Source organism: Calliphora vicina, chromosome 3, assembly GCF_958450345.1.
Source record: "Calliphora vicina chromosome 3, idCalVici1.1, whole genome shotgun sequence".
Taxonomy (NCBI): Eukaryota; Metazoa; Arthropoda; class Insecta; order Diptera; family Calliphoridae; genus Calliphora; species Calliphora vicina.
This window is the reverse complement of record NC_088782.1, coordinates 53,697,625-53,769,713: the sequence shown is the minus strand read 5'-3', so window position 1 is coordinate 53,769,713 and position 72,089 is coordinate 53,697,625. Positions and strand designations below refer to the sequence as shown.

The 72,089-nt window shown below is 28.5% G+C and overlaps 1 protein-coding gene across 1 annotated transcript; it reads right to left on the bottom strand.

Moving 5' to 3' along the window:
* Positions 1-38,148: 38,148 nt before the first annotated feature.
* Positions 38,149-38,553, bottom strand: LOC135955467 (probable insulin-like peptide 3). Its single transcript, XM_065505818.1, has 2 exons — positions 38,427-38,553; positions 38,149-38,354 (listed from the first exon to the last, which is right to left on the bottom strand). The coding sequence occupies exons 1-2, from the start codon at positions 38,551-38,553 to the stop codon at positions 38,149-38,151; spliced, it is 333 nt and encodes a 110-aa protein (XP_065361890.1).
* Positions 38,554-72,089: the final 33,536 nt, after the last annotated feature.

The window sequence follows — 72,089 nt, the reverse complement described above, 5'->3', positions numbered from 1 at the left end:
AAATAAATGTTGACCCTCTGTAGCCCCGCCATATCTAAAAAACCATAAAAAGATCGAGCAAAAATAAAAAAATAATCAATAAACCTGAATATCTATACAACTAATACATATAACCTATGCATTTGTCCATCCTTCCCAAGGACTACTTATATTTAAAATTTCAGCTCATTCGGATCATGAATGGAATTTAGACGATTTTTTTAATAAATTTGAGAACCGAGGTGACCATATTTGAGGGGTTACGTACTATTGCGATAGGAAGCTGAACACCTCTAAACCTCTAAATATTCTAAAACTATACTTTTTTCTTTCAATTTAACATTTTTAATAAAAAAATACAAAAACTATTTCATTAACACAAACGAAATTCAAAAACAATAACAAGAAAAGCTGTTTAGAAAGTGGTGCCTATGCATATTATCGGGGTTTTAGGGCAACATTATTTTAAAAAAAATTCGCTATACGTTATCCAAACTATATTTTTTTAGAAATGACCATAAAGAAGGGTAAAGACAAAATTAAGGAATCATTTTTACCTGAAAAGAAAATAACAGTAGTAAAAAAGGCGGCATGAAATAACCCCCCACGAAATAATCCCCCAAAACTAAAATGAAATAACCCCCCAAAAATTAGTACAGAGAGAAACAACAACGATTTTTGGGGAGTTATTTAATTTTTTGGGGTATTATTTCATTTTTTTAATTGGGGGATCAAAAAATCATTATGAAATAAGTCCCCAATATAAATTTTGGGGGATAATTTCATTTTTTAATTTATAAAGAAAACGTAAATTAATCTGTAAATTATGTTCCGATATACTAACAACTTGTATTTATCATTCACAAAAAAATGTGATATCAGTGTTGGAATTGAAACTGGGTTCAGAATGACTTTTTTTGGTTCAGAATGTCAAAAAATCGGTATACAATAGTACAAGTAAATAAGAGTACAGGAATAAAACTTGCAAGGCAAGAGTAAATGTGCTAACAGCTGGTAACTGCTACTTGCCAAGTATTATGTTGAACACAACCATATAATTAGGGACGAATGCGACGATTTTGCAGCAATTTTTATGAGGCGATACCTCTGCAAAGAGCTTAATAAGATCTTCATTCCGTAAAATTTATGAACTTATGTTGTATGTTAGTAAGTTAAAATATATTGTTCTATTTTTCTCTCAATTTCTAATGGTGTTTGAAAATACTTTCCGAGAAAACAAATCAATTTATTTCCTCACATTTAAATAAATAAAAATTAAAAAGATTTTAATTTTAAAATTTGTATATTTAGTCTGCTTTAACTTTTTAATAAGGTTTAATTTAAAACCAGTTTAGTTGAAATATTGTTTTGTAAAAAATAAACAATCGCGCGATTTTTTATTTTTTATTTTTTACACAATTTTTCGCTTGCGGCGCTTGGTTACAAAACACTACACTAACTCAAAATATATTTACAATCCAATATTTTCACAAATCTCATTAAACCCAAATATATTTCATATTCAAATACAGTTTTTATTTCATCCAAAACTCTTAAAAGAGATTTCAACACAAAATAAGAAAGCTACAAGCATTGTTTTTATTCCTTGCAAACATCTCAAAATATGCAGTTAATACGATATGAAGCTAATGGTAGATGCTATTTCAAATGTCTCCCAAAATTGCAACTGTCCATGTTGTTGGATTACAGTTTTTATTTACAGTATTTTATTTTGTCAAAAGTAAATACAAACATTTGGGATATTCAAACGGTCTGATATTAAGTTATATTGTCATAAGGTCCTAATATATTATGATAGTTTAAACAAATTGTTGTTGTGCTTCAAACAAAAATAGTGTTATATTATGATAAAACAATCAAAATAGTTCAAAAAGTTTTATTAGTTTAAAACTTTTTTGTTTGAAAAACAACAAAAATGTGTTTAAACTATAGGATATTATGACAATATGACCCAATAGCAGACCGTCTGAAAACCCCAATTGTTTTTGATCACCTTCACTGTGTTTGGGGAGTTATTTCATTTTAAAAATTGGGGTTCTATTTCATATGAAATAAGACCCCAATAGTGGGGTGTTATTTCATTTCTGTTTGGGGCATTATTTCATTTCGTTGGGGTCTTATTTCATTTTCAAAATTGGGGTTTTATTGCATATGAAAAATGGCCCCAAATTTTGGGGGGTTATTTCATGCCGCCAGTAAAAAAAGTCAAATATTTAGTAGAAATTTATTCAGTTTCATAAAAATTAAACTTAAAGTAGTTATGATAACAGGGTGTCCATTAATTTAATTTACTGAGAACTAATTTCATCCTGCACGATTCGTTCGTACATCAGCTTACAATTGGAACAATATCTTGGAAGATATAGATGTATTGACAACATTTTTTCGATCGACTCCACAGTGTTTTCACATAGTTCCAACTATGTGAAATTTCGTAACAATATCTCTAATAATTCCCGAGAAACCGAATTATTTAAAAACAGAAATTTCTAAACCACTGTGCTGCGTTGCGTATGATTAATATTTATTATTCAAAAAAAATATTATTTTCTCTGAAAACAATTGGAATTTTAGAATTTTTTTGAAAGAAACATTATTTTCAAATACAATTGCAATATATTTACCACAGTTATGCAACAAATGACAGTTGCCCAAACAGTAACATCGAACCGTATGGTTATTTTGACATTATACAACCACTTTTCAATGGTTGTGGTTTGTAGAATGAGAGAACAAATACAATTTTCAGTAGGTAACGAGTGTAATGTATATTTGTCTCTCTTTTCAAAAAACAACCATTTTGACATACTAAAACCAGCTGATTCATATCTATATAATTTGTGATATTTACGTTCAATAGATGTCATTATTTACTTTACACAATTAAGTCGACTGTTCGACTTTTGCTATTATTGAAATGACGACTTTTCATCCTACGTTAATTTAAAAAATGCATTTTGTAAAAATTGTAAAACTAAAATTAAAAATTTTAGTAAAAAGTAAATGTAAACAAATTATATGAATTAACAAATTTCCATAAAAAAACAAAAACCATTAATTAAAATTACATTTAAATTTTACTATTTTTATATTAAAATTTATTACAAAGAGTAGCTTACACATTCAAACTCTTACTGTAAATAGCTTAATGTGTGTATAATAAAACAGAATTCTCTAAATACTAATTTTTAAGCTGTAAATGTGTTTTACCTTGACTTAAATTAACTTTTGCTTTTGTGTGTGAATTTCTTATTTTACAGGAAATTTTATAAAAATGTATATTTAATTGCGTTTTACATAAAAGAAAGTCTCATCTAACTGTTTTAAGCAAATTAAACTATTATTAGTAATAAAACATTTAGTGTTTGATATTTTAACTTTTACTTTTAGTTTCTGTATTGTTCAGAGAGCTGTATTTAAAAACAAAAAAGGATAATTTATCTGAAAATCCCACAAATTAGTTAAACGTATCCCGTTTACTTGTGTTTCCATTTTTCTGTGGGATTTTCTTTGGTTTGTAAGGCCAAATTAGACACACTCTGTTGTTCGTTTGTATATGTGTCATGCTGAAAGTTTTGTGGTTTTTGTAATAAAAACCTCTTTCATCATTTAGATATATATTTTTTTTTGGGGTAAAACAAAGAATAAATAAATATCCCAAAAAAATAGCATACACAACTAATGAGGGCTTTTAGTAAAATGTGAAAATGTTGTTGGGAAACTACAAAATGTTTATTTAAAATATTTGAAAATAAAGAATTTTGTATATTTGTTTGCAAATTGAATGAGAGTGCAAAAAAGTTTTACCGGAACTGTTGTTTAATTTTTAACTAACTACAGCTTAAAGCAAATAATATAAATAAAATTGTTATTGTGTACTTTTTAGTGTAGATTGTCATAAATCATAGGAAATTCTAAATTAATTTAATACGAAAAATACACAAAAGACTCTTTAATTCATAAAATTTTTATTATCTCAAGCAAATTTTTAATACTGTTATATAATTTTTGATTTTTTCAACTAGAATTTTAAACTCAAATTAAAGTTTTGTGCTAAAGCGATTCAAGGTTAAAATGTGTGTGCTTTAAACAAATGCAAATCATATGCTGTTAAACATATTTTCAATATTTCCTAAATTTTATTAAAATATACATGACATAGATATTTCTAATGTCAACTTTAAAAACTGCAAATATCATTTGCATTCTCTGGAAAACAAATTTGACAAAACAGCAAAACTAGTTTTTTTTTTAAACAAAATTACACGAATTTATTCACTACTTGTTAGTATTTGTTTATACTTTCTCTCTCTAACACACACATATTTATAAATAAATTTAAAGTTTTCACAAAAACAAAACTCTTTATCTACTTGACAATGAGTTTTTATTAAAACAATGCAAACCAACCAACCAACCAGCCATTTTGGATTTCTGTTTTTGAAAACTATGCACCATAACCGGATATTAAATGTTTTATCCTTTATGCATCATTTAGTTTACTTGTTGTTGCTGCCACTGCTGATGCTGTTGTTTTTTGGTTGTTGATGTTGATTGTGTTATATTTATATGAAATAAATATTTTCGGCTTGGAAAACAAAGAGCGACAGCAAAACACAAATATGAACCAGAACCCTAACACACAAAAAAAAGTGTAATAAAACAACATTGTTATTCGTATATTAACCATCCATCCAGACAAAATAGTGTTTATGAGCTACACTACCAAAGGTAAGGGTTATCTATCGACTGAATTGCCGGTTGACTATTTATGAATTTCTGAAAATTTGCAGAATTTACAATGAACATGTAAAAACTTGCCAACAACTCTGATGAATTGTGTTTGTATGATGGTATATTTTGAAACCGTTCCGCAAATATTTTTGATCGTTTGAGATAAAGCAGCCCATTATTTTCAACTAATTTCACGGCATTCTCCTTTTACATGTGAAAATGACTTTAATTTCTAATCATTCTCAATGATGAGACACACAAATAGAAATTAAACGATGTAAATTGTCCTACGCAAACCACAAGATGATGTAATAAGACAAGGTATCGAATGGACACCTCAAGGAAGCCGAAATAGGGTTAGTCCATCCAAAATCTGGCGCAGACTAATGGAAATTTAAGCAGTGGAGGCTGGTGTATCCTGGAGCGAAATTAAGCATATTTCTAATGACAAACCCATATGGGAAACCTTTGTTGAGGCCCTATTCTCCTAAAAGGAACTACGGGAAAATATATATATATATATATCAAAGTAATGCGGTTTAATTTAAAATAATTATTATTTCTGAATACGTGACATTTAAAAAATGTATGGTATTCATCAAAACATTTGATGTGTAGATAAATATTGCACTTCTTACATGTAAATAAAGTGTGCTTCTTGCTGCATAGCTTACACCGACTATGTTTATTCTATGCGCTTTTTGATACGGCGTGTACTTTCTCATTGATTCGAAGATTGTTCGTGGGATATTTCAGGTTCTCATTTTCAGACTCATTATCCTTTTCGTATGTCAATAGTTTACTTGTGACTTCAGAATGAAAATCAAGTTGCGATAATGGTTTATTGTTTTGAAGTTTTTCTATTCTTTTATCACTTTCGGCTATGGAATTGTTATGGTTTTCTTCTACTTGCGACAATATCTTTTTGCATTGACCAGTGGTTCAACTGTGGAGTAATTGTTATAACCAGGGAAACCGGAAATATGCTCTAAACAAAGCGTTTTAGGCGCTTTAAAAATGCAGTAAAAACTTTAAAATATGCTCTTAAAATTTAAAAAATATGCTCTTAAAAAAACAAACTTTTACATAATTTTTAACCAAAAAAAATTTACTTAAATTTTCAAATAAAAATCGTTGTCTATTGGATCTGAAAACATTTTTATACATAGAAAATGTTCTTTCGACATCATCTGATGTTACAGGAGCAAATTTAAAAGACAATATTTCTTTAACACTTAGAACGGTTAAGTTTGAATTAGAACTAAAATTTGATATTTAGATGGAGCTATGATTAAAATAGTGCTTATTTTATATTAAAACAAGTTAGAGAGCTATATTCGGCTGTGCCGAATCTTATATACCCTTCACCTAATTATACTTCAAAATAAAAAATTTAAATATTTTTAGGTGAACAACAATTTTTTTCAGTTTTTTTAGGTGAACATTTTTTTTCAGTTTTTTCATTTTTTGGATAAAAAAATTTTTCGAATTGTTATTTTAAATTTAAAAAAAAAATTCTGTTTTTTAAACTTTTTTTTTTGGTGAAAAGCCATCTATTTTTCAAATTTGAATTTTAAACAAAGGAAGTAAAAACTTGTAACACAACAGCGAAAAATAAGTAAGACAAAATTTGTTTTTGATAAACTCAAAATATGCTATTAAATAGTAAAATATGCTCTAAAAACGCAAAATATGACATAAATATGCTCTTAAAACAAATATATGCAAAAATATGCATTTAAGGGTAAAATATGCAAATATATGCACTAACAAATCGATGCCAAAATTCTTAAATAGTTCTGAAACGTGTAAATATCTTATCTATGTGCCCATTAGACTCACCAGAAAAAACATGCATTTGCATATTTTGGTTTCCCTGGTTATAACATTACTGTTGACTATCAACTAAAGGAACAAATTCTCCTCGCAACCTTTCTTTAGATTTTGCAACGGAACATTTTCCATTCTGTTTTCACGTATAGTTCCAATTGCATACAATTTTGGCTCAAAAAGACACATAAGCTGATAAGTAGAACACAAAATTGTCAAAGGAAACAGTATGAAACTCCGGATCAGGTACGTTAGCAAGCAAATTTAAAACTTTTTGGGCACCAGGACATATTCTCTTACTATAAGATGTGGCTGAACCACTGTATAAATACTATAAAATAAATAGCCCTTTTCTGAACATAAGCACCACGACTTAAAGCCGAATCGAATTGGCTTTTATTTTATAAACATCTTACATGAGTGCAACAAAACGATCTGATATATCCAAATTAGTATTATCGGCAAGATGCAAGTACCTGTTTCAACATTGATAATGCCATGTCGGTGAAGACCAATAATGATCGATATGTGGTAAAGTATGATAACCAGACAAATATAAAATTTCAATGAACCAACACAATTCTATTGGTAAAGGTTAGCAGTAGCATTATTTTCACGCGCATAGACATTTGTAAAAGCAACCATTTCCGCAATAATGGAATTATCCAAATATAGTGCATAAATATCAAACGGAGATTTAGGTCTCACAAAACAAAATGATATGCATTTATCACATAAAAATTTCCAAAGGGTAAAAATAAAACATATGTTATGATTTTGAAGCATTTTAATATAATAAGAAAAGAAAATAATTAAATTAGTATGCATGACGATATATGATGGGTTTCCATTTGTCGAATTTTCGACCACTAAAAATTACGGCCTCTCAAAAATAAGAGTTTTATCATTTTGAATTTGATTTCTTTTTTTTCTTATAATTTGGTATTTTGTCTTCACGGAAAAGTAATAAAAATTAATTACTTTTTTATTTTTTAAATTTTTTTAACATTTTAGAAAAGTGACTAAAAATTGCATTTTTTGCTCCATCAAGAAAAAATTCTGGTTTTACTTAAAGACAGAAAATAAATATATCAAAGATGTTAAAAAAATATAAATCTTAATTTCTGTTAAAACATATTTAAAAAAATATAGTCAGCTTCTTAGATATTCACTTACAAAGTTGCTGGTCGAAAATTCGACCACCAGCCGAAAATGGGTTAAATGACACACATCATTTTTACTTCAGCAAGTTTTGAGGAAGATAAAGGGTAAGATCTTACCATTCTCTCCTGCTATATATTCAATACTTGTGCAATTGCACTTATTATGAATGAACATAGTCAATATAATTTCTTTTGCCATGTTAAAAATCTCAGACCATTTTGATTTAGTTAATCAGGTACTCACTGCAAATCTGAACTATTGAGCAATTATTGAATGGTGTTCTAATTAATAAAACTAGTTCTTCTAGGTTAGGTAATGTATCATTGGCAGGGGCCCGAAACATAGCTCACTTGAGTCCACGTATAAGTCCCGTTGTGATACTTGGTGATCATAATATCAATTGTCTTATGTTTATTGGCCGCATTCAGCCATCCTAGAGTTAAAAAGCGTTTCGAAAGTGGTTGACCACCGTGCGATCCCACTTTATATTAAGCCATCTCTCGCATTATTTATTAAATGATGTTTGTGTGAAGCCAGCAATGACTTGCAGTTACTCAATAACTTACTTTTCAATGAATACTACATACCGACTGCATTACTTAGAAGTTGTCGTATAATGACTTTCTTTATTTCTAAAAAAAAATTAAATTTTAATTTCAAAATTGGTCAAATTTGACCCGAGACCCTATGAATGTTAAATTAATAATTTTAACTCAATTAGGAATTCTACTGTCGTATATTTACTATGAAGATTTTTTAACTTTTCTAAATAAATGTTTGTGGCTATTTGTTTCGCCAATATATCTAATTGTAACCAGTTTAGGAACAATGCCTTAGTTGGAGTAGTCGTCAGTACAACTGTTAATTAATCGCAACCATTCTTATAATACGTTCGAACCTGTTCACCTGATTCCCTTAAAATTGATCTGAAAACTTTTTTTACCAAACGGAAGTACTCCAACCCTAGCTTTTGAATGGAAATAAAAGATTTCCACACCATCATAAAACCTAATGACTTTTGAATTGGAAAACAAATAAAAATAGCTCAATGCATAAAAGCAAACTTACCCAACAGATTTGTCATACTCCCCCGTATATAAATTCATTATGGCTGACACTTTACAATGTGGCAACATTCCCTAATTGACAATTTCGAACACAAATGTATTTATTCTTTGTGCACTCATAATAATAATATGTATTGAAAAAATATTAAATAGTTTTTGTTTAAATAAATAAAAGTTTTTTTTCATAAGTATATATCGATATAAAAACCATCATAAATCACTAAAACTTGTATACAATACAGACACACACTCACACACACACTCGCTCCCACATACACACACACACTTTCATTTATACAATACACAGATACAAATGAAACATAAATTCCATTTATAGTTAGGAATATATATGTATTGTATGTACTGATCCATACATATACATAATTGCCAAGTGTTGGGGAAAAAAATGTTTGGTATGTTTTACCAAATATTTTATAGAGCTTTATTGGTGTTGGTGCTGTTGTTGTTGTTTTTATTGTTTTGTATTGTTTTTTGGTATTTAAGGATTTAAATCATTTTTCTGGCTAAAACTTGTTGTGGTAAAGTTTCAGAAACTTATGGTCATTATTTTTTGGTTTAAACACTATAATTTGTTGCTAATTTGTTATTTTTCCTATTGTGTATTGAATGTATTTATATATACTACATATGTATGCTATACATATACATTAATTCATACATTCATATATATATCGGTGTGTGTGTGTTTTTGCTGCAGTTTACCCCAGATGTTTACACGTACACAAAAATGTTGATATTTCCAATATTGCTTTTTTGTATTTGTACGTAAAATCTATATATTTATGTATGATAGCAAATATTAATGTAGATTTACGTATTTATGTTTTATGGTTTCTTTATACATTGAGAAACAATACCAAAGAAACATTATAAATATGTGGTATTTTTAAACATATGTGAAATTTATTTTGATATTCGTAATGCACTCTTCTTAATGTTCAGCAATAATTTTCGGAAACTAAAAACAGATTTAGGTATTGAAGCCGCAATTGTACCCAAACGTTTTGCTGCATATAGAACTCTTACTTAAAGGATTTAAGGATAATCATTTAATTTCAGAGTATAATAACTTCTCTTTTTAAAATAAAACATAAGTACATTGAAGAAATTCTCTATGCTGGGCAATTTTGACAATTTGGACATTACTAACATTGAGGTTAAAAGTGGAAAAATACGAACATAATTTTATCGTTGCAGATTTTTGGTAATGACCATAAAATATATATCTGTAGTTCGGTGGCATTTCCATTGTTTCTTAAGGGAAACAGTAAATAAAATGTATTTGAATTCTTTTATTTATTTCAAAAGCTTATTTTATTTAGGATGATTCAAAACAAATGTTTAGTTTTATTTTATTTGATACGATTGTAATAGTAAAAATCGTCAAACAAATTTGTGCTTAAAACCTACCTTAAGTTATTAACAACAATCTACAATGGACAACAATTTTTAATAATTTACTGATGAAGTACTCCAAACTATATTAACATTCAGTACTGAAGATTAAGACACAATAAAGACAATATTTTTTTTTGGATTTTTTATAGCCAAATTTCAGATATAAATTTATAGTCTTAATCATTATCTATGTACATTATGACAAAATTTTGGTCCTAGCACCATGCTATGGCCAATGTTGTGTTATTTACGATAACATTTTTTTCGGGTCATTTTAAAATAAAAACTTCAACCACAAAAACGATTTTTTAAAGTAAAAATTTTCTCTCTTTTTTATTTTTTTATAGTTAAACAGGGGATTCTTCCCCGTTACCGCAAATTTTAAATATAGATTTTTGGATAAAAAAAAAAAAATCAAAAAATTATCTCCAAACTTCACCTAATCAGTTTTGCTGGAAATTGTGTAATATAATTTGTTATGCTTCTGACTAAATCTGGCTACATTAAATTATGTAAATTTAAGAGTGAAAAAGTTCACAAACCACAACTGCGCTCAAAACCAAAATAACCCGAACTCAAATTCATCTTTTGTATTTTACATTTCGCATGTGCTCCACCCAGCGAAACGGCACATTTGCACCATAAATAATGCAATCAATAGACTTTTGAAAATAACACAAAATTTGGATGATATCTTATACATACTTTAGTTTATTTAAATCTAAAAATAGGAAGAGCTTAATGAAAGACCCTATATATGATTAAAATAATGAAATTTTGGAAGTGTGCTGGGAGCTATGACAAGTTGTGATCTGAATTTATATATATAAAATTTACTAGTATTATTTAATATATAATGAAACTCACCTGAGCAGCAGTTTATTTTACTAAAAATGATGAGAGAGTTATACGCTTTAAAGTGTTTTTAGAGGTGGATAGATATTTAATCTATATTAATTAAAAAAAAATAAGAAAGAATCCCACACTTGTTTTTTACGTTAGCAGTTTATATGGAACATATGTTCCATTAACCTAACATTCGCAAGTTGTTTCGCTACAGATGGGACCTATGACCCGTTATGGAGCAATCATCAGAAAACATAGTAGCTTAATTGTTGTGCATATAAAACCTAAATAATTTAAATTTTATATCGATATAAAAACTTGTAAAATACTTGTGCATATTAAAGAGATTTTCGGATGTGGGCCTTATATGAGAGATATGACTAATTAAGGACCCATCGTCATAAAATTAGGTGGCATGTTTGTGTTACATTTAATTTTGATAGCAACATTTTCAACAAATTTGAAAAAGCTTCGTCCATGAGTCGATAAAAACGCATGTGCCAAAGTGTATCGAAATATATTCCAAATTGCGACCATATATTTTTAGCAGTTATAATCCGACTGTTGTAGTGTAGGATCTTTATAATATAAACATATTATTTTAAAATGTATATGTTCGAAATTACATTTATTTTATTGAAAAATTATGTAAAATGTTCACTACTTTTGTAAAAAGTGGAGCATTCTTAGAGCACTAGATTTTTAAAACAGTACGGTAGTAAATAATATTATCGTTCTCCATTTGTTTTTAAAATAATTGCAAATACAATGTAGTTAGCTTATGGCGTTTTCTTGTCTGACACAAACTGTTGCCAACATATTTTGTACCAATAGAACAAAAACAATTACCGTTTTATCTTTTTTAATCAAAAAAATACAAAAACTATTAACAAACACGAACTTCAAAAATAATAAGAACAAAAACTGTAAAAATCCCTTTGATAGAATTGAGGGTGAAATATGTAGCATATTTTTGGGGTTTTTTAAATTTTTTAATCTGAGGACGTATGAGTAATATATATTACATACAATAAAGAGGTATGTATGTATATCAAGCATACGCATTTGCTTAATTTGTTTAATTCTTGGTTATTCGAATTATTATTTTTATTATATTTTTTTATTCCATAATTTATAATGAATGCTCTTAGAATAGATACAATTATGAAATCGGTTATTAATGGTAAATTAAATTCTGATTTTCAAAAGTTTTTTTTAATCTAAATTGGATAGGATGATGAATTTTTTATGATGATCAATTAGTGTCTATTATTTTATTAAACACAATTTCTTCGAGTGTATAACATACACGAGAACCTTGTATTTATGTGTAATTCTACCATAATATACAATATTTATTTGTGTCTATAAGTGGTAAAGTTTGGTGGCCTTTTAATTTGAAATTAAATGAAAACAGAGCCACAAAAATAATGACCATTCAGGTACACACATTCCAATGTACCTACATTAATTATCCATATTGATATAGTTGTATCGCATAATTGTATGTTCACCACAAACATTATTATTTTATTTCAGTTAGTTTTTTTATTTATAGCGCTAAAATTATATACATATTTTTGTAATATAAAGGTATATTGGGCAGAATATAAAAAAAAAAATTATAATAAAATTCAATAAATGATTACTACTAAATTATAATACCACATGTTTTACTTATGAATGTGTTGTATAAAATCAAGCAAATTTTATGGGGAATAGTATAAATAGTTGGGTCAGCCAGTAGCTGTTAATATATGTAAAAATTCATTAGTTTTCTATATTGCAGACACTAGAACACTTAACTAAGGTTAAGTATTAATTAAAGCCATTTTTTTAACCTGCATCAAATAAGATGAGGGGTGTATTGATTTTGTCATTACGTTTGTAACATATCGAAATATATATACGATTTTAAGGCGATCTCGTTAGGTCCCTCCATCTGTCTGTTGCGTAAACAGTCTATAGTTTCTCAAATTAATCGCTCCAATGAATGAGGTTTGTGGACTAATTTGGTATGGGTAATTTCCGATGCCTTGTCTAACATTTTTGTTTCCACTCTTTAGTGTCTGGAATATAATGACGCAAATAGAACATTTTAATATAATTTTTATTTGTCACACTCTTAAAGATTATATTTGTTGAAAAACTTATTTACTCCTTCTATTTATGAAACTTAATTTTCTACAAATAATTAATTATTTTTTATTTTTAGTCACAAATTTACAATTTCTAAAAGTTTAAATTCAATTCATTTAATTCGAATATTGTTGCATCACACTCTTTACTTCTTTATGGAAGTATTTTTTAATAAAAAGTGCAGACGTTGTTTTTCATAAACTTTTGTTATCAAATATTAATAACATTTGAGCATTATTAATCTTAGATATATCTACCTAAAAGCCTTAAAATAAATCCAAAGCTTTTAATTTCTTATTAATTATGAATTGAATGAAATAAATTAATTTGCAAAATATCTAATTTATTTAACTTAAAACCACTTTTTCTTATTTCTCTCAAAACATTAAGATAAGTTTTATTAATAAAGGAATTTTCGTTTTCACAAATAATATAATTATTAACAGATTTACCTAAGCATATAACCAAACACATAAGCACTGGGTAACAAAACTTTTTTAATTTTATATTTTTCAATGTTTATCTTTCTTGAAGAAATCACTACAAACATTTTCTAAGAAATATTTTTTTTTTATTGAAGTTTTATATTTTTATTTAAATAGTTTCTTTGTATTATTTCATTTTTTTTAAACAAATATTAAAAGAATTAGTTTTTAATAAAAAAAAAAAACAGAAACTTACATTTATATGAAATAATGGAAAACTTTTGCAAAAAAACCGCAACTTTTGAAAACCGCACAACCCCAGCACACAGGTTGAAGCATCATATAATGGAGCACAGGAGTAGTAGTATAACAATAACTAGGACTTTCTTCATTCAAAACTTTTAAACGAATGAAAAACACAATTTTTATATTTTCTTATTAAACAATATTAAATGTATTAAGTGCAGAGCTATAACAAAGACTGACTGTACAAAGATGTGAAAACTAAAGAAAAACAAGATGCGTGTGTATGTTGGTATTTTAATGAAAATTAAACAGGATGGGATGTTAAATTTCTGCATGAATGATTTAAGCGTTGAATCATAAAATCGTAGAAGGTAAACAAAACAGAAACTTTATACAATTTGTATAAAAATATTTTCTTGCTGTTTACACATTCTCGTGGATTCAAAATACAAGAAAACACATACTTGCATTCAATTTAACTATATTAGTGATGTGTACATATATAAATACTAAACGTGCCCGCAAAAAATTTATTTTCTTTGGTTGAGTCTGATTTTGTTTTTACTTCTTCTTATTATACCCAACAGATGGGGGGTATATTGGTTTTGTCATTCTATTTGTAACATATTGAAATATTGATCATAGAACCAGGAAGTATATATAATCTGGGTCCTCATAATATTCTAAGACGATCTAGTTATGGCCGTCCGTCTGTCGGTCCTTCTGTCTGTCTGTTGAAAACTCGATAGGTCCAAACGAAAAGAGCATGCTGACTCTATGCTGATAAGGTTTATCTGATATTAACAATGATAGAATCCCGTAGCCCCGGTACTGTTTAAGCAGCCATAAATATGTTTAAATATTAAAATTTTCACAAATTAGTTCTAAGTACTCTGAAATTATACTATTAAATATTACGAAACTTGGGTGTCCTGGTAAGATCCCCTCAGAAAATGACTTGAATATTCATAATTATCTTAAAATAATTAATATCGTGAGGAAAGTTTACATAAAAAAGTCTTATATGAACCCTAATCTTTCTACCAAATTTTTCTTGGATCGATCCATAACTGACCCTATCCCCTATATAAAACCTATATCAGAATAATATTAAAAAGAGCCATCCAAAGAAAATCTATATTTTAAGGGCAGACCTAATGTGTTTGTGTTGAAATGTGTATATGCATAAATAGATAGAAACATCCTTTTATAAACTTATAATAGAATAAAAGTCAATATAATAAATGCAAATTATTTTCCGTTCTTTAGTCAATAACATCGAAATAAAATATCATGAAATTAAAACGAATTTAAAATACCCTTTAGATGTATAATGTAAATAATAACTTGCTTAATTTTAATAATGAGCATAAATATAACGTAAAGTTGTTTATTAGGAAAAACCAGGGTTAATCCTTTCAAAAATATCTACTCTTTTAACTACAAGGGTATATTTTATGCACTGCATAGACCACAAAAACCTTGGTACCTAATTTTATAAACAGCAGCACAAAATAAATATCGATGTAAAATTGCTCACAGATCAGTTGTATGTATGCAGTCCATAATTGTTAATAGCTCTCATATAAGATCCATTTCCAAGACTGACTTGGGGAGTAAAATTTTGCCCGTAATATTCTTAGTGGAAAAATGGCATAATTGATCCAACCAAAAAAAAAATTTTAAAGAAATGTCCATCCGATGTTTCAAATAAAGGAGACCTAGAAAACCAATATTTCCCACAGTTATTGCTAACTTATGTGTCCAAAAATATGTTGACTCTTTAAACGTTTTTTATCAAAATATACGAAAACCTTTGTTCGGACCACTATGATCATATATGAATCCTTCATGGTTAACTGTAACACTTATAATAAAAAATCTGAGTTATATGGGTGAACCAGTTAAATATTTTATAACAAAATGCACAAGCGGTGCCTGTATTATATTGGTGGTGGGTATATAAGATTCGGAGTAGCCGAATGTAACACTCTTACTTGTCAAAATTAATATTTTCATGTTTTATTTTAGATATAATTTAGAAAATGTGATATAAAATGATAATGAGTGATACAAGCATGTTCAAATAAGATAAATATTGCAATACATTGAATATTTTATTCACTGAAAAATACTTCCTTCTTAGGTTACAATTTAATAGAAAATATTGTATGTAGTTTGAAATTTTTATGAAAATTTATGAAAAATAAATTATGGACACGAATTTCGACATATCATTGTTTAGATGACCATAACCATATTAAGGGCCATTATTACAACTTACCTATGAGTTCGAAATAGTAAAACTTAACTTTAAGTAATAGGAAAAGGCACCCTTAAAGTTATCTTTTACTATTTTGAACTTATAGGCAAGTTGTAATAATGGCCCTAAATATGCTATTTCTGAATATAAGAATAAAGAACTAAAATAAGTTTCTAAAAGTTGGACAATCTATATATGCCTGCTTAACCCGTTGCGATTCGCATCTGGAATAAGAAATGTGAAAGGATGTTATATAAAACAAGTAAGGAAGCTATATTCGGCTGTATATATATACCCTTCACCAAATCTTATATACCCTTCACCAAATTATACTTCGAAATACAAATTTTGAATATTTTTAGGTAAACAAAAAATTTTTTTTTTTCAAAGTTGTTTTTTTATATTTTGTAAAAAAAAAATTTAGAATTGTTTTTTTTTAAATTAAAAAAAAAAAATTTTTTAATTTTTTTTTGTTTTTAATATTTAGCGAAAAAAAATTCGGGTTAAAAAATATATTTTCCAATTTTGAATTGTTTTTTTTAAATTTAAAAAAAAAAATTTTTTAATTTTTTAAATTTTTTTTTTGTTTTTAATATTTAGCGAAAAAAAACTTTTGGTGAAAAAAAAAAATTCGGGTTAAAAAATATATTTTCCAATTTTGACCCATTATAGGTCCACTTATGGTCTTATATACGTAGTTGCAAAGGTCTTTGAAATATCTATCATTATTATCCATATTGTCTATATTAATGACTTAGTAATCCAGATATAGGTAAAAAATCTAGGTTGTCCTGGTTTTTTCCTTATATCTCAGCCATTTGTGCACCGATTTTCTCGATTTTAAGCAGTAAGAATTCCGGAGATATTGATGTCTGAAATTACCGACCATTCCAATTTTTGTCAAACGTCATGCAGTTATAAGAAATTGAATATTGTAAAGTTTCCAGACTTTCACGATTATAGTTACCCAGATATTCAAAATTAACTATTAACCTTGTATGGGAGGTGCTACGGCCACTAATCCTATTCATTCGGACAAATTTATAAGAATCTCGACATTATAGTTCTCATGATATTTAGAAATATCTACATATGTGTTTACTTTGTATGAAATGTGACTCAACCCCTGTTCCGATCCTTTACATTTTTGGTTAAACTTCATGCCGTGATATGGAATTGATGCATATAAAGTTTGAAGACATTCATAGTTATAGTAGCCGATATTCGAAAATAACTATTTACATTATACGATAGGTACCGTGGCCACTAATAATATTCCGCCCATTTTCAGCCAAACTATAGTATAGTTCTTTATAGTTCTATAGATATTCGAAATTAACAATTTATATTGTATGGAAGTTGCCACGTCCACTAATATAATACCGCTTATTTTTACCCAATCTATATAGAATAATAAGGGTGATATTCCGGAAAATTTGAAGACTTCCAGAATTATAGTTGTATAGATATACGAAAATACATATTTACTTTGTATGGGAGGAGCCATACCCCCGATCTTTCCCATTTTTTATTAAACTCCATGCCGTGATATGGAATTGATGCATATAAAGTTTGAAGACATTCACAATTATAGTTCAGTAGATATTCGGGTACTAGGTCCATTTTGCAATGTATAGATCCAAATAAATAAATAAAAAAAACTAATAAACAAAGATATAATTTTTCAATTGTTTTTATTTTTAATCCAAAAGTTAGAGGACAAGAGTTTGGTACTTTTTGATTCGAAATCCTTTGAGTTAAAACAGTTAAAAATTTTACCTGCAAAACCCTCTGGTTACTTATAAAGTATACACAAAAACGTTAAAACATTTTAACAAATATATCTCTAAATTGAAGTTATGTCGAAATTGTCATATTCCGAATTTTATATGCTGGAGTTTTTAAAATTTTTAGCTTTTATTTTGAAACTTTTGTACAGCATAATTTAATTCAAAGTATTGGCCATTACTAGATATGACCTTTTCCCATCTTTCTGCCAACATATGCATTCCGAGCCAAAAGAACTGCACATCTTTTGAGCCGAAGAACGAATGAATCCAATATTAAATACTCTGTTCCAAAATGAAGCGTATCCCAAAGACAGTTTTCAGCATCGACCGAAACAAATAGTAGTCGGACGAGGTAAGTTCCCAACCACTTATTTCTAAATAGTTTTTAACAGATTTTGCAACATGTGGCTTAGCGTTGTCAGATGGAATATTACGGTTTCATGTTTGGCCCCATATTCTGGGCGTTTTTCGCCCAAAGCATGCTTCAAACGAATCAGTTGCATTCTGTGCATCATGTGACCATCACAGGGAAGGTCTGGCTAGATTTCAGCATTGTTCCTACATTATTTTAGCGTCTTGGATATTTGTCTTTTGTATCCATTCGGCTGGTTGGCCGGACTTTACGTACGATTTATTACTCTTCGGGTTATCGTAATGGATCCGCTCTTCATCGCAAGTAATCATACAGACAAAAATGATTTCCTTTTATAGCGTTCCAATATCATTTCGGACATGCAGAATCGTCTTCCAAGGTCCCAATTTCCCCAATTTTGGATGAATCCTGCTGTTGAGTTTAACAACAATCTTCATGGAGTAATGCCTCCAACTCTAGGTCTCCAAACTTTTTTGGCTGGCCTGGTCGATCTTTGCCTTCCATGTCAAAATCACCGCTCCTGTACCGAACAAACCATCGCGTGTACGTTGAAACCGAAGGAACACATTCACCATAAGCATTGGTGAGCCAGCAGAGCGTTTCAGCGGCAATTTTTTTTTTAAATTAAAGAAGTAAAGCAAAACTTCATGCATATGACGCTTTGTTGGTTCAAAATTCTGAACAAATTTACTTTTATGATTTAAGTATTTTTTCTCAGATCTATGTTTGCAACATTTCCAAGTGTATTTCAGAAATCTCCAATTGAATTGCAGATGATGGTGTACTTTAACGACTACGTATTATGACAGAGTTTTAAGTTTGTAATTGTCTCTATTATCCAAAATCAATTGATTACACATACAACCATATTTAAGTTCCTAACATAGAAAGTCAATTTCTCATTATAGGGTGTAATTATGGTGCATTTGGAATAAACATGACATTCATATTTGTTTTCTGTCATCACTTCAGATTTAAAACCTTCACCGCAATTACAGGGTCATGGCAACCAGTACAAACTTGCACAGCACTGAGTAGAAGAAGAAAATAAACTTGATAAACAATATTTTTGTTTTTAACAAGTGTGCACTAACAAGTCTTCTGCCCTGAAAACCCACAGATGAAACATATTGCTGTATGCCAAATGAAGAAAGCAAAATTGTGCATTATGAAAAATATGAAAGGGAAAATGTATTAAATTTCTTAGAAATCATTATTAAGACCACTTTTATGCATACGAATTCTAAGAATTTTGGGACACATTTTAAAATGTCATTTACATGGTAGAAAGTGCATCATCATAGTCTGTAAATGTTTCCATAGTTTTTTCTTTTTGTTTGTTTGTAACTTGCTGTAAACCAGTATATATATAAACATGCAGTAATAAGTACCGGGAATACTGATTATGATAATATTATTGAGGACATTTTTAGGAAAGCTCTTTGTTTCGCATGAATCCTAAACCCACAAAAACGTTGTAATGGCACACAAATTATAAAATTGATACTATAAATACTGCTAAGGTTGTGGATATAATATAGCATTGTTAGCAATTTATTTGTCAATTAAGGGACAAGGTTTTTTAAATATTATTAAATTTTTTGAATATTGTGTAAGTGTAAGTTGGAGTTTAGTGTGGTTTTGTAATAATAATTATAATGATACAAATAATTAAAATAAAAATTTTAAAACTAAAGTTCACACTTTTAAATATTTCGATTAACGATTGTGATAAAATTTCTTCGTCCATGATCAAATATCTGAAATCTGGTGGATACAGACAATGATTTGTTTCATTTCATAAATCGTATAACAAACCTCGTAACTAAATACAAAATATCAGTATGATAACGATGTCTTTATTTATTCCTTTGTCAAATCAATGCAGTAATGCTAAATTTACTTATTTTGTAAATAAATATTTTCCAGGGGAACTTAGAAAATTCTGGACTTCAGTCCCACATTAGATGCCAAAATCTTTAAGATTGTGAACTGGACTAATGAGTATGTTCAATTATGGACCAATAGCCGTGATTTATTTCTATATGAAAATTCTTTCCCGTTAAAGTGATTTTCGGAATTGGAATACATAAAACATTATTGTGAACAAATTATGTTGATATCTATTTAAATCCAGCATTTATGACCGATAAAGACCTATTTCTGGAGACTAGGTGAAATAATGGACCGATTTTAACCATTTTCAACAGGCATGGTCCTTGGAATAGTGGCCAGTGCATTTCTATTTCATCAGCTACACAGTTAATTAAGATGCCTTGAAATCTCAATTAAAGATATTCGCTATTCCATTTATAATATCAGAAATATGCAAATATCCCCAAATATTCGATTATGCGTAAACCAGTTTACTGCACGTTTGATAGAAATATTTGCCTTTAAAGACGGTTATATAAAATGAAAAATCCGCCACCAACTCTATGCCTTTTGGAGCCATGAGTCCGCTTATCAACATATCGGGATAAATATTGAGAAGTGCATATCAAATGTAACTCATGGAGAGATCTTACCACACTTAGAAATTTCAGAATTTTGCTGAACCGGTAAACAGTGTAGTATGATTAACAGTGTTTTCAGAATAGCTGTAGTTCAATTGCCTTCCAGAGGGAAACATGCTCCTCACACTATTATTCCACAATACATGACAGCTTTCACTAAAGCTTTGAAGATTGGACTTTAATCAAAAATTCAAGTCCCGTTGACTTGAATAATGAGATACTTAGAACTGTCATTAGCTTTCAGTCTGATTCAATTCAGTTTTGAGTGTATAAAGTTATCAATCTTTAGTAAAGAGGACTAAGACGAACTTGATATATGACTCACCAAAATCAACAGCCGTGTCCGCATTCACTTCAGTGGCAGGAAGGCAGCCTAGGAAGTGAGTGTCGACTAATTCTTAAGTAGTAGAGAAACTCAAAGACAGTCGCCTATCCAGGGTAATAATGAGGTACTCAGGGTAATAATGATAATCTTTAGTAAAAGAACTAAAAAGAACTTGATACACGACTCACCAGAATCATAAGACGTGTCCACATTCACTTCAGTGACAGGAAGGCAGCCTCGCAAGTATGTGTCGATTCCTAAGTAGTAGATAAGGTTAAGAAGATAGGGACTTAGGGTTAAGCTAGCATAGTGGTTTTAGCTTGGTTGCACCGGGGAAGTTGTTAATGATTGACGTTATCATTTAGTCATAGAATATCCACTCAAATTAACTAAGTATTTCAAAACCTACAAAAACATCTGATAAAACTTAAGAGAACTCACAGGGTTTTGAGTTTATATATGTAAATGTCTATAACATATGTATTTTGATCTTTTAATATTTTTATTATTTCTCTATTTTTATACCCTACACTACCATAGTGGGGAGGGTATATGGGTGTACCAACACCCACCTTGAAGTATACCAATCTGCTCAGGATCACTTTCTGAGTCGATCAAGCGATGATCATCCGTACGTCTGTCCGTCCATGTAAACCTTGTAATCAAAATTCGGGTTAAAAATATTTTTCTCGATTTTGATATATTTCTGGTCCGAATTTCTATTGAAGTGTCTATTACTAAACCATATTGTCTATGGTTACGACCTTATATCTCAGCCATTTGTGGTCCGATTTTTATGAACCGAACCGGGGCTATATCGGATATATTGATGTATCACATGATTGATGTAAATTGTATGGGGGCTTTGGATAGTTGATTTCAACTGAAAGGTGGATAACCTTACCAATCATGGTAAAGAGTATAAAAATACTAAACATTCATTAATATTTAAACATAACACGGTGCTACGATAGAATAAAACTTGGAAAACGACTTAGCGTAGGTTATAGGTCTTGCTGAGTACATTAGAAATTGTGTCAAAAAATTTCCAAAACACCCTCAAATTCAAAAGTTATTCTGAAAAAACCGTTTTCAGTTATGTCCGTGAACTTATCGATCTGTAACTCAGTCAGTCTCTGTCCGACTTTAAATTTTTTTAACGGGGTTAAAAAGAAAACTGATTACGCTTTCAAATAACGTGCATTTTTTTTACATTTGTTAGTTTGATACATTTGTTAGTTATAAGTATTGTTTTTGTTAAGAATATCTTAAAGAAAACCAAAATTTATCAACTTTTTTGATTTTAATTGCTTTTCGTTGCTTATTTTGATACGGAAGCTTATAAAAATTTATACCAATATATTAAGGAAATTTAATTCTTAACAATAATTTTCCGTTTTAATAATTAAAATCGGATGAAAATTGTAAAACTTATTCAACTTTTCATTAACAACTTTTTTTAGTATTTTCGCCACCAAAAAAAAATTTTTTTCTACAATTTTTAATTTTCAAGGTAAATTTTGTGGAACTTTTTTCGAATAAGTTTAATAACTTTTGCAAGTATAAACCGATTTTAACAACTAATATCTCGTTTTTGTCAACATAAAATTGTCTATAAAATACTGTGTGCAAAAAAAAAATAGTGTTTCATAGACAAAAAATTAAAATAACTATTCTTGAATTTGAAAAATTAGGAAAAAAATAAAAAAGAAAGCCAAACTATTTATAAAAACTTAAACAATTTCTAGGAATATAGATCTTATACATACATTTTGTGAAAGCTTAAATTCTTTACCTAACTACAAATGTTTAAAATTTTGAAATCGGTCTAAAAATGTGTGAGTTAGAGGTACTAAAGTACTACGACCTACCCTAAAATAGTTTTTTCAAAATAACTAAAATTTTGAGGGTGTTTCAAAATCTTTGAAAACGGTTTTAGTATGTGCTCGCCTAGGCCTACAAACTCCACTAGGTGGCTTTTCAAGTTCTGACAAAAAGTGTCATTTTGTAGCAGAGTGTAATAGAAGGTCTATTTATTAGCAGACCTTGAATTTTTGTTGAAAAAAGTAAAAGTGTAAGACTTTATTTTTGGTTTTTGTCTCTAAGTGTAATTTATCGAATACATTGTTTTCAGTTCAAAATGCCAAAGACTTTGATTTTCATAAGCTTTATGGTTTTGGTAACACTGGCCTGTATGTTGGGCAAAACTCGGGCATATCAACGTTACTGTGGTAAATCATTAACAGATTACATGGAAGTGCTTTGTAAGAGCGGCTTCAATGGTAAACCACTTAAACGCAACAATTTATTGGCTGGTAGTAAGTATATTTAAATTTAAAACTTAAGGCTATTACTTTTGATTTGGTTTATTAACTTAAAATACGAGTATTAAAACTCAAAATGGTTTAAATTTAACAAAAAAAGAAAAAAAAAAATTTAAGCTACTTATAAACCAACTATTTTGATTTACGACTACATTGATAACCAAAGAAACAAAGTTTTTCTTTAATTTCTTAACAATTTTTTTTTTGTTGTATTTTCTTATTCTTTTTTTTTGACTGCCTTTCTTTACTCTACATAAGCTAACGTATATAAAATTTGTTCTTGCTTCTATTTTTCTTACTATCATCAACGAAACGAATACTGTAGCAAATGAGTTTGATTATAATAGTTTGGCAAATGACATCATAAGTTTAAATATGCCAGACTCTTCAAAGTCGTTACAATATCCAGGCTCAACATATTCATTCCATTCTAAGCACATCTCTGTACCACCATCACCATCAGCACCACACGCCCTCAATGTAATATTGTCTAAACTATACAACAGCATGATGTTGACTCAAACTCAACATCGTCAACGTCGTAGTCCTAGTCCTGGTGGTATATATTATGAGTGCTGCCTCAAGGCCTGCAGTAATACAGAGATGAGTGCTTACTGCCTTTAATAAGCAGGATAAGCAGCTAAAATAGCAACAGCAGCACATTCCAGATTTATATTTATATATAGAAAAAAAACAGCAAAAAAATAATAAAAAAAAAATTGTTAATAATTTATAGTTTAACATAAAGTTTTTCTATAGCAAAGAATCTTATAAAAAAGAAGCTACTTATATTTGTTTAATGTTTAAATTTGATGTTTTCTGCTTATAAAACTTACATAAACCAATTATTATCTGCATATTAATTGTTAATATATTAAAGAAGAAACCATGATTTTTGAATTATTTAAAAATTTATTCTATTTTTTTATTCACAGTAAATAGTAAACTAAAACTGGAACCCTTTACTCTCTACTCTTACTACTATTTATTGTTAAGCAATTCCTTGTTTTTTTGTATCCTAAAAGCATTTTTCTAAATAGCCCGTCTTAATAATTTTCTTACCTAACCACTTCCTTAATACTAGTCTGTAAGTTAAATATTATTTTATGCTTTACTCAAAATAGTTCAAATTTTTATTGCTAATAAACTACAAATACATATTTTATCGCACAATTAAAGACTAATTAAAGTGTAATAATTTCTTATTTAAGATTTTTTATTTTAATAATATTACAATATAGATTTTTATTTTTAAGAAAACATTATATAGAATAATACTCTTAGACCCCTCTTTACTATGTGTAATTGTCTAATTATATTTATACAAAATAAATATTTAACTTTTTTGTCAATTTTAAGACTCCATGTCCTTTATAAACATAATAATCACAACATTACGGTTAGTTACCTAGGGAACGAACCATTTTTAGATCTTATTATATTAAGTCTTCTGTTTTTTGCTGAAAACTAAAATATTGGGAAATAAAAATAAACAAAAAAATAAATAAATTGCTTGATAATGGACATACTGAGCCTTCTCAGTATATGTGTGTAGATTAATGTATTTTTGTTGTATTCTATAAGATTTATTTGAGGTGACCAGCAACAGTCGTTCAAATATATACGTATGTAAGTTTATGACATACTAGCTTAACCCAGAGCACTTGGCTGCCCTATCGTAGTAAAATAAAAAATTTTAAAGGATTTTATAAAAAAAAGAATGAGAGCTATATTCGGCTGCGCCGAATCTTATATACCATTCACCAAATAATACTTCAAAATAAAATTTTTAAATATTTTTAGGTAAACAAATTAATTTTTTTTTGCAGTTTTTTTAATTTTTTGAAAAAAAAATTTTCGAATTGTTTTTTTTAAATTTAAAATTTTTTTTTAAATTTAAATTTTTTTTGTTTTTTAATATTTAGCGAAAAAAAGTTTTGGTGAAAAAAAATCGGGTTAAAAAATATTTTTCCGATTTTGACCTATGGTTTTATATACGTCGTTGCAAATGTCTTTGAAATATTTATCATTAGATATCCATATTGTCTATATTAATGACTTAGTATCCAGATATAGGTCAAAAATCGAGGTTGCCCTGGTTTTTTTCTCATATATCAGCCATTTGTGGACTGATTTTGTTTATTTTAAATAGCAAACTTCTCGAAAAAGCAAACTTCTGTCGAAATGTCTGACAGAATTATTGAAGATTTGGATACCGAAGATATAGTAAATGGGGTCTTCAGAAAATTGATTTCAACAGACAGACAGACGGACAGACAGACTATCCGCTATCTATTAGGATCCAGAATATATATACTTTATAGAGTCGGAAATGAAAAATGTAGAAATTACAAACGGAATGACAAACTTATATATACCCTTCTCACGAAGGTGAAGGGTATAATATAATTAATACCGGAATCTTCAGAATAGCCTAGCGGGTAACACTGTAAAGTCAGATTTTTGATTTTCGGTCTGTTTGCGGAGGGGCGTGGCAAAATCAAATTTTTACATTATACCGCTAATTCCATGTATACATATATATAAAAAACAGCTATGCCGATTTGGATGAATCTTCAGAATAGTCCAGCGGAAAACATTGTAAAGTCAAATTTTTGATATTCGGTCTGTGGGCGAAGGGGCATGTAAACATCAAATTTTTACATTATACCGCTAAAGCCATATATTTCATAAACATGGATGTGTGTATGTATGTTCCATATGGACTCAAAAATGGCTGGACCGATTTTGATGAAATTTTCACGAAATCTTCAGAAAAGCCTTTTGGGTAACAGTGTAAAGTCAGATTTTTAATTTTCGGTATGTGATAAACAATTTTGTTTATTCTTGCATATAGGTGCATGAATAAGTAATTTCCATATGAAATCTAATAAAAAAAATAATATTTTAAATGACTCTCCGCATTCCACTTTAAATAAAAAACAAGTTCCAAATACAATTGAAAGTGCCTGGCGAAACAATCTAATACAAAACGATTGACACAGTAATGAACGAAGAACTAGACGTCAATTATCCTACTGAATTCATTGGAACCAGCCGGAATGCCAGCCAATGTATTAACATTGGATCACCGACTTTCTCCGATACTGTATACAAAAAACGAGATCGAGATGTAATATAAAACAGATGTTTTCTAAGGGTCAGCAACGCGGACCGGGTTCCGCTAGTTATAATATGGTAGATCCTGTGCAAGAGGATTTGGTTGAGTTGCCAGTTTTCGTACATATCTGGAGCATAAGGTTTTTATTTCGTTGCGAACAAATGGAATATTAAGGTCCTTATGAATATTCGCGTTACTAATATACCACGGGTCACCAGTAATTAGTCGCAATATTTTATTTTGTCGTCTTTCTATATTAGAAGCAGAAGCTGTTCCCTTATAGTTCGATACCATAGGTCCATATTGGCTTAATAATAGCTTTGTAGAGTAGAACTTTGTAGTTTAGGTTGAGAGCAGAATGGGGACAAAGGAGCCACTGGAGCTGTTATGTTTTAACTATAAGTTGTGTGAATTTGGATTCAATATGTTGAGACCATGTAAGGTGACGATCAAGGTGTATACCAAAATATTTAATATGATTTTGCTCGGGGATATCGATGTTATTTATCTTCAGTTTAGGGCAGATTCCCTTTCTCAAAGTGAATGGCCCTAATTTTGTAAATCACGTCACCAAAGTGATATTTATGTGCAAAGCAAAAACAACATTTAACACATTTCAAAAATTTGTTTTTGTTTTATGTACAAATTCTGAACCAAACAAACGCACAAAAATTCAAGCGTTGATTTGCCTTTCATAATTTGAAAATTGTGTACACAAAACAAAAACAAATTTTTAAAATGTGTGAAATGTTGTTTTTGCTTTGCACATAAATATCACTTTGGTGGCGTGATTTATAAAATTAGGGCCAATGTAACATTTGCTCACTTTGTTGGATCAACTTTTATCCTACATTTGTTTAGCCATTTTTCTTTAATATGAGCCTGCACACAACTAGAAGCAATTTCTGGATTTTTTTGTACGCTTAAATGAGAGGACCAAGTATTCTGAGGTATGGTCTTTATACTTTAAAAATGAACGATTCATTAGATAATTTCGCAGTAACTTGTGGGTATTTTGGAGTAACAAAGAGCCTATTTTATATAAAAGCCCATCATGCCAGACTTTGTCAAAGGAAATGTCTATGAAGAGTGATGAGCAATAGTGTTTGTCCTCAAAGCCTTGCTAATAAGAGTAACTATGTGATGAACCTGTTCTATGGTGCCATGACCCTTACGGAATCCAAACTGATGAACGGGAATCATGTGGGGTCGTTTAGACATGGGGTCAATGCGTTTAAAAATTTGTTCTCAAAGAGGTTTGATAAAATTGAAAGTAGGCTTTTATGTATATTAGGGAAACAGAAAGGTTTTTTTTCGATTTTTTGCCAATTGAGCATTGATATAATAGTGGAAGAGTGGTCAGGAGACAAGTCAAACAAAGAGTTTGTAGAAAGCTGATCACGTCTAATATTCTTAGTGACTGAAACATATATTAAATCAGGGGTCTTTTGTAGATCTGAAGGCCAATAAGTGGGCTGTCCGCAAGATATAACGTCAAGTTTAAGAGATAAGATAGCGTTTAATAGCTGTCTGCCCTTAGGAGTAGTGAGTCGTGAGCCCCAGAACGTGTGCTTTGCATTGAAATCTCCTGCCGCTATAAATTTATTGCCTAGAATTTTGTAAAATGTTATGAATTGATCATCTGTTCCTTATGTCTTGGGGGACAGTATGAAGAAGATATGGTGATGTTTGTGGCCGAAAGGCATATTGTTGAGGATTGAATGTGATCAGTTTTATATTCCAACATTGGGAAATGGCTAATTTGATTACTAATTATTATAGCTGCACCATCACACGCTTTACGACTTGGATGTTTTGTGTCGTATATAGAGAAACCTTTAATTCAAAAAAACAGTTTTTTAATGTAAAATGCATTTCAGAAATATGTCAATAAATTGAGACTTTAGAAAATAATCGATATTGAATATTATCTTTGAAGGGGAGGGAATATCTCTCTTGATCAGAACTACGTTCAGTACTTTTGTTCTCAACTACGTAAAATGACAACAAAATAACTTGCGAAAAATGTTTAGAATGTCACAATTATAGTTCGCCAGATATTCGATAATAAATATTTACTTTGTATGGGAGGGTGATTTTTGGTTGAACTTCATGCATTGATAACAAATTGATTCGTATAATGTTTCAAGATTGTCACAATTATATTTCTCAAGATATTGGAAAATAATATTAACATTGCATGGAAGACCCAAATATGGCCACCTCAATGTTGATCCCAAAACGCAAATAAAAACGAAAATAAAATAAAACTTGTTATAGTGTCAACGATAACTTTTCTTATAAAATACACAAAAAAACTAAATAATAATAATAAAATAAGAAAACAATTCTCATAAAAACTTTCTTTTTCATTGATGTTAGTTTTTATTTTTGTATCTTTACAGATTCTCTTTATAACTTTAAAATGTTTGCCTAAAACAAGAATGACTTCAAATCCCTGGAAAACAAAATAAAAATAAAGAATTAAGAAACAAACAAATCTACTACAAAACTTACGAGCACGAGCAAAATAAATAAACACTTTTAAGCTTAAGAGTTTACAAGGATCCTAAAATATTAACGAAATAATAAAAGGAGAGCAGAAAAAAGAAACAGAGTAATTCGCAAATTTACAATAAATGACACCATTGTTCAAATAAGCAAAATGAAATGGAAAGTAACAGCAACAGCAACAAAAACCATAACAACAACAACAACGAATACAATATAAGTGAAAAGTTTAACTGTTAAATCAATTACAAGGACAATAAAAATAACACTACAATAACAACGACAGCAACAATGCAAATGAAAAAAGAGAAACAATTTACTTAAAGTACAATAAAAAACAAAATGTCAAAATAAATATTTATTTACAACAAGAGTCACACCTGACCAACAAATTTATATGACAACAGCAACAACAAACACAACCAAAGAAAAATGTAAAATAATATAGGGAAAATATATTGTAAGTGTTTTCTCAAAAAACAACCAACAAAAGAAAGTTAAAAAAACAATAATAAATTACATTTAAATGAAAATAAATGAAATTTAATCTAGCTTAACATTTATATTACAATCAAACAAACGAGACAACAATCTCAAAAAAAAAAAACAAGACGACAAAAAATATTTAGTGAATTTTTTTATTTGTTTGGCATTTTTTATTATTTTTTTCTATTGTATTTATATGTAAATAGTCGGTCGTCATTTTTATTTCACTTGTGGTTTGATGTCAACCATTAGAATTTTAGATAAGAATTATTGTAAAACACATACACACATACTCAAACACCCACTTATACTAATGCCAACATCTCATTCCCAAAGAGACACATTTGCGTTTGTTTTTTTTTTGTTGCTTGAGAATTTATGATTACAAAAGTTATATTCAGCAAAAGTTTTTGCTTTCAAACTTTTCAATAGACAGTTAAAGCTGGAATTCTTTAAACAAGAATTATAAAGAAAATATTAAATTATTGAAAAAAGTACTCTCCAAATAGAAGAAGTGGAAGGGAAACTCCCTTCTGTCTGTTGTAGAAATATATACAAAGATTACTAAGGTCACATTTTGAAAATTAAGTTCAGATAAGATACCATTTGAGGAGCCGCAGAACAAAATGTACTTTTTCGCATTTTTTCAAAAATTGTTTTTTCTGGCATTTTTATAATATTTAGTTTAAAACCTTCTAGAAACAATCAAGTTAGCAAAATTTTTTTAATTCTTTTACTAAATAAATGGGTTCTAATGAAATTGATGCTTAACGAAAAAAAAAATTATTTAATTTCAATATGTAATGTGTTTATATATTAGATCAGGTTTAAAAACATTCATTTAAAATATTATGGTTTAAAAAAAACGTTTTTTATTTTGTTTTTAACAAAACGTAATTTTTTTTCTTTATTTTTTAACAAAAGGTTATTTTTTTCGATATTAAGATGGTTTTATATCAAACATCCTTAATAGTTAATGTGGTGAGTTATGGCAGTTAGATGTATCTATTGATAAGTAAGAAACTTGTTACCATTTCCAGGTTCATGCTGTTTTTAAGGGGTCGTCATAAATAATGCTCAATTTCCCAAAAATTTTAAATATGAAAAAAAAGTAGCTTTTGTTCTGCGGCTCCTCAATTTGTAAACTAAGCTTGAACAAAAGATACAATATTTACTAACTATCCATAATTGAGCCTATCTTCAATATAACGTCGAGTTCTGAAACTGACTTTATAGAGCTTGGGTTAGATTAGTTATGTTAAGTTATCACGCGGCCGTCTAATAGAAGCAGGAATGAAACAGTCACTTGGGAGCATACAGTAGGTCCAGTTGTATTATCTGAAAAATAAATAAAAGAGGGCCAGATGGATATAAAAAGAGAAGAGGAAAGTCAGATAGTGAAAAAGAGGAGAGGAGGAGTTCAGAAAAGGAGAATGGTCATCATACTCTTCTTTTCTCTCATGGTTGCCAAATTTTATGTGTTTGGTTATTACCGCTACTGCATTACTTAATTGTTAGCGAGTCAGACCAAGAATATACGTCATCCGCCCTCGGTTTAGTCGAGGCCATATCATTCTGGTAATCATACATCTTGTCTGAGCGAGCTCAGATCATCAGCAACACATCTGGCTAATATATCTCCGTGTCCACGTACCCAAATGAGTACGACTATTCAGAGATTTTATATGCTGATAGTCTGATATCTTATTAAAGCTGATTTTTCCACTTTTTACTTAGCCACTTTTTCAATAGCCCATATTTCAGCTTGAATAAAAATACATTCATTTGGAATTCAAAAAGATAACCTAATTCCGTATTCCTGAATATAGTCAACTCCACCAACTCGAGTGGCGTTGCCGTATGATCCATGCTTCCATGCAAAAATCGCATTTAGCCTGAAGGCTGTAGTGAATGCCATTTTTATGGCCATCAGATCCACAAGGATCCAATTTCATATTGTAAAGAGCGACTTTATTACAGTCGTTTTTAGGGCGCCTGTTATCGGAATAGCCATTCTCCTTAAAACTTTCTAGAATAAGTAGCTTGCAACTTGAGCTTTTGTCTAGTGCTTTCTACCTTAACTATAGCCTTCCAACACGTTTCCAGGTTACTTTACTGTCCAGAATAATACCCAAGTATTTTGCGCTGTCCGAGAGTGTTAGTTCAAGACCATTTAATCAGCGTATCGTGAAGTAAGGAATCTTGTACTTTCTTGTCAACAATACTAGTTCGCTTGGGTTCACGCTATGATAACGTGCCCAAGTGAATACCAGAGACTGTCACTGCTACGCCATCCGCATAGGCCACATTCTTATAACCCATGAGATCCAAATTCCTGAGCAGACAATTTATGGTTAGATTCCACAGAAGTTTTGATAACACACCTCATTGAGGCGTACCTACCCCTCGCTGCCATTCTTGTGGCCGTTTCCTTTTCAGAACGAATGATCCTATAATGTGAGAGGTTCATGATAAACCTAACAATTGATTGGTGCAGACCGAGATCCTAGAGTTGCACATTCTACATTATTGCATGCTCCTTCTATATACAGAAAGGCCACTAATGTAAAAATGCCAAATTCAAGGGATTTATCAATGTACCCTACTAAGGAGTGAAGTGCTGTTTCAAATGCTGTTGAGGGAAATCTTTTGATTTCCCAGTATAATCGGGGTTTTCCGATTGTACTCAAATGTCCGTAAATCACTTGCATTCGAATTTTTGACATTTTCTTATTTTCAATTACCGAAATTCCTAAAACGGTGATAGCGAAAAAAACTTTGTAAGTATTTAAGAAACATACATTGTTATACAAATATGGAGCTTTTTCTTCGATCGGTGCTTGCCTTTTTAGAATTTTTTACTCAAAACTATTTTTTTTTAAATTGGCCAAATTTGGATAGGTCTGGGGGGCGTTTTGTCCGTTATAGAGAGCCAAATTTTACTTTAAATGATTTCGCATTAAGTTATCTTTCCAGATCATATAAAAATTGTATATAGACCCGAAGCCATTTTTTTTCTAAAAATTTTTTCCAAATTTTAATGCATATAATATCAAACTTTTTCAATTTATTTGGAATTTTATCGCCAATTATGATAATTTCAAAATAAATTTCGGCATGCCATATCTTCAAAATCATTAAAATATCGAGCTAAATTAAAAATAAATAAATCAGTAAACCTGAATATCTCTTCTACTAATAGAGATACCTACACATGTAGGCACATTTGTAGATCTTCTTAAGGGCCATTTATACTTATTCTGTTCATTCGGATCATAAATGGATTTTTGGCGATTTTTTAAAAAAAATTGTGATCCGAGATGACCAATTTTGAGGAGCTACATTTCTAAAACACGGTGCAGTAGTCCATCTACCATCCTGTTTCGAGCTTAAATCCCTTAAAAATGTTGGCATCCAAAAACAATTCAACATAAACACGGTGCAGTAGTCCATCTACCATCCTCTTTCGAGCTTAAATCCCTTAAAAATCTTGGCATCCATAAACAATTCAACATAAAAAATGTTTAAGTTGAAAGAAATCACGGCGATCGGTCCGTAAGTGGTCATATCTACCGAAAATCACTGACGAAAATAAATTATTGAAAATTTAATAGAAATATGTTTCTGCTCATTTATTCAGTATATGATCGACCTTTACCGACTTGCTTACATGTTTTATATATTACACCAACACTTTTCTCCCATTGAAGCGGTAGGGTTTGTTTGACATTAATACTCTTTAATTTGTAATAAATGCAGGATATTATGGGTAATGGATAATTTCATTTTATTTGTGGTTTGTTTATTTGTTCCATATTTTGTAGCACTGTATCCATTTTTTAATGTAACAGTCATTGGAAATAATAGTAGCTGAACACTATTAATTTTGATTTTGTTATTTATGGTTGCCCTTTTGCCAATAATTTTTAGTAAATAAGGAACAAAAAATCAGCTGCTATTAATTATTTGGTTGATACAGTCAAACTTTAATACATACTTATAACATTTTAAAGCAGAATACTTACTAATTGTTTTCTTATTTGTCTTTTTACAGAAACCCCTGCACAGAGAAAAATAAATTGTTAAAAAAAATACACAATAAATTGTGTAGCAATAACAAGTGGCATTAATTTAAAATTAACTCAAGCAGAAAAATGGAAAAACTACAACTAAACTAGCAAATAACAAGAAGAAAAAAAGTGTTAAACGTAGGAAAAATTGTTAACAGAGAAAAGGAAAACTACCTAAAGGTATAACTAAAGTAAATATATAAACAAATACAAAACAAAAAATATAAAAAATAAATTTTCAAGAAATATTGAAACGAAGAAAACACATAACATTTGTACTACACATGTGATTCTTAACGATATTTGTAAAAAATATATGTATATTTCTCTTCTATATGTTATATATAAAACAAACAAACAAAATTGTGTATTGTTTATTGCTTGGCAAAAGAAACAAAATGAAGTAATAAAAATCAAGAATATACATATAAAATAAGTAATACCTAAAAGTTATACAAAGACTAAGGGAAAAGAAAAAGATTTTCACCCGAAAATAAAATAAATAAATATACTATTATACCATAAAACACATTTGGCAATAAGTTAACGTAAGAAATTTCGTTTTTTTGGTGAGACTTTTGCTTATGTTTTACCTTACTACCATTATAAAGCGTCTCAAGTCGACTTCTACTCTATTGTATATAATACGGGAATAAGCCGTAAAGTGAGATTTTTTGTAAGGACTTATCCTTAACAATAATAGCAAGAGCAACAACATCAACAACAACGTGTGCTGTTACTTCTGGCGACATAAAATACAAATAAGAAATTTATTTTAATGTCGTTTATATATCAAATACTACTACAGCTCCAACTACTGCAAATACAACAGCAAAACCTTAAATCAACGAAAACACAGATACACACACCCTACACCACCTCACAGTTATACGTACCAACAACATACTACCTGCATTTTCTTCATACCGACCAGTCGTCATAGTACAAAAAAATATAAAAAAAATATAAAAAAAAATAAAAATTGTTAAGTAAATAACAGCAACAACAGAAGAAAAATTATAAAAATATTTGTGCACATAGAAAAGGAAAAATAAATGGAAAGTTTTACAAAAGCAACAAAATCATTGTAAGAAAATAGAAATAAAAAATCGAGAGAAATATTCGCGTGTGTTTGTGATAAAGTTTGTAAAGATATAAAAGTATTTCTTTCCCTGGTGTTAAAAACTTGTGATAGTATATGTTAAATAAATAAAAAGTAAAAGAAATCAAAAACAATACATATGCAAGTACACATATGTATGTATCTATGTCGACGTCTATGTTTTACCTAGGTGGTAGCAGTAGTTGTGTGATATATTAAAACAGTTTAAACGATGAAAAATAACGTCAAAATAATACAAATGCACAACACGTAAAATCCAAACGATAAAAGTTAGACGAAAAAAAAAATAAAACCAAATCAACAACAACACCAACAAAAATCTAAGCTAAACGTTGATTTAAGACTTAAAAGTAACAATTTTTACAAACACATTCCGCATCTTTACATACTTACTTACCCACTAACCTAAACATTAAAGGGGTGTATGGATTTGTTAAGCAACAAACATCTTTATTAAAGTATTCAACGCAATTGCTATTTAAGTTCAATTTTGTAATTTGAAATTTCTGTTAATAGACAAATTCTTCAAAATCCATTATAAATAATGGCTCCTCCGCTCAATTGTTTTGCGAGCTGTTCGAATTTCCTGCGCTTGGGATTTTTACTACTTACTTTGATAATGGAAAACACACAGGCCAGAATAGGTAAGTTATTGTTTAGTTATAATTATATATACATCCCGAAGTTATCTTTACGTATATCACAAAATCTTACATCCAACGATCCAAATAGCTAACGATCGTCAGGTTAGCTATTTTATTTTATATCCATTTTTACTAAAATTTTAGTTTGTTGTAATACCGTATGTCTAATTTTTGTGGATAAGCTTGCGTTATCTTCATGTACATATCGTTACCTTAATATAGAAAGGCTTTAACTCGTGTTTTTTTTAAGTCGAGATTTTTTATCTTAATATGATATTTTAACGAAATAAACGAAAATCTAGACTTCCAAAAAACACGAGTTAGGGCCTTTCTATATTAAGGTCACGATATGTATGTGAAGAAAATATTTGACAGGTTTTTAAAAAAGAAAAAATTATTTTATTTTTATTGTCATCATTGCGACCCTTTAATTCTGAAAGGGCATGTTGAGTATACCATTTTTATAGAATAAACTTATAGTCTAGCTGGTCTGACTTTTTTTTACAGTGGATCAAATTTTTAATATTTTTAAACGAAGGGAGCATTATACTAAATGAAAAAATTTTTGTAAGTTAATGTATAAGAGAATACTTACTGTCGGGATTATAGTGTATTAATCCTCTAGATCCTCTCTTTGGGGGTCAATTTGACTTCTTTTTCGAGAAAATCAAAAAAAGTAACCCACTAATGCCAATTTATAAAAAACAACTAAGAGTGCTATATTCGTCTGTGCCGAATCTTATATACCCTTCACCAAATTATACTTCAAAATTTTAAATATTTTTAGGTAAACAAAATTTATTTTTTTTCCAGTTATTTTTTTAATTTTTTGGAAAAAACCTATTTTCGATTTTTATTTTTAATATAGAATTGCCATATTATTTTGGTTGTTAATGCACTTAGTTTGTAAAAGGTGCAGTAAATGAGAAAGATGATAGGTTTCAAGGCTTTTTAAAATATTTAATATTTCATATTAGCAACCGAATTTGTTGCCAATCGAATAAGTCGGTTGCACACATTTTCGGCCCTATCAACAGACTTTCAGTTGTAGCAACCAAACTATTGTTACCAATTCTGAAATTTTGTAGCCATAACTGTAAAACTTGGTTACACAGGTAGAGTCATTTGATTGGCAACAAATTCGGTTGCCACTACGAATATGTTTTCTCTGTGTACGGTTTTTAGAAACTGTTACAAGGGTTTTTGGTCTTACAAAAGACATGTGATACAGAGGTCGCTAAATTCCTTAGCCCAACGTTTTAAATGCAATTACACATCTAAGTTTATTTGTTGTCATGGTAATGTGTGAAAGAAAGTTTCATTTACGTTCTACTAAAATTTCGAGATCAAAGAATAAAATTACTGCTTTAAAAACGCATAAATTTACATTTTTAAAATTTAGTTCCATTAAATTTTGACGGCACCAGTAAAATAAATGGTTGATATCGGATTGGAGATATAAATGATTGCTCAGTATGTCAAGAAGCTCAAAAAGATTTTAACATCATCCGCATACATCGGAATGTTAAAAAAATTTTAAATTTTTTAATTATTATCGAAAAAAAATTAATGAAAAAATTGTTTGTTTAAATTTCTTTTTTATTTTTTTCAAACTTTTTTTTTAAATAGATGTTTTATTATATCTGGATTACTAAGTCATTAATGTAGACAATATGGATATTTCAAAGACCTTGGCAATAGCGTATATAAGGCTAAAGTAAGTCAGTCCTTAAATGGTTCAAAATCAGGAAAAATATTTTTTACCCCGAATTTTTTTACACCAAAAAAAAAATTTTATTATAAAATTTTTTTCACAAAAAAATATTTTTTTTAAATTAAAAATAAAATTTTGAAAAAAAATACAAATTGTAAATATTCAGGATCGTTATAGATATCGAAGTCGATAATGGCTGAGATATAAGGAAAAAATCAGGTCAACCTCGATTTTTTATCTATATCTGGATTATTAAGTCATTAATGTAGACAATATGGATATCTCGTAATAGATATTTCAAAGACCTTTGCAACGGCGTATATAAGGCCAAAGTAAACCGGAAAAATAATTTTTTTTGTGAAAAAAAAATTCGATCATTTCTTTCACTAAAATAAAAAAAAATTAAAAAAAATTTTGCCACACAATTTCTTTACTAATAAATTAAAAAAGATGTTATGAATATTTTTATACCCTACACCACCATAGTTTGTAACGATCGGTCCATAATTAGTCATTAGCTCCCATATAAGACCCACTTCCGAAGATCATTTTAACGAAATTCAACAAAAATAATTTTCATATATACAGAAGACATGCTACCTAATTTTAAAAGAAAACTGTTTTTATTAGTGTAGGGTATCATATGGTGGTACTTGACAGACTATACTTTCTTACTTGTTTATTAATCAATTTATTTCAGAAAGAATCCATATATATTATGCATTTTAATTTATGAAATATATTTTATTATTCACATTGTAGCATTTATTCAATTCATGGTCAATTTAAAATGAACACTTCTTAATTGTAATTACGTATTAACATTAGTTAAATTCATTAACAAAAATAACTATTACAAATTATTACAGTATATCAAAAGTCTTTAAGAGTTTGTAAATATTTTTTGTTACTGAACATATCTAATTATATATATATGAGTAAAATAATATTATAATAATACAGGTATATCAATATTTTGTAAATAATTTAGGTTAATTCAAAATATTTAACATTAAAATTATATGCAATATGATAATAGTTCGGGCATAGCACAAGGTTTGCGACAACACTCATCGGCTACACCATCATGACGACGTCGGCGAGTTTTGGCCATCAAACTATTGGGATTAGCATTTAGCAGTTTGTCCATAAATAATGATGAAAATGGCTGGGGTAAAAGAGCATCACTATCGAGACCATTATCGTTATAATCAATTAAGGGAACTAAAATTAAAGAAATATAAAATTAATATTACAAATAGAAATTGAACTTAAGTTCAAGGTTCAAATATTTACCTGATTTTTTGGCCTTAAGGTTTTTGGAATTAAAACCATCAACACAGATCATGTCCAAAAATTGTGTCAACGATTGACCACACAAACGAAAATTGGCAGTACTTAGATCAGTAATGACCAAGAGCATTAAAAGGCCGCAGGATATATATTTGATAGAATTCATATTTAAATTAATTTCACTAGATTTATTTTTAATTATTTTCTTTTTAATATGATTTCTTAAGAACGTTATCCTGTTGTTATATGTGAAAGTATCTAAACTTTAGTGATGCTTTTGTAGTGGCTGGAGTCATTATTTATACTAAAATTTTATATTATTTTTTTAAGAAGTCCTTAAAGGATGTATATGCATTTTCTAATTAGCATATGCGTCATGATTAATAATGAATTATTGCATATTTATGAGCTCACCTATATAAATAGACAACATATGAACTTGTATTTATGTGTAGGTTTCGTTATGGTTATTTGTAATCGCTCATAGTTATTCATGAGTAAGTACATTAGGATAGCTCTACTAAATAAATATGAATTTCAATAGAAGAAAATTTGGTTTGTTTCGGAATGTTTCGTTGTTACTGGATCAAAGAGCTGAGACACCTTAAATATTTTTTAATATTTGTGTCAAATGCTCTAAGCCGACCTAGTTATTTCTGTCTGTCTGTCCGTCTGTTAAAGACGTGATAGTGTCTAGAGAAATATCCTCCGTTGATTAAAGTTGTTGAGTTAATTTTAAATACAAAATTTTATTTTAGTTGGCAAAGTTATTAATTTTTTTGGTGCTAACCTAATATACACATGTATAAGTATATAGGAATGTGGCTTCAAATGCATATGCTAATTTTATTTGTGGCTTGTTTTATCGATTCTTTGAGAGATCTATGCACCATATGTTATATAGGTTAAGGTTTATACCATTAGTGTATTTACCATAATTAAACACAATTAGTGGATTCACAAGGTAGTCTATCATGTCATATTGTCATAATGTTCTAATATTTCACAACGTCTTATCCGGCTTTTAGGCATTCGGCGAAGGCCTCTGCTGGTTGGTTATGACAGCAAAATAAACACAACATACAGAGTAGTATTATTTTAGGACATTTTTTGCTTGAATAGTAATAACAACATTTTTAAACCATTGTGAATTATTAGAACATAGCGATTATATGACACTCTTTCTTTTTCTCACTCAGAAATGTTTATCTAAAACTTAATGAAATTCTAGGTCCAAAAACAGCTACCGTGACTGTTAAGCTACTGAGCAAACTCTGTTTATTTAAGACATACAGGCAATTCCATGCCATAGTACGTGACATTTATACGCTTATAGAGTGGAATAGATTTTGCAAAAATAAGAGTATCTAAAAAATAATTTGATCTTTATGTTCCATTCAGGGGGTACTATATTTTAAAAAATAATAAGTTCTTTCGAAACAATGTTGTCCAAAATATCGAGTGAAATAAGAGTATATCGTACTTTAACGGAAGTAATTTTGAGGTACATGTAGAAATATGCGAAAATTTGCGAAGCGTGAGAGGTGCTATGTTTTCTTTTTATTTCATACACTAAACCAAATATTTTTCCTTTACAATCCATTATATTTATATAAAAACAATCTTTGGATGATTTTATAATAAATAAAATTTAATATCGTACGTGACAGATTTTTCTCTTATAGTAAAACAATATATATTCTGTAAATATACATATGTATACAAAAACTAAAAATATAAATAGAAAATATATTCGATTTCAATAAACAATTTGATAGTAGCAAAAAAACAATCGGAGTCAAATCGTAGCCTAAAATAAAAAAATTAAATTAAAAAATTAAACATAGTAAGTATTTTTGTTTTATTATTTTTGCCCTTAAAATGTTGTAATAAGATCTAAATACTTTTACACAGTAACATTTTAGTGTTTTCTTCTAGTCAAATTATCTTGAAAAAAAGTTTTAAGGGCTTTTGTTTTTTTTAATTTTTTTGTCATTCTCATGGAATTGCCCATTTGGAACCACGTCGAAAAAGTTTGATATTGTTTAAATATTGGCATTAAATTTTCCTAAAATACTCATTTGATCCAAGAACTCCTCCTTGTTTATCAATTATTTAAAAGTATGTATTAGAGACTAACTTGATGAAAATTGGGATATTTGACGGAGTCTGTTGATATTGTGACCGGGAATACTTGTGTTTGGTATCATCTGAAAGGTAACACAGTGCACGAATTTGACACTTTTTTTCTGACAAGCGGGGCACCTAGCTGGTTAACCTAGTTCGGGTACACTGAATCCAGTGCTGTTAACCGTTTTTATACCCTTCAACATCGTGAGAAGGGTATATATAAGTTTGTCATTCCGTTTGTAATTTCCACAATATAATTTTTCGACCCTATGAAGTATATATTCTGGATTCTTATAGATGGGGGAGTCGATTTCTATCTGTTGAAATCAACTTTTCGCAGTCCCCAAATAACTTACATACACCATTCAATCATCAATATCTCCTCGGTTGCTATTAAAAATCGAGAAAATCGGTTCACAAATGGATTTTTGACCTACATATATTACTATTGTGCTATTTATCTATAGCAAACGAGTACTTGAGTGGAAATTAAACATGTGTTTTGTTACTGTAACAAAAACAAAATACATGTAAAACGTACACTCAAATCACTCGTTCGCTATAGAAAAACAGCACATAAGTCATTAATATAGACAATATGGCTATCTAATGATAGATATTTCAAAAACCTTTGTAACGACGTATATAAGACCATAGTAAGTTGGACCTACAGTGGGTCAAAATCGGAAAAAATATTTTTTAACCCGATTTTTTTTTTCACCAAAGTTTTTTTTCGCTAAATATTAAAAAAAAAAAATTCGAAATAGATGGTGCCCGCGGGCGTACTGCTGGAGACCTATAGTTTAGAGTATATAAGTTCCAGTAATTAGCTTCATCTTGTTTTTCTCCGCTGTTTGTTGATGCAGTTTGCCGACTATGCAGTGTACAAAAATATATTACAGAATGGCAAGATAAATTTTAACATTTTTGTTGATTTTTAATCCATAAATTTGACTAGTAAAAAAATACAAGATATATATATTATATAACACCGTGAATGAAAATGTATCTTCTTTCTAAAAATTAATAAAATTTTTAAGAATTAAAAAATTGATAAAATACAGTTTACAATTTTTAAAGTTCAACAATAGTTTTGTTTATAAATTATTTTACATAAAATTTTTTTATTAAAAACCTAAAGTAAATAAAAGTTTGTTTGAGAATAACAGATTTTGCCAAAAAAGCTCTCTTCTTGTAGTATAAAAAAATATTTAAAATCCGATCGGGAACAAAATATTTGCATCATGGGGCTTTGAAGATCTGAAAACACCTTATCGTTTAAAGACCAAATTCAAAACTAAAGGTCAGCTGCACTTCCTCTATAACTATGGAAAGTTTGTTAAAATCTAACTGTTACCCTTTACGATTTATTTCCACTTTTTTCATTTCCACCACTAGGCACTTATTGCATAGATGGCCTATGTCTTATAAAAATTAGAGTAATAGTTGTCTTCAAATCTTATCTGCTTTGTACTTATTATATTTTCCTTTTATAACTCTTTTTGTGTCATAATTATATTACATAAAAGTAAAATCCCTTTCTAATGTTTAAAACTTCAGATAATTTGATTATTTCTTCTAATGCTACAAAAACACATTTACGTAGGTGTGTATTATATAAAAAAAAAGATTCAAACGTAATGTAGTCAAATCTTATAAATTTAAAACTTTTGTTCAACAATTTTTATATTAATTCTAAGAGACATTATATTAATATTAGGTTGCATAAAAAAAAACATAAAATCTAATTTATTAAGGTAGAAAATGAAAGGAATGTTAAAACAAATTAAACATACTTATGTAAACGTATATACGTATTTGTTTACTCCTACATGGGTATATACATACATATGTTGACATGTGTACATTTTCGTAATCCTTAATTTAATTATCTTTTAAAGTTAGCATAGCAATGAACGTACTGTAATATAAATCTTTTGGCTGGATGTAAAAACAGAAACAATTCTCAAAGATTTACTGTAATGAAATATGTCGTTTGTGTGTAAAGAGGAAGTTTACAATTGTAGCAAATGTAACAAAAGATATGTAAAATATATTATGAAATAAACAGTAAGACAAGGTGGATTGAATAGGATACTTGTAGCTAAAGATAACAATGGGAGTAATCTAAATGACAAGCGAAATTTATCATGTTGAACTATATATAGCATTAAATGATAGATCCTTAAAAGCAGACAGATAGTTCCACAAATAATGCCCGTAATTTCAACAAATAGATAGATATCTACGGTGTAAAATACACAGCCGATAATTTTACCTAAATTCTACGATAAAAATTACAAAATATTTTTACTCCATAAGTAACTAAGCACTGATAGATATATATTTGCTGAAATTACGAGCATAATAACATCAAATTCGTATTAATAAACATATCGAAAACTTTTCCAACGCCTAAAAATATATAATTTTTAACAGAAAATTTTCATGTAACAAGATATTTGCATTACACATCATTAAAGTCCTTGCTCTTACTTTAATTTCGAAATTAATGTTTAAGCATCCTTACACACGCAACTACACAACACAAAGCCTAACAACAATGTCATTTGAAAAAGGGAAAATTACATGTCATACACAATAAGTTTTAAGGGGAATTACATGTAAATTCTTAAATTTTGATTTAATAAGAAACAAATATGTTTGTATTCTGCATGTATTAATGCTGTTTAACCTTTAAAGAGATTAAAATGAAAGTATGAGTATTTCCTTATTAAATGCTGATGAGTTTATAAAAGTGTACTATGAGAAACTAATTTAATTATTTTATATTTGTAGAGAGATAAAAGCAAAGTAATAATGTGTTGTGGGAAATACTTATTTACTTAGTAATTGCAAAAATTCAGGGATGAGAATATATCATCCTGGTGGCAAATATTTGCTTTAGAGTAGCGCTAAAAAACAAACTTGCTTAATCCGAAAATCACATTAACGAGCATAAATTTCTTAAAAATTTATTTACAGAAATAACTATCATATATACATAAATCACTCAACTTAATTTTAGAGCGATAATTCACGAAAATAAATTACACAGGTCAATAGCAAAAAAAGGCTTGACTAACCATTATATAGATTTTTGTACCTAAGTACAAAAATCGTAAAATTTTTCAATTCTATGATAGATTTTTTTTTTAAATTTTTAAGTAAAATTATAAATTTTGTTAGACATTTCTCCACATAATTAATGAGGGTTAGTTCGATAATATTAAAATAAACATAGAAAAGTTAAAATTTTTGTACCAATAAAAAAACACGTGTAAAATTTATACTCAAATTACACACTTGTAAGCACATACAATTATCTGAACATGAGCGAATTCACATAATTGTGAATAAATTCGAAAAGAATCAATAGATTTTTATGATCCATATTCATCATTTTGTTCCTATTACATGTGGCTTTGAGATAAAGCAATAAATCTGGACAATTTTTCATGACGTCTTCAATATATATTTGAAAATTTGTACATAGTATGCGGAAAATTATTTTAAAATTCAATGGTTCAAAAGAAGAATAATAACTACTCAATTTTATGTATATTAGGGTATTCAATCGATTAACCGATTAATTTTGGACGGCTAACTGTTCGAATAATTTGAAATTGTCAATTTTCAAATAACAAATAAACCGATTAATTTGTGTCGATTAAGCGAAATTCCTTTTTTGGCACTTTAAAATTGTTTTTTTGTATTATTTTATTTTTCTGTTTCAATTCAAATACAAATTAAAATTAGATATTTTCTGAAAATCCAATAAACATGATTAGTGATTATGTATAACAACTGACATATTTAATTTACATGTCTTAGAAAATTTTTTTGTATTTACATGTATAGACGAAACTTTTTTTTTAATTGAGTCTTTTATCATAACTAAACGAAACTATTAAATTAATCAAAATCTAAAACAATCCAAAAAGGAATATTCTTTATCATGCTTTTGATTTCTCCAACATATACAATCAGCGAGAGAGTTTTTTTCCAAGAAAAGTTTTATTAAATCTGAAAAAAAAAATTGTTTAAATTATATTCGTTTTGTAAAAGATTATTTCAGAAGATCTCACTAAAACCCTAAAAAACTCACATATCTCATTTGCTGCAACAACGTCATAATTCAAAATAAAGTCGTTTCCAAAAAAATGTGTTTGAATATTTTATGACATTTTACTATTTCTTAAATAAATTTTCAACAAATCATCCGATTTCAGAAATATAAATAGTAGATGTTAATATCTTTCTAATCTGTATTTAATCCAAATTTTTACTTATGAAATTTACGAGAAAACATGAATTTTAATTTTGATGTTTACAAAAAAAAAAAAAAAAACACTCTCACACAAAAAATAATGATATGAAACTATATGAAAGATTATATATTTTGTATTACTCAGTTCATAAAACACGGATTTTGAGTTATAATGTTGTTGCAGCAAATAGGCGATATGTTTACAAAAATGATCTCAAATACCTTATTTGCTGTTTTTTACACAAAATTTGTTGTTGTATTTTCAATTTAAAATGAAAATACAAATTATTCGGTTAATCGTATAATTTTAAATTAACCGATTATTAACCGAATAAATCTAAACCTCGATTAATTATTTGTTCGATTAACCGATTAAACCAGAGATTCAATTCAATTGATTAATTGAATACTAGGGTGTTCGAATTATTCGATTTTTCTCTTGTTCGAATAAAACGAATAATTCGAATAAGAGATTTTAACTTGTTCGAATAATTCGATCACACGTTTAAATTTTTTTAAAATAGTAAAGAATGAAGTTTTGATCCTGAATTCAAATAGAATATTCATTAATTCGGGTTTTAAATTGAATAACTAATTCTTTAGTAAATTAATTATTCATTATTTCTAAATTATTTATAACAAATTGTATTATTCATTCAACGTTGCAGAATCTTTGCTTAATAAAGTGGTTTTGGGAATTGCACAATAAAGGGAATCTGTCCAAAGTTTGATATCATTGTCAGTGAACGTGGCTAATTTGAAGTCAGGCAGCGCGTGATACGCAAAAAGTTTATTACAATGATAGACAAAGATGTTCAACGATGATCAAAATCATGTATAAGACGAACTCCATGCCTTTCTTGCAACAAAACGTTAGTTTGCAATATTTGTGTTTATCATTCGATTTATTAAATATTTTGCAACACTTACTTACGCGGTTAATAACATCAATTATATACATATATTTTTAAGATCATTTCAATGTAATCATTATAAATGTCATACTCAATGTCACTTTCGATGACCGTTTCAAAATCACATTCTCAATCACATTTTAATCTAAGTTAATATTTTGATAATAAATTGTGATTCTTCTAATATTTCGCCAGCTAAATAACAAATATTTTATTCCGTTTCTTTTATTTTCATCAATGTAATCATTATAAATGTCATACTCAATGTCACTTTCGATGACCGTTTCAAAATCACATTCTCCATCACATTGAACTCCACTTTAATCTAAGTTAATATTTTGATTATAAATTGTGATTCTTCTAATATTTCGCCAGCTAAATTACAAATATTTTATTCCGTTCCTTTTATTTTCATTGGTTGAAGGTCCTAAGTTAAAAATTTTGAAAGATTTGTTTTTAGAATTGTAACTTCTTGCAGTAATATTTATATATTTATAGAAGGAGCTATCGGAACATTTATCTACAGTGATCAAAAGTCCCTTTGTCTTTAGTTATTTGTCGAATTTCAGAAACAATACAATTTTTGTGAGTCATTATTACTTATTTAAATTTTAAATTATGAAAAATTTTAAGCAATTTAATAAATTTAAATATATATGAACATTTATTCGTTTTATTCGATTATTCTACATAAAATTGTTCGAATTATTCGTTATTCGAAAATTGCCATTTTTAAATTGGTCGAATAATTATTTGTAAGAAATTATTCGATTAATCGAACGATCATTATTCGAATGAATACCCTATTGAATACCCTAATGTGTATTAAACAAAAAACTAAAAAAAGTACTAAAGGATATATATGTACATCAATTTTTGTTTATGTTTACTTTGATAATATCGGACGAATCGTAATCATTAGTTATGTGGAGAAACGTCTAAAAAAATCATAATTTTACTTAAATATTTTTTAACAAAAAAAAACTTACCATAGATTTTAAAATTTGTACCATATTTGTCCTACTGGAATTACAATACATCAAAACTGTGAAGTGGTTTAAAAAGCCTCAACAAGAGCTTGCAAAATTATTGTGAGCTACTCAATCACTAATTTCAAAACATTTGTGATCAACAAGATTCATTCAAAAGCTAGGAAATTGGGTACAATACGAATTGAATCCGGGAGACCTTGAAAGACGATTTTGTATGTCCGAAAATCATTTTTGCACCAAATCATTATTTGCGATGAAAAATTTATCCATTATGATAACGCGAAGCGTCATAGATCGTACGTGAAGCGCGCCAAAAATAAATATCCATGGCTCTAACGTAATGCTCAGTATTTGGTGGGAACAAAAGGATCCTATCTATTATGTGCAATTTTATCACATCTATGGATTCTGTACCGAATAGACATACCAACCGTCCAGTTTTCGTCGGGACAGGCCAGTTTTAGAGTTGAATGTCCCGTGTCCCGGCGATACTCTGAACGGGATGCCATTTGTTTTGAAAAAAAACATAACTTTTTCATTAATTACCAAAAAAAAATTTAAAAAAATCGAAAATTGGAAATACCGATAGACATAAATGCTTTATTTTTTGAAATATAGTATTTTCTAAAAACTGAATATCACTAAACTCATCAGTAATGCATGTTTTTTCTCGAACTTTAAAATACCATGTAGATTAATTATCTATCCGAATCACGTATTTTGCTGTAAAATGGCATCGATTTGTTAGTGCATATTTTTGCATATTTTTTTGATAATGCATATTTTGTAATATTTTACTTTAAAATGCATATTTAGATGCTTATTATTAAACTTTTACTTTCAAAAATAATCAAATTATAACCAAAATTCAAACAACGTATCATCAAATACATGATTTTCTTAAACAAAATAACGTTAACGCTTTGAGTAATTAATTAATAAATAGTATATTACCCTATTTTAGGTAGTTTCCTTATACATATTTATACTCTACACCACCATAGTGAGGAGGGTATTATGTGTTTGTGCAGATGTTTGTAACGCATAATACCCTTGTTTGTAATATTAGTCTAACACCCACCTTAAAGTATACCGATCAACTTAGAATCACTTTCTGAGATTAAACGATTTCCGTCCGTCCGTCCGTCCGTCTGGTTGGCTGGCTGGCTGTCCATGTAAAACTTTTTTGTCCCAAGGACCAAGCCTATTGAAACTGGTTGAAATCGGTCCATTATTTCACCTAGCCCCCATACAAATTTCGCTCCAAATAAATTTTATATATTCAAAATTCTTGACACCAAATTTTGTTACGATCGGTCCATAATTAGTCATAGCTCCCATATAGACCCGCTCAAATCAATTAAAAAATATAAATTATTGAAATTTTAAAAGAAAAATGATTTTGCTCTTTTACTTAGTCTAGGGTATTATATGATCGGGCTTGACCGACCATACCTCTCATATTTACTTTGTATGACAGGTGCCACGCCCACTAACACAATAACATTTTCACCCAAACTTTGTAGAATAAAAAGGGTGATATTAGGGCAAAATTTTAAGACTGACACAATTATAGTTCTGCAGATATTCGAAAATAACTATTATAGTATCTATTCCGATCAGTCCCATTTTTGGTTAGACTTCATACAATATTCGGCCAGACATGAAACCACATTATACAATACTATTTAGAATAAATCTTGTACAAATATTTCAAAGTAAAAGCTAAAAATTTTTAAATCATGCATCCAATACATATGAGTTGGATTCTATCGAAAGATCATTGAAGACTTGATCGATGAATTCTCTAAAGCCATGCCAGTCGGTTTAATTTTTTAGGTAGCTTCGGTGTTCTGAAACAAGGATTCATCATCGTAATGTCTGGTGTGCTAGTGCAGTTAGCAACAATCGGCCGAATGTTGATCTCCACCAGCTCCAGTTTTCCGCTTGACTATAGTGTCAAAGCTAATAAGTCCTCTAGGATCAGCAATAATGATGTTGCCACTTAAATCGGGTTAGCATAGATAGTTTGCTTTTGATGTAAGTACAAGGAAATATGTTCAATTTTACGCACTTATTCATATATATCATTGATTCCTTATCAGAAAAACATTACACACTGCTTTATTTTAAGTTGATTCAAATAAAAAAAAATTATTCAGTATCTCGAAGTTCTTTTTAGAAGATTTGTTGATGGCTGTGTGAAGGAAGTCCTTCCTCAGCCTCTCCACATCCTACCATAAAAAATGTCTCATCATTTGCATAGAAAATCTGTTGTTTATAGAAGTAATATACAGTTTAAATAATTTGTTTTTCCAAATATTTTTGTCACACATTTTAAAATAAAAATAAAAAACTTAAGTTTATCTTTGCTTACATGTATTTGTTTATTTTGTTATTTTGTTTTGATATTTTAATCTATCCAGTGTACTAATGGCTACAATTATTTAATACTAAACTATATCTTAAATAAATATTTTATAATCAGCCCGAGTTTAAAAGAAATATATTTACAATTCAGAGATTTTCATATTTTGTTTAATTATCCTATCTTTTGTTTAATCATCCTATTTAAGATAAACAATATGCGGCTAATTCATGGTAGGTGCAAGATTTATGGCAACATTCATCCACAATACCCAACATTCTAGTCCGACGATTTTTTCCCAACAAATTTCCTTGTTCGATTTGGAAAATATTAGAGAGTGAATTGGAGTCATAGGGGAGTGATATATCATCTTCAATGGCTGGAAGAACTGAGTTGGATTGAACTGCAAGAAAAAAGAATAGGAAAATTTCATTAAAACTAATTTTTTTAATTAAACTTTGACAACAAATTAATTTAAACAAATATTTGTGTCTAAACTACCAACAGAAAATACAAATTTTTTATTCGTTTAAATTCAAAACTTATTTAAAACATCAATACAGATAAACTGTAGTGAAAGTAATTTAGTTTGTTTCACTTATTAGGTGTGAATAGTTTGGCTCCAGAGTGTAAGAAAAGTCTAACGAGGACAAATCGCACGATCTCGGTGTTCAGTTCACATCACCTCCACGTGATATGACCATGCCCTCAAATCGCTTGTGCAGAATGTTCCTTGTGGTAGTAATGTGTGGCACGTAGCGCCGTCGTCTTAATACCTCTCATAACTATGGTGTCCATATCAACCAACTCAGGTCAAACGTCGTTTTCAAAGGAATGTGGACCGATGTCTCCGCAATCCCAAAATCCACACCAAAAAGTGACTCTTTCGCTAAGCATTCTAATAACATCAATTTAAAATATTTTTCCTTACCTGTTCTCTTGGCCATTGGCATTGTATTAAATCCATTTTCGCATATAACCCACATAATTTGAGTCAATTGTGCTCCACATCTTCGATCAGCAAATCCATTGATTTGACTTACGGCCAAACATACTAAGAAAAATCCAAGAAGTTTCATGGTAAAAAAATGTTGTTAAAAAAAACTAGTGGAATAGTTAGTCCAAATAGATGCAGGAATAAGAAATTACTGATATTGAATAAAGATGTTCAACAATTATTTATACTAAACTGAAGATTTTACTTTCTTCATTTACATTTGGTTTTCTTTATAAATATTTTAGCCAGTATTTTAGCATAATAATTATAGCAAGGAACCGTGGGTAATTTCTAAGAATCTGAGAAAAATTTTAAATAAAGTTGATTAAAATGAAGCTAAATGTTCTGTACGTATGCACATTGCGATTTTCGTAATTGTATGTCACTGTGCCTGAAACAGGCACGTGTATGTTAATTAGAATATTCTGAGGTTTTAAGGTAACTATACGTACTTATGTATTATATGCATTTTGATTTTGTCTTTGAAATTAATCAATTCTTAATATAAACATTTAAAAATAACAGACTACTACAATGTGTATAAGACTGCATATAGCCACCTACATTTATATCAACTGATAGACACATATAGCAATCATTTACATATTTAACATGTGTGTTTTATGAAAATATTTTTACGTTTTAATTATTTATTACATGAGTCTTGCTTCGAATATTACGAAAGGATTTACAATATGTGCAAAAATTTGGAATAAATTAAATATTCATATTTCTCTTATTAAAATTTTGGTTAATAAATATTATTGAGTACAAAATTAGATTTTCGTTAGAAATTCTCTATATTTCTGTCTATACGAAATTGTTGTAGACAAAATTTTAATAGCAAATATTGTCCCCTCAATAAAACAATAGTGTATAAACATATACATTATTATAAACATTATTTTTTTTATCACATAAGCTACATAACTGGTTCTATATATGGTCCACAAAGTGGGTCAAAAGATCAATTGAAATATTTCTTTTGTTTTAGATGTCTTTTAACACAAAAATTTCAAACGCAATTATTTCGAAATGGCAAAAAAATTATACGCCATTGTTTTATTAAGGGGACGATATAATACATAACTTTTCTTCTACTATATTTAGTGTAAAAATACATATTGTGCCTAAATTTAACTATTTACACATAATCAACTTCATGTATTTCAAAAAAATATTTTTTTTTATGTAAAATCACATCAGAACAGCTTAAAGCTACATATGAGAAGCCGCAGAACAAAAGGTACTTTTTCGCATCTTATCAAAAATTGGGTTTTTAAAAATATTTGGGTTGAAATCTTCTAGAAACAATCAATTTAGCAAATTTTTTTAATTTTGTTACTAAGTAAATGTGTTCCTAAAAATAATTGTGCTTAACAAAACGTACAACACTACACCATTTGTCATTGAAATTGAGAAAATTCCAAATGAAATTGAAAAATTCAAATTGAAATTTAGAAAATTACAAATGAAATTGCGAAAATTCCAATTGAAATTGAGAAAATTCCAAATGAAATTGGGAAAATTCTAAATAAAATTGAGAAACATATAAATTATTTTAAATTAAAAAACAAAATTAACGATTATATCAGATATGGAAAGATGTGGTGGTCTGGATAGTGAGACCAATTTCAACATGGTTGGTCTCGTGTTGGATCCCGAACAGTTCTTTCGATACCGATTTCCCGTGGTCCCGACATTATTGAAATGGATAGTCGCAGAGGTTCGTTCACTGCGAAAGCGCAAACGAATAAGATAACAGCAAGAGTAAAATAAAATTTTCTCAATTTCATTTGGAATTTTCCCAATTTCATTTGGAATTTTCTCAATTTAAAATGGAAATTCTTAATTTAATTTGGAATTTTCTCAATTGGAAATAGAATTTCTCAATTGCATTTATAATTTTCTCAATTTAAAATGGAAATTCTCAATTTCATTTGGAATTTTCTCAATATCATGTATAATGTTCTCAATTTCAATGAAAAATGGTGTAGTATAAAACGAAAAAAAAAATTATTTAATTTTAATGTATAATTTGTTTACATATTAGATCAGGTTTAAAAACATTCATTTAAAATATTACACCGTACGACACTCAATATTAGACACGAACCGGATGATATACCTCTGAAACAATAAATTAAATAGAGAAAAACTGCGTTTCCACTTTTTCATTTCGTGATCCTGTTTCCTTTTAAAAGGACTTCAAATTTTCAGAGGAGTACATTTTTAAAAAAATGTTTTAAAATACTTTTGATCATCCTACCATGTTAAATTTAGTGTCAAATAATCAAGAAGAGTTGCAAAATATTTCGCATTATTTTTATTTTATCCTGTAAGGATCAAAAGATGTCAAAAATGTCCTTTAAAATTTTTATCCTTAAATATCCTTTTAGATTTCCAATAATTTTTTTATAAAAATAGTGAGTTAAAGCTCCAAATATTGAATACCACATGCCAAATTTCATCCTTCTATCTTAACTACTTAAGTGTTAAAAAATATTTTAAATTTGAATTATTTAATTTTTTTATTTTATTTTAATATTTAATTCGAAAAAAATATAACAAAATCCGTTGTGAAAAGCAACGAAGAAGACTTTTTAATAAACAAGTAAAATGGTATAGTATTATAAAGAGTTTTCTTTTGATATGAAACTTATTTGTGTTGAATCTTATTTGAATACACACATTTTCGGTAGTGGGCCTTATATGGGAGCTATGACTAATTGTGGACCAATCGTTACAAAATTTGGTGTGATGAATTGTGAATATATGAAACATATTTGTGTTGAATTTGGTTTGGATACTGACATATTTCAGAGATTTATGTATATTAATGACATTTTCGAGAATGTTTATTATATGGGAGCTATAGGCCAATTGTATGGGGGCTAGGATAAATAATGGGCTCATTCTAACCAAATTCAATAGCCGTTGTCCTTGGGGCAATATAAAGGGTTGTGCCAAATTTAGTCAAATTATCTTTAAACCTGCGACCTGTAGTTTGATTACAAGGTTTACATGGATAGCAGGAGTATTTTGAAATATTTTTTGAAAAATGTACTTCTTTGAAACTTTGAAGTCTTTAAAAAGGACACAGGATCACGAAATGAAAAACTGAAAACACAGTTTTTCTCCATTAAATTTATAGTTTCAGACGTATATCATCCGGTTCGTGTATAACGAATTTTTTTCTCTATTTGTCGGACGGTGTTATCATAAAAAAATCATAAAAACATACTTTTTCATATTTAAACATTAATGCCATAAACTTATCTAATTAATGAAGCCAATTGGATGGATATTAAAAACGTTTTTAAACAAATAAAAGGTACTTTTTCGCACAATCAAAATTTTTGGGAAAATGAGTTTTATTTATTTCACCCCCTTAAAAACCTGCATGAACCTGGAAATGGTAACAAGTTTCTTATAGTGCACTTACACTTGTAATTTTCAAACTAGTTTATGATCATAAGCTACTTTCATAAACCATACCGTTTACATCAGCATTTTGGTCAGTTAAGTGGTTTATTTTTGACAAGTCATAAAACAGCTGACTTCAATTTAAAAAAATTTAATAAAAATATGGACGTTGTTACGATATAAACATACCTTTTATTTTCGTTGTCCATATTATATAAAAAACACTTTTAAATAAATTTTTTAAACTTTTTCTTACAGTTTGGCTTTTTTTAAAAGAAAACTGTTTTTTTTTTGTTTTTGAGCAAATGTCAAATGTTACCAGCGTTGCCAGAAAAATGTTGAAAACAGAGTTGCATTAGCAAAAACTCGTTGTTTGTAACTAGTTTATCTGAAAAGCTAGTTACAAACCTGTTTTTGTTTTGTATGGATAAACAAGTTTCTTAAACTAGTTTATCACCATAAACAACTTATAACATGTTTATGGCGTAGGTGTAAATGCACTATAACTTATCAATAGATACATCTAACTACCATAAGTCACCACATTAAGTGTTAAGGATGTTTAATATAAAACCATTTTAATATCGGAAAAAGAACCTTTTGTTAAAAAATAAAGAAAAAAAGTACGGTTTGTTAAAAACAAAATTAAAAAGTATGTTTTTTATGCGTTTTTTTAACGATATTTTAAATGATTGTTTTTAATCCTGATCTAATATATAAACAAATTAGAAATTGAAATTAAATAATTATTTTTTTCGTTTTATACTAGTGTTGTACGCTTTGTTAAACACAAATTTTTTTGTTCCCATTTGCTTAGTAAAAAAATTTAAAAAAGTGTTGATTGTTTCTAGATTTCAATCCAAATTCATATTATAAAAATACCATTTTTTTCGAAAAAATTAGAAATAGTACCTTTTGTTCTGCGGCTCCTCATTTCAATTTAAAGTTCTTCACCTCTATAAAAATCACCCTTTAGTTATTTTTGAATATCAAGTCAAACGTAATTGTGAGAGATTTTAAACTTTGTGTAATTAATTTTATGCCAAAGATTATGAAGTGTTTCTCCCATAGAAAGTTAAAAATAATTATCGGATATCTGAAGAACTATAATGAAATTCTGAAAATTTGGTGTGACCGAAATTCTTAGGAAATGTATCAAGATTTTTTAAAATCAGCAGGTATACAATTACAAACTAACAAGAAGTTGCGGTATTAAATATATTCATTTAAATTTATAAAATTTTATCATATTTTTTTATTTACCTAGGACAGGGTATTTATAGGATGTTGTCAGTGCAAAAGTGGTGTAACCCCAAACTATTGTTACATTATTATGTTATGCTCTGTGTAAAAACGATTTTTTCAGCACCATCTGTTTTTGAATACCAAAATGTATTGATATTTGTAATGTAAGTACTGTATATAACACCAGAACAGCAACCAAAATATTTTTGGGTTACACCACTTTTGCGCTGATGACCTAGTATATAAACCTGTGTCGTGTGCTTTAACAAATTTGCATACTTTAAGTCGAATATTAAAATTATATGAGTTATGCTTTAACATTTGTTCAATGAGGATCAGTGTTGCCAGTTTAGCCTTTTTGAGGCTAAATTTAGCCTTTTTATTTACTCTTTAGCCTCGAAATTTTGGTTTTAGCTTCATGGCTTTTTTTTAGCCTTTTCTTAATTTCAAAATAGCCTTTTTTGAAATTAAAAAAGGCTAAAAATTTCGAGACTAAAGAGTAAATAAAAAGGCTAAATTTATATTTGTGAACCATTTTCATTTTAATTCATTACTGATTTTCATTTAGCTTTTCAACATACTCAAGAATTGTGCAGTATTAAAAGAACAAATAACAATTGCCAATATCAAGTGGTTCAAAATGAAATAGAGTATTTTATATCTGAAAGCTTAAATGTCTAGCAAATTCTCTTTCAAGATAAAATTGTTATTACACATTATATTCATCATTATATAATGGACAAGAGCCCCACAAACTCTTGAAGGCTTGTGATACTCGATGGCGATCAATAGCCGTTAAACGTCTTGTGGATCTATGCTTCGAGTTAAAACCCATTTTGTTTTAATTTCGTCAAACCAGCAATTCTAAAAAGCCAAACTTTTAAGTAATTAATACACTGATTATAATTTGGCGTACCATCTTTTTTTAAAACCAGTATTGCACAAAGTACAAAAAATAAATAAATCATTTGCTGTTTTCTGATTTAAAATTCAAGGAATTTGATCCATTATCGTCGCCAATTGAAAATTGTTTATTGTTTTTGATACATTTTTCATACTAGTTTGATGAATGAGAGATAAAATAAAGAACGTTTTAATTAGTGAAGATTATGACAAAAATAATACGACAAATTAAACTAATTGAGCAATTGAGCAATTGCGACAAAGATTACCATATAGAAACTCTAGGCAAAATCAATTTTTTTCCCGTTGATAATAAAGTAGTAAAACCAAAAAAAATATATTATGTCATATTGATAGTGAAAAATTAAAGTGCTAATAAAATTACGAAGCTTAAGGATCAGGGGCAGAATATATTAAACTACAAATGGACAAATATAGAACCAACAATGTCTATTTTCTGACATGGTTAATCTAGTATTTAACTTTTTAGTACTTCCTTTAAGTAAAGCAGATGAATTTTATGAACATATTTTCTAATTTTTTATTTAAAAATAAATATAAACCAAAATTCTTAATTTATAATATTTTAGGTTTTTTTGGGCTTTTTTTCTAAAGCGGTTTAGCTTTTTCTGGCCTTTTTTTGAAGCCAATATAGCTTCTTTTTTCGCCAGCTCCTGGCAACACTGATGAGGATGTACACTGTAAAATGGAAAATTCAGTACATATGTACTTTTTTAAGTACTTTTTCAAATGATCAAAATACCGCTATACCCAATGACAACTACCTATCTGAGTTACACATTTGTTACTTTAAATCCAAAACACATTTCAACGTTATTTGTGCATTGAAATAGAATGCATAGCAATAGTTATGTACTTTCTATCACAAACTAGTACATTTTTGTTTTGAGTTCAGGAACCATTTCTAAAACATAATTGTTCATATATTCATTACCTTCTACATAATTCCTATAATAATAAACAAAGTTGGTTTTACATTAAGTTTTATATATTGATTAACATTTTTATAAATAAAAATTAGCAATACCCAAATATTTTAAAATTAGTACAAATACATAATAATAGTTGTAAAATATATTTCCAATCCAATGGCTATAGTAAGATTTGTGTTCACACTTATCTAGTTTATACAATAAGCAGCAAGTTCACTATATTTACAGGACTTTTTGCAACATTCGTCAGCAATTCCCAGCATTCGAGTGCGTCTAGTTTTCGCCATTAAATTTCCTTGTTCGATTTGAAAAATATCTGATAGTGAAGATGGGGCATAGGGATAAATTCCATCAATATCAATGGCTGGTAGAACTGAATTGAAGTGATCTGGATGATCTAAAAATATAAAGTAGATTTTTAAGTTTTCAAAATATGTATGTATTTACAGTGTTTATAACATACCTGATCTTTTAGAAATCATGGTATTAAAGCCATTTTCGCATACAATCCACATTATTTGAGCCAATTTTGCACCGCACATACGATCTGAAAATCCATTGATTTCGTTTACAAACAAACAGGCGAGGAAAATACCGAGAAGTTTCATGGTGAAAAGTAAAAGATTCGGACAACTGTAACTGTAAGTAGTGTTGGCTGGTATAGTAAACGGATGTTACTGATGCTGGATATGGATTATCTGCAATTATTTATACTAAATCATTAATTGACATTTTGTTGTTATTTAGTTTTTGCGTTTTATCTTTTGGCCTTTTGCCGTTTTATGAGTTATGGTAGATAAATTAATTTATCAAATATTTTAATATTAAATAAGACAGTGGCAAATGGAGCAGAAAATACAAATGATATTAAAAAATAATAATAATTAAGGTCACTTAGTTTTTAAATATATTTTTATTAATTTGCAAAGAAAATTTTAAAAATAATTTTTCATCAATAATTTAGTAATCGAATTCAAAAATATTTTATAAATTCTGAAGGTCCTTTCACCTTAAAAATCTAAATACATCGATAAGATTTTCAAAAAACTGAAAAAATATGTTTACGGATTTTCAATACTTTTCAAAAACCCAAATAAATACAAGTTTTAATATTTCATAGTAAGAATTACTTACATGTTTTGCAAAACAATTCAATGTTAAAAAATTGTTTGATAATTTTTCGCTTTTCTATACCCACTGTATTATGATTACATCTAAGCAGGTAAATATCATACTACGTTTGCATGTTGTTACTGTAATTTAAAATAGGACACCATCATGATGAACGTAAATATCAAAATCAACAACCTGTAAAAGGAAATATTTTAATAACAGTTCATTGGAATCAGCACACTTCCACCAAAAGACCTTGAGTCAATCAGCTGACATGACACACATTAAATCTCCATATTTAATATTAAAGGCTTCTGCAAATAAAATGATTTTGAGGACTTAATTAAATGAGAACAGTAATTTCTATATAAGTAACATAAATCAGAGATTTTTCTTTTATTTTAATTTGAAATCGATTAATAAATTAGTGCTTTAGGATTCGTTAATAGCGCGATGTCACAAAAAACAATTTTTGGCAGTAACAGAAAACTATTTAAATTATATTGCATTGTATTGTATTGATTACCTAGTAAGTAATAAAACTAAATTGTCACGGGTACATAGGATGAATAAAGAAGAACAACTTGAGGATTAAAACTTATTGTGCAGCCTCGAAATATTTTATTAGTTTACCTGTAGCAACTTTTTACCTATATTCGAGGGAAAACCAAAGCTGCTTTTCGCAATTATTTTATAATATGCATCACTATAACAGGAGGTAATACATTTCTACTGATGTTTTTGAAATATACCAATCGAATACGACATCTGTCCTTTTGGCTGCCTGCCCTTGCATATTTTCTGCTCAAATAACAACTCGCACTTTTAGCAATAATATTATAAAATTTGTCATATAAGTTTATCCATACATATTTATTAGTAAATCCAAACAAATGCTGAAAATCGTAACTAACCATAACATCCATATATGTTAACCTACTTCAAAAAATAATTTATTTTAGGTAAGGTATGTTACAAATGTTTGATGTGGCCAAGTCAGCAAGATTATATTGGCACCAAGGTTTTTCAAATTTTCGGTCAAGAACTCTATCTTGTCAAAATTTGACATTTTGGCCAAACAGGTGTTTTTTCTCATCCATGTAACTTATTACCCATTGTTCTTATCAAAATTTGTCACAAATAGTATAAGCATTTTCACTTTTTCTTTGCTAAATCAAAAACTTGTTTGTCACCTTAGGCGCTTGTGCATCGTGTGAATTTAACAACAAAGAAATTACACCATTGCCGATTGGTCACCATAACATTGTCGATTTGACACCGTCCATTGTCAGTTTGTCACCCTTCCGTTGTCGATTTGATACTGTTCCTTGTTGATTTGACACCAATCGTTTTTGATTGTAAATTGTGTCATCCCTTCCTAGTCCAATTTTACCATAATATTTATGGTGATTAAAATGAAACATAAAATACCTAATTTTTAATTAATTTAAGATTTCTTTAATATAAACACATTTATAAAAACATTTTATAATGCGTAAAAAAATGTCATGGTTATTGTTTCCAGGAACTGTTGTACTTGCAATAATCACATTATTCAGATATCTCCTAATTGTTCTTATTACTTGTACTTCATTTATTTCGTTCACAAAACATTCATACTTTTGCGTTCTAAATAACAAAAAAATAGTGATGAAAAGCTGAATAGTAATTCACGGTGAGATGAATAATTTGACAACATTGTGTTGGTGATTCACACACTTTTGTTTAAAATTGTAAACGTACGAATTCGATAAAAAAGTGACACCGTATGGGATCAAAATGGCACAAACCGTTGTCGATGGTGCAACTCCATTTTTCAATCAGTATACTTAATGACAACTTCGCTCTACAGTAGAACAGTCTGGAATAAAATACAGGCGTATTTCATAAACTGGACTGTCTCAAAGATGTGTCACTGACGGATTATGTTATCTATGTTAGAAATATTGATTGGTCCTAACGAGGACTATATAAAAAAAGACTATCAATTATCGCCATAAATTCAATAAAAAAGGAATGTTTATCATAATAATAATATCTGAATATTGTGTGATAAAACGAAGCAAACAGAAATTTTCAAAAAGTCAACAAGATCTTTAGGTCATTGAAGATTTAAACTTGGTCAAAAATTTTAAATTTGCTTTGGTTTGTTTTTTATCGATATTCAAAGTATGAATTTTACATAAAAATTTTACATACAAATATCTCTCAGTTTTAGTTGTATATAACTTTTTAACCGCTTATTAATTTTTTACCTAAATGCTACCCAAGTTTCTATATATTTTCCAAAGAAATTCATTTCTTTTTAATACAGGATATCGATCCAAAAAGTTATGAAACAAAGGATATTTCAAAAGCGTTATCTGCGGTTAAGAGCGTTATATATGGTTAATAGATCATAAAAAATTAAATTCAATCTTTATTTATTTATTTTAATTATATTTTATATGATGTATATATTATTTTATTGGTGTCCTGTGTCCCGTTTTAGTCCTTTAAAGTTGGGACTCAAATATCATAAAATTAAAAACATTTATTAATATTATAACTTTTAGGGAATGTTTCTCTACAAAACTCTCGTCACACCTCGTCCATCCTTTTATTTTATTACTAAATTTAATGCATTGTAACTAGGGGCCGAATTACCGCATGAGCTATCGTATCGAGAAATAATTTCTATTTCGAAATTGTCAATTGTATTTCAGAATTTTCCAATTGTTTCTCAGAAATTACCATTTGTATTTCAGAAAATTCTAATAGCAATACAAATAAAAATTTCTGAAACACAAATAGAAATTTCTGAAAAACAATTGGAAAATTCTGAAATACAATTAGAAACTATTTAAATATAATTATAAAAGTCTGAGATACAAATGGAAATTTCTGAAACACAAATGGAAACTTCTGAAATATAATTGGAATATTTTGAAATACAATTAGAAAATTCAGAAATATGATTCTGAAATTCAATTGGAATTTTCTAAAATACAATTAGAAACTTCTGAAATACAATTGGAAATGGTGTAGTTTTACATTTTGAAAAACTCTCCATTTTATTGACCTATTTTTCTTTTTGGAAAGTGAACAAATTCGACAAAGTGTGTATGTTTATGTATTGTACCTTGTATAGCTGTGGACGGATTTAGTTCATTCAAGAACGATATGAAAGTTTATTCTGACCTGTTTAAATATATCAGATAAAAAGTAATATATTACATATACATAGTTCCACAATCAGCCAAAGCGGCTTTACAAAATTTGAATACATTAACTTGCATACATTGTCGAATTTTATCACTTTTCAAAAGACTGACTTTCACGAAATTTTCAAAATTGGAAAAATTACAAATAGAAATATAAAAATGGCCCCATAAAGTAGATCGTTGTCTGAGGAACCCCGGTAGTGTTTATTAAAAATCAACTTTTTAAAAAACAAGTTTTTCTGTTAATCGAAAATTTACATTTTTTAGAATTTTATTTTTTAAGAGTTTCTGAAAAACTTTTTAAGTAAACTCATCGCCCTCCATTATTTAGAATCATTGTAGTTCATTCAAATTTGTATCGAAAGAGCTGTAAATTGTATATCAGCAGTTTGGGTTTTAAATCAGATCAAATGTTTGATACAATGTGTATACAATTAATATAAAAAATTCACCAAAACATGAGATTTTAGTCCCAAATTGTAAAAACCGGTTAACCGAAAATGCACATTTTAAATTAACCGGGAACCCGGTTTATAAAATAAATATCGGTCAAAAAATTAATGTTTTCTTATAAATCACTCATCTATTACTAAGCTTTTGATTTTTATACAATGTATGTTTTAGTCGAACAATGGCTCATATTAAAGAAATATCTGTAGATAATGGAAAGTATGTTTTTAAAGATATCCACTTTTCAAGGACGATCAAGGACGAATTTCAAGAAAAACATTAGAATCTGCGATTGATTAGCTTTATTAAGAGATAAACATTACAAAATGTGACTAACTGCTTTAAAGATATTAATAGTTTAAATGGCAATATTGCACACATCAATTACAAAATATAAACTTTGAATCTATATAAAAACCAAACTTAACAACTTAAAGTAAAGGTTAAAAAATTTATTTTTTTAAACCAAATTTTTCTTTTCGATCCATTTATGGTGGCATAAATATTAAGAATTAAATTTTTTAAATTAAGCAAATCTCGATTTTCTTATCTTCTTACTAAATATTTAAATCATTTCAACTTGAGCTTTGAGTGCTTAAAATTAATAATTTATGAAAATCCTTTAGAAATACTTCAGACATATGTATATATTGGCAATTCCATGTACGCGACATTTGTACGCATATAGAATGGAATAGATTTTACAAATATAAGAGTATCTGAAAAATAATGTGGTATTTATGATTCATTCTGAGGTTATTATATTTTAAAAAACTAATAAGTTCTTTCGAAACATTGTTGTCCAAAATATCGGTCGAAATAAGGGTACATGGTACGTGACATAAAACGGAAGTAATTTTGAGGTATATGTAGAAATATGCGAAAATTTGCGAATCGTGAAAGCCGTTATGTTTTCTTTTAATTTCTTACACTGAACCAAATACTTGTCCTTTACAATCCTTCATATTTAAATAAAAAAATCTTTGAATGATTTTATAATAAATAAAATTTAATATCGTACATGACAGATTTTTCTCTTATAGTAAAATAATATATATTCTGTAATTATATGTATAGAAAAACTAATAAAAGAAATAGAAAATAAATATTCGGTTTCAAATTAATTTCTTACTACATGCTAATTGGGAGCTTATTTTTCGCCGCAATCTTAGGTTTAAACTATTATTTTTGCCCTTAAATAATAACATTTTAGTGTTTTCTGCTATTCAAATCATCTTGAAAAAAATTTTCAAGGGTTTTTGTTTTTTCATTCGTGGTTGTCATTCTCGTGGAATTGCCCATATATAATATTACATATAGAATAGCAAATTAAAGGACCTACTAACTTCATGCTATCCTATATATATAACGAAAATATACTTTATAAGTATGGAAATATATTTTTGTTTTCAAATTTCCCACTGTTTATACGAAAAACTTACACCATATTTCATGTCTGGTTAAAAACAACAAATAATATTCGTATGTATGGGTTTAATAGTTATGTACTTGAAAATCTACCTAACGTCACCGAACACAAACAATAATAAAGTGTTAAATTAACATTTAGTATAAATAACTGATGGAATGTTGTCTTTAGCATCAGTTAGTTACTATAATTGCATCTGTCGATAACACAAATTATTCGTTTGAAGACGCATTTTCATTACAATGAAATTACTTGGAATTTTCTTAGTCTGCTTATGTGTATATGAAGTAAGTGGATTTTCTGATCATATGTGTGGCGCAAAACTAGCCCAACTGATGTGGATTGCATGCGATACTGGTTTCAATACTTTGGATTTGCATAAAAAATCAGGTAATTTAATAAATATTTTCACTAATTATTTTTTATGGCAATGAAAAAAAATATAGAATAATACAAATATTATTTGTTAGAATTATTAAAAAAAAAACAACTGTGTTAATTTCTATTTTTATCTAATTTCAGTTAATTATAATTCTATTCTTCCCAATAATGCAAATGATCTGTCTCCCTATGATCCTAGTTCACTCTTTAATATATTTCAAATAGAACAAGGAAGTCTACTGGGTAAAAATCGTCGAGTTGGAATGCCTGGTATTGTTGAGGAGTGTTGCAAAAAGATTTGTACATTTAAACAAATTAAAGCTTATTGTTCGCCCAAAAAGGTTAACAAAAAATCAAATATGTATTACAAATTAAATTAAAATAAAAGATTCCTTAGTCATAATACTTATAAGTATATACAAACTCATGATATTCTAAATTAATAAAAATATAATTTAACAAATGTATAAACATTTACTTCCTTATCCATAATCAGTTTTTAAATTTGTAAAAGGTTTATAAAACAACATTTCCATACAAAATTCGTTTCATTAACCTTTGATAAATTTAAAAATTTATTATGAATAAGATCCTTAATATACATACATATGTATTGTGACAAATTTTTAAATAAATATATAATTATTTTTGTAAAAAGAAAACAACATGTATCTTCAGATTTATTTCGACATTTTGAGTTTTTGTTTGAATTTGTTGAATACTCAAAAAATTCTATAGTTTGTTTTATTTTTTGATGGTGAGTATACACCATCGAAAAATATTCGGGTATATTGATTTTGTTATTCTGTTTGTAACACATCAAAATATTGGGTGTATGAGCTTTTATATTGAAACATTTGTACAATATAAATTTATTCAAAGTATTGGCTATTGTTAGGTATGACCTTTTCCCATCTTTCTGGCAAAATATAGATTCCAAGCCAAAAGAACTGCTCATCTTTTGAGTTTAAGAACAAATTTAGCCAATATCGGATACTCTGTTCCAAAGTGAAGCGTATCCCAGAGAGCGTTCTGCTTCGATCGAAACGATCTCCACTATAAAGCGGAGAAGGCAAAACTTCCCCACCATTTTTTTCTAAATGGCTTTTAACAGGTATTGCTACAAGTGTTCGAGTATTGTCATGATGAAATAGTACAGTTTCATGAGTGACCGCATATTCTGGGCGGTTTTCGACCAATACTCGCTTCAAATAAATTATGTTTGATACAACTTCCCTGCAATGGTCTAGTTAGACTTCAGCAGCTCATAATAGATTATTACCTTAGCGTCATGGAAGTTTGTCTTTGGTGTTGATTCGACTGGTTGGCTGGGCTTCAAATGCGTGCTCTTACGCTTCTGATTATCATAATGGAACCATTTTTCATCGAAAATAATTTTTCAGTGCTGCCTCAAATTGTTGATCTTCAATGTTTTTGGCTGGCGTAGCCGATCTTTGTCTTTCTTGTCAAAATTACTACTTCTGAACCGCTCAAAACATCTCTCACGCGTTGAAACCGATGAAACGTATTCACCATAAAATTCAGTGAGCAATCGGTGTCTTTCAGCAGCACTTTTTCCAATTTAAGAAGTAAAGTAAAACTTCCCGCATGTAACTATTCTTTGGTACAAAATTCGTAATTTTCGAAGCAAAAAATAGTTGTTTTTCAAACTATTATATTCAATAACTATGTGAGAATAAATTACAGATATGTACTTTTCAAATGACACATAAGTTATTAAAAACCATGGCAGAATCAACCAGGTACAATTATTAGGGATATCTTTCAATCAGTTACCTTGTTATGTCAAACTACAGAAATAAATGAAACGAAGCAAAATAAAATTGTATATTGTTTCTTCAGATTTACACCCATGCCTCACTCTAATCTTTTATTTTATATGCTACATTTCTCATAGTTCACATAGTTTTGTTCAAAAGAACACTAATTTTATAAGAATTTATTTAAAATTAAATTTGAATATGAGAACTTTTAATATTGTTCAAACTCATAATATAACAATAAAAGGTAGAATCACTACAAAATATGTTCTCAATTCTACATGCCTTGAATTGTCAGACTAATATAAAATAAAAAAAGTAAAAGTACAATTGAAAAAAAACATCAAAAATTAACTAAATTTAAAAATATTTTAAATTTAATTTAAATGTTTATTTGAACAAAATGTCGTAAGATTTATAAAATGTCCTGAAAATAAAATTAAAGAATGGAGTGCTGCCTGCGGTGTTGAGCTGAAGAAACACTCACGGATTTGCTTGCATCATTTCAATGACTCCGATTATATTGAACTCTATTTCAAATATAAACAAAATATTTCTCAATTTTCATTTGTTATTATTCGTATTTTTGGATTTCTGTTTTTTTCTATTATTTGACGTAACAAGGCATAGCATTTTAAACTCTCTCCCTAGTGATTCTACCTTCTAATGGTTGTATCATGGTTCAAACTGAAACTATTTTGAAAATTATTTCATTTTTGACGTTTGCTTTTATGGTTTTTCCAGTTTTCTTTAGTTTGTATGTATTTGACATTTTAGGAAAATTATAATTGAGAACATGCATTCTAATAATTGTACCTGGTTTGATCTGCCATGGTTAAAAACAAAAACCGCGTTCATTGTTAATCCCGCATTTTTAAGTCATACACCAAAAATATTATTATAACCTATATGATTTTATTGTTTAATAACAGAAACATTTTCAATGCAATCAGTCCAATACTGTGTCCAATTTTATGAAAATACTAGGCCAGGGTATGGTGAAATTTTGAAATTTGAGTGTTCAAGTGCGCAAAATTCAATAGCTATACGAGATAAAAAGTACACACCAGTGTGATTAAGGATATATTAAAATAATTTGGTTCCGCTGCACTATACCAGGCAGTCTCTCCGCTACCTTTTCCAAATTAAAAAATCTGAATATACTGTGTTCTTTAATTATTTTTAACAAGAGCCTAAAACCTTTCCACAAGCCGAAGTTCTGGATAGTTGGGTTTATTTACCTCTCGTTTAACAAAATTGACATTATTGTTTGAATACCACTCAAGGGCCTGCTTTCCATAATGGCATGATACCAAATCGTGACAGAAATATGAAGACAGTCTGTGCTGTTTTAGTAAAGTAAAAACCGTTTTTGTAGACATACCGTAATATTTATTTCAATATTTATCGGGCCTGATGTCACAAATGATTGGCTTTTTTTGTCACAACTGCAAATGGATTGCCACACAAGAAACTTCTTGGAGAATTTTGTTAGTTTTTCTGTCCGGTATTATTCTTGAACATTAGATCGTTCATCAGTCACATAAAAATCTAGATCTGGAAGTTGTGAAAAGTCTGCCAGTACATCATCCATCACACAAAAGGGGTATTTTTTTTATAAAATTTGACCTAAATTTTTTCGCTCGTTCTTTTGCTTCTAAGTTCTTTAATGCGATCTGGAACTTGCCGAACTTTATGACTTCATCCCAGCATTAGCTTTGGCTCCGCGCACAACCGATTCAGAGGATTTAACTTTACGAGCTGCTCTTCTGATAGTAGTGTTCGGTGCTCTTCGAAAGATTTCTTCGACTTATTTTGTCTTACCAATATCTTCTTTCAATACTCATGTCTGCGTTACACTGTTTAATGGCTTTTGAAATAGTGTGACGATGAACACTCAAACATTAGATTTGCAGCATTAGATTTGGCTCTGTGCACAAAAGAATCGGAGGATTTAACATTACGAGCTGCTTTTCTGATAGAAGTGTTCGGTGCTCTTCGAAAGATTTGTTCGCCTTTTTTGCCTTACCAAAATCTGTTAGAACTTTTTTCTTTCTGATTAAGGTTTTCTTTCATTTTCAAAGACTGCTTTATTTTGTTTAATGGCTATTAAAACAGTGTGATGAACCTTCAAACCTTTTGTTATTTTTTGGAAAGTTCATATTGGATTTTTTTGGAAAGATTATTTTTTCAAGTACTCTTTTTTTGATTTTAATGATTTAGACATATTTTTAAAAGCTAACGTGATTAAAAAAATAACAATTTGTTGGGCCAAGGATATGTTTTGGCTGGAATACTGTGTATACTTATTTTGACTCAATCTTTATGCTAACCAAATTTTTCTTAAAAAGACATATCTTTCCTTTATCTATTTATGAATCCTGGTCAGACGTTTTCTAAAACAGCTCTATTTTAATAGCAGTATTTTTCAAATCATCAGTCGTTAAGGAGTTAATTCAGAATTAAAAAAATATTTGCAATTCATTCCATAAAACCATTCCTTTGGTTTTGTGGGAATGGTTGCTGAATGATAAAAATCAATTTGAATTGAAGATAAATTTAATCATTCACTAATTTATATTAAGCTATTTTGTAATGGATTGCAACTCGAGAAACATTCGATGATCCAATAAGGAATTAATTCTGTAAAGAAGGAATTAAAACTTTGAGCAGGGACCGTAACGGTTATAAGTGATTTCAAAATAATTATTATATAACAGTTATTTTGTGACTTTACAAATAAAAATCCATCTAGAACAGTTATTTTTCAACGTAAAAATAAAAGTTCTCATGAAACTCTTAAAAAAAGAGTTTTAAATAGCCGTCATAAAAAAAACTCGTTTTATTTTTTTCGTCATGGAATTGACGCGAAAAATAAAACTCCTCAAATGACTTTTATTTTATGATGGAAAAAATAAAAGTTCTCAAATGAGTTTTTTTCACGGCTATTTAAAACTTATTTTTTAAGTGTGGAGTTAAGATAATTTTTTAAAGTGCACGTCAATACGAATCTATTGATATATATATAAATTTGATTTAAAATTGTCTGGATAACCGTTACTTGCGGTTCCTGATTCGCAATAAATTCTTTAAAGAAATGTTTAAGAGATTGAATTTAATTTTAGATTTCCACCATTGATTTCACTTCATAAAATTAAATAGCTTATCAATATTTCCAAAAATTAAAAAGTTCTTGTAAATTTCTTTTTTTTGCTTGGCTTTTATTAAATTTATATAAAAAATTGAAAAATGAGAAAGAGTTTTGTGTAATTGAGGGATTTGCAAGTAATAGATAAACTTAGGCACAGTACATAACAATATCAGCATATACACATCCATTGGTACAACATTCATCTGCAACGCCTCTAGAAGTGACAATTTCCACTTGCTTGCGCCTGCGTATTAAAATTTTATCTTCTTTGCGATTCGTATGTTCGATTTCAAAAAGGCCTTGACTATGTTCATTTATATCCGATTCAAGTTTTCCTAATATATCTTTTAGGCGATGGTACCAACTGCCACCAGGTGGTGAGCTTTTGCGTTCTTCTGGGTAATCGTCATGCACTAGAACGGAAAGAGAATGAAATAAAATATAAGTAATTTGAATAAATCAAACTTTAAATAAATTATAAACAAATTTTAGAAAAATAGGAATAATTTGTTAACAGAAATAAATTAAACATTTTCCTTACTAAATTCTCAAATAATTTTATATTTAAAAAAAAAATCTCTTGAAGCTATACATATATTTTGAAATAATAAATAACATCTACTTACAACATCTCTTAATTCGAAAATTAAAACCATTTACGCAAACCGTAGCCAAAACGTCTGTTAACACTTTTCCACATATTCTTTGTCTGGCGTATGCATAGTCTTCCATTAGAGAAAATAATGTTAAATATAAAATAAAAGTTAAACGTAAATTAAACGAGCACTGGGATGACATTGTCACTGGATTCTGTATGTCAAACGTATGAAGTGCAGTTCCCTCATTTACAATTCTATTTATATTGAATATTGGCTATTGCGAACGCAGGTAAGTAAACATTTCAAATAGTTGTTTAGTCGATTATTTAACCGAACATGTGTGCCAAGGCAAATGTTTATTTTGGGTTTTTTTATATGACATTTACAATTGGAATTTGTAGTCAAGGTATTTCCTCAGAAAATAATAGATTTACTACTTTTTAAAATGGATTTGCATAGGATATTACAAAGCATAAGAGTTGAGTGGTGTTGTCTACAAATAGAATTAGTTAGAAAATCCATTTATCCTTTTTGTTTAGGTAGTTAAATTATTTACTGTTTTATGCTACAAACAAAAAAACACTCAAACAGTAAAGATTAAAAATGTGTATAATCCTTTAGAAATATGGTTTAAATTAGTATCTTCTTAATAACAACTAATAAGGCAACATTGGATTTTTAGCTAAGTAAGAGAAATTCCATGTTATGTTTATGAGTTATTTGACCTTTGTGTTAATCATCTGCGAGATGATATGACCCTTTAGAGTAAGGTCAATGTTGTATAGGAAATACCTAGAAGGAAATATGTTATTAGACATTTATTTTTAGTTGAGCAAATCCAGCTGAGTTTTATTATATGGTGGCTTAAGTATCTCAGCATAAAATACGGCGTATTGAAAGTAGAGTGAAATGAAAACAATAACAAATCTTTTTTTTTACATATGGCTAATTTTAGAAATTAGTTTGGACATTTTTCAAATATCTCTAATACCATTGCCATATAGCGCTTGGAAATATGTTTAAATGTATGATAATAATAACTTTATAATCCATATCGTGTTGAGTGCATTCAAAAACAAATTTTAAATTTGTTTCAATAACTCTTTGAAAATAAATGAAGAATATTTTTTGTAATCGCCTGAATAGTCCCCACAGAAAAAAATGGTTGTTGTAAATATAATCTAAGAGCAAAATATTATAAGATTTATAATTGTAATCCAAACATATTATGATCATTATTAGTATCACAAAATACCATATTGTGATCAAATATAGTCGAGATATTACATCGAAATTACATAATGTTAATAATATGACCATTGTCATATATAATCATAATATATTCTGAAGTAATCATATCCAATGTAGTAATATTATGACCCTATCAAATTATGATCCAGAGTAATCATATTTATTATATTATAATTTAAAGTATATAGTTAAAAGTTATTTTTGGGGGGAAATTCAAAAATAAAACTGTAGAGCGAATGAGAATCACAGGCGCTAAAACTTTAGTTGTAAGTATATCAGACCTAGACAAACACCAACAATAAACAATAATACAAAAGCATTCTACAAATGCCCACCCGACCTGAGTTTCGAAAATAAAGATTATTCACTAAAATGAAGAAATTTCGAAATAAAAATGTTCGAGAAAACATCGAAAATTTCAAAAATAATTTGAATCTTCGATAATTTGTCGAAGGTTTGTTTTACAAAAAAAAAACTGAGCGACAGGTCAGCTCTAGGAGCACATTCTCTTGTAGATTTCGATAGCCGTTTTCAAATGTTTTACCCGAGAAATTATTGAAAAAAATTCGATGGTGATTTCATTATCGATAGCCGTGGTTAAGTGGGTGGTGACAACAAACTACTATTAAAAGTTAACATATATTTTTTGTATCTTAAACATACTATGATCTGCGTGTATATGCGAACAAAGTAATGGTTTATTTAAGATCCTGTTTGAAATCGAACGTTATTTAAATGCCTATTTGCAAGTGTTTGTGGCAAGTACTAGACTCAAAAGTCGTCAAAGTGTTAAATTAAAAAATTTGTGTTCGAATTTTGAAGGCTGCCAGGTAGAATATTTTGTGACACTAGCTCTAAAAATTAATTGCTGAATATTTGAGACGAATCGGACAACGATTTCGGTACGCGCATCGAGGTCAAACGTCAGATATATGGAACATTTTTCTATTTATATGAAATAAATTTGTGAAACTCCTTAACTTTCTGCATTATGTTACAGAAATATGTAGATTTATTTATATTAATGAAAATTACAGTAAAAAAACGTTTTGAAGATTAGCCCTATATCTCCTTTGGGTCAAAATGGACCACAAATTGTATTTTCGCTAAAATTCGTAAAAACTGCAAATTTTTCAGTTTTTCTAATAATTTGACTACTAAATGAATACTTTTGCAATTGAATGAAAAATAATCGAAATGTGTACGTAATTTTCATTACAATGAGATATAAATGACAATAATTGGTTAAACAATTTTAAAGTTATTAAAAATTCCCCATACCACTAACGTGTCTCAGGCCACTTGAACAAGAAATTTAGGAAAAATATTATCAGATTTTGTTTACCGTTAACCTATGCGCAGGTATCACCAACAAAATTTAATTTGTTAAGGGCAGTTCCAACACAGAAAAAAATTATATTTCAATTCAAACATTTATCACATATTGAACTGGTTTCAATTATTTCATGAATATTCATGTGCTCAAAAACAAAAAAATAATTGCATATAAATTTTTCGGTATTGGTTGAAATTTAAATACAAAAATTATTGAAAATCTATTCAATAATTTTTGTATTTAAATTTCAACCAATACCGAAAATTTTATATTCAATTGTCAAAATTATCAAATTTAAAACTCAAAATTCAATAGAAAATATCAGAAAATTTTGTTTTTGAGCACATGAATACTTGATTCAATTATAAAATAATTGAAACCAGTTCAATATGTGATGTATATTTGAAATGAAACGGTTTAAGAAATAGTTTTTTCTGTGAAAATTCCATTTTCAAATTTTTAAAAATTTTGTTAAACAAATTTCAGAATTTGTTGATCATAACATTGGGATTTATTGAGATTATAATAGGAAATAAAATTATGAAACAATTATGTCAACAACTCATACAGTTTTTACGTACTTGCGATTTAAATTTTGCGATTTTCTAGAAAAACTAATTTTTTGGACATATTTTGGCGAATGACCCCAATTTTTTTACTGTTATGAATTTTAAGTAAAATCTATTCAGTTCAGATAATTCTAAATATACTATGAAAGTTTTACTAAAATTGGAAAACGTTAACCTTTATATCGTGAAGGTCAAAAGTCAAATT

Excerpts from the sequence above, each read along its gene's own strand:
- LOC135955467 (XM_065505818.1), bottom strand. The coding sequence starts at position 38,553 with ATGCTCTTGGTCATTACTGATCTAAGTACTGCCAATTTTCGTTTGTGT. Across the intron at positions 38,355-38,426 it reads CCTTAAGGCCAAAAAATCAG|TTCCCTTAATTGATTATAAC; the intron begins GTAAATATTTGA and ends CTTTAATTTTAG.